The following is a 56,759-nucleotide window of genomic DNA, read 5'->3' as shown; positions in this document are numbered from 1 at the left end:
TTGTAAACGGTTTGACATCTTTAATACCTAAGAGGACTTATGTTTCATCTCTAGAGTCCTTAGTTTATGCAGAAGTGAATCCTTCAGGGCTTCCTTTAGTTTTTCATAAAGCAGCTAAGCTGTATACATTTTCCCAACAGATGTTTTCCCCATCCTGGATGTTTCTGACAAATCATTAAGTTCTATATATTCGTCTATTGTAGCTTTCAACTGAGCTTTACAGTGGGGATCCTGAAAGAGAAGCTCATTGAGTCTCCAAAAGCAGGGTTTGGGATGTGAGTGTGTTAATTTGTGCATCATGAAAACTGATGTATGGTCGGACCAGGTAGCTAATCTGACCTATTTTTACATTGCTTATCAGCTGCCTTTACAAACCATCGCCGCTTTAAATTTTAGCTGCAAAGTCGCCGATTTCCGGCAAGTTGAACAAATCGGACTTTCATACATTTACCCCTAAGAGTCTGACACAGTTCCAGGGAGAACAATAGCTGCTCCACCCAGTTGCTGATTGACTTAATCCTGGTTAAGTAAGAGAGCCTCCCTGTTTTAACCCCTTCCAGTCATTTGTGATGTCAGAGGGGCTCCAGCTGCTTTCAGCTTCCTGTCTGTAAGAGGGAGGTGATGCCTCGATCAGGAAACAGTACATCTACCATGTTGTAATCTGATATGATGTTCAGATGAATACATGTAACCCACCTGGCTTTATTTAAGAATAATATGGCTAACTTAAGTCCATGTTACTGGTTTTTATACACACTTAGATTATGTAACAAATGAGGTTAATAAATTAAAGCAACCCAATGTTCAACTAAGCACAAGCAACTTTCATTCCAAGTGCTTAAAATGACAGATGGGGAAAATGATGGCTATCAGACCCATTGTGTCACATATACCTCCCCCTTCTTAAATCGGTGCAGAGAGGCTGGTCTCTTTAGCGGGACCAGGAGGGATCCCTCGGCCAGGTGGGTTTTTAGATTGTCTCTGTCCATTGTCCTTTTTGAGCAATATCCCGGGGTGGGCATATCCCTGGATATCCCTGACTATTGCAATTCCCTCCTTACTGGTCTTCCCAAAAACAGACTCAAACCCCTACAATCTATTTTGCGCGGTGCAGCCAAACTGATTTTTCTTGCAAATCGTTATTCCTCTGTTGAATCACTCTGTATGTCTCTACACTGGCTGCCTGTCTTCTACCGAATCCAATATAAAATATTTTTACTAACCTATAAGGCCATCAACAAAGCTGCACCAACATACATCTCCTCTCTTGTCTCAAAATATCTCCCAACTCGGCAACTCCGTTCTACACAAGATCTGCGTCTCTCATCCACCCTCATTACATCCTCCCATTCCTGGTTACAGGACTTTTTTCGGGCTGCACCCACTCTATGGAATTCTCTCCCTCGCACAATAAGACTCTCCTCTGGTCTACAAACTTTCAAGCGTTCTCTGAAAACCAACAATTCAGACAAGCTTATAATATTCCTCAACCACCCTCTTTACCTCATCGCCTTTAGCCTGTTACACAATTTCACACAAGACAACTACCCCCTGACCAACATTGTTGTGTGACAGGATCATTTAGCTTATGAGTCACTTTTACCTTTGCAGTCTGGCTGGGCCAAAATGCAAAATGAGGACTTAACCTCATGTGTCAATCTCCCATTGTCCCATAGATTGTAAACTTGCGAGCAGGGCCTTCTCACCTCTTTGTCTGTTTTACCCAGTTTGTTTATTATGCTTGTCCCCAATTGTAAAGCGCTACGGAATATGTTGGCGCTATATAAATAAATGATGATGATGATGGATCTGGTGGGCGTTTATTTAACAATCCACAATCTCTCAAAGTTCTTGCACTGTCCCATAATTTGAGTTCAGTCTTCCTCCCTGGGTGATGCAATCTACCACCCACATGGAATAGGCAGGATGTTAAAGCATCCAAATAAGTTTGATAATACCACTTGGGGTTTACCACTTTATTCCCATCCAGCTGCATGTATCCATCTTTTTTGCAAAGTTCACCCCTCCCCCACATCAATCTCCACAGTGGGCACTAACACCTTTGTCTCTGGTGCATCATGGTAGTGAGACTCTCCCTCCTCCCCCACTTCCATAAGTGAAAGCTGCAAAAGTGTAGGTTCAGTTTGAGGATCCAAGATATCCAATGAAGATATTTGATCTGGAACTGCATCCTTGTTATCCCAGGTACTTCCAGCAAACTTCTGTGTTGGGTCACTGGAGTCATTTTCCATGATAGGGTTGCACAGGGGTAATAACCTGGATTGTCCTGCTAAATTGACTTGAACAGCTGGGATCCCCACTTCTTTTTCCTTCTTCCTTTCTCCTTACTGGACAAAGGACATGATAAGCAGGGTTTAACAGAACTTATTCTGGGTGGCTTTTTGCCGGTTATTTTTTACCTTTGTCATTCTGAACTCTGGAGAATCTGTAGGTTGGGGATTAATAGGGCTCAATTGTTGTTTCGGAAGTACTAAGCAAATCATATTACTGTTTTCTCCATTTACCTCTTCAGCATTCCCTTGTATGTCAGCAGTGTTAATTATCTTTGAAGAAGTACTTACAGTTCTGTTAATGTGTTTTCCTGGAGAAGGACAATCTCCTGGGTTGTAATCCAGGAGTCCAGTTCCCTGATCATATTCAGACACCTTTTGCACAGTACCTGTAAGGACACCCCATTCTATTCCACTCAGGATGATTTTCAGAACTGAGAGGTCTTCTAAAGGAGAGGAATGTGACTCTCCAGAATACTTAACAGGGTCACTTCTAATTATCGCTTCTTTTTCCCTCCCATCGTCCTTTGTTGTGGGGATTAACTGATTGTCACTCTTTGTGTTCTCCTTTTTGACCCATGACAATACAATTCCTTTATTCTCCCCCATTAATTCTGTCATACAATCTGTAAATGTAATCATGATTTCTGCAGAGATCATATGCTGAGCAAGTTTATTTTTCTCTTTTGTCAAAAACGGGTACAACTGTACATCATTTGCACTAGAGAGCACACATGTGGTATCCTGCATTACTTCAATGGATAACACATTTTCACATTTAGCCTTTTCTGCAATTCTGTGCTGACTCAGACACAGTCTCAGGTGTCAATAGCTCTGGCAGATTATCAAAAGATGCTACATGGTATTTACATGGTAGTTCTTTTCCATCCAAATCAACAAAAGGGGGGAACTCTCCTAATCCTTTCTGAGTACTCAGAGGTGCAACATCCTCAACAAACAGTTCTTCTCCAGCCTCCCCCAAGTTAGTAGCTTGGGCAGCTGTGTATAATCCAGTGGGATTGACCTCCCCCAGTTGGTTAGGGTGGTCAGCGGGAGCAGAAGAGCAGTTGTATGTTATGATACTCTCCTTAAATAGGGGGGCAAAAATATTTCTCGATAAGTGCTGGTCCCAAGGGTGCTGTCTTGGGAGTACCCTTGATCACGCAGCATAAAATCACTGTCCTCCAAATCAGCAAAAGGAAACAGGTAGCACAAATTCTCGTGGGGCTTTAGACTAATGCCCCTCAATGTTTCTGTTCTTTGGTTGGCCTCCCCCTGATTAGCAGACTGAGCAGCCCCTTTTTTAGTATGTGACAAAAGAGATTGTAATTGGCATTTCTCAGTATTTATGTGATAACCCTGATCCTGCCACATTTCAGTGTCAGTGAGTCCTTGTTGCCATATCTGGTCCTCTGTTTCTTCAAAACTCTGTTGCAGACATTGCATTTGTTCCCAGAGAGGTATGTGGGGACCTAAAGTGAGCATCCATTTCCTACAGACACTAAAGGCATTAATGGGATTCTCCTGATCCTTTAAAAGACGTAGGAGAAAATCCTTATGCGTACAGTACAGGTACGGTACACCTAATATGGTTAACTTAAGTCCATGTTACAGGTTTTTATACACACTTCGATTATGTAACAAATGAGGTTAATAAAGTAAAGCAACCCAATGTTCAACTAAGGACAAGCAACTTTCATTCTAAGTGCTTAAAATGACAGATGAGGAAAATGATGGCTGTCAGACCCATCTTGTCACACCTGTGTTTTCTTTGTCAGTCAGGATTGTGAGATGAAGGAGATGTGAGGAGTCTAGGAGCAGATGTGAGGAGTCTAGGGAGAGTGGGGGGGGGGGGGGGAGAGGAGCAATGAGTCTTCATTTGGGAGGACGAAGTCTGAGTGCAATGTGCGCTTTGCAGAAAATTGTGCATTCATACACAATTTAGTCCCCGTAAATGAGCAGATATTAGCAGTCTAGCTGCGCGAATAAACAGCTGTGGTCACCATTATGTGATGTAGCATAAATGTGGTGGGCCCCATCAAAAGGTCCATAGAAAACTGCCGTAAACTAATTTCTGACATCAAAAGGAGAGTGAAAGAGAAGATGGCAAAGGAGAAGAGAGCAGCTGCAGGGACTGGTGGTGGGCCCGCTCTACTGTTAACATACACGTCATGTGAGGAGGAGTTCAAGTAGCTCATTCCAATTGAGCTCCTCCAAGGCATAAACATGCGGGATATGGATAGGCCTTTGTCCCAACCTAAGGCTGGTGAGTAATGTATAATGGTTCAAGACCTATGGACTCCCTACAGCACAATCCATCCTTCCTTGCAACAGTTCTTGGTGAAGTCCGGGGGGTCTGTTAGACTCCATGACTCAGGAAGGCCTGCGTCAATCCTGATTGATAGTTGCCTTCAGTTACCGTAATAGTTTGCTCTGACCAAAATGATGGAGGTATGCGGCAAACCTTCTTCACAAAATCTCCAGGAGCATCTTATCAGTCGAATAGAGGATCAATAGAAAAATCAAGCCCAACTTCTACAATACCTTCAGGGTCTCTCTACTTGCCTCGATAAGCTGCATAACACCTTGGCTTCACAAGCCACTTGTCACTCACCGTACTGTGAGTGCCTCTTCCCGGACATTTAGGAACCGTGGCCGTCCTCCATCCTGAGGGTCTGCGCATGCGCAGCCCTTTCCTATACTTCAGTGTATGTCCCTTTAACTCAATTGGCAGATCAGGCAACCTCCCTATATTAAGCACCTGTGGTTAACACCACGTGGCCTGATCTTGGAGTCTCATTCCCCATGAGTCTCTGAAGGTGTTCCTGTATTCCTCGTGTATTCAGCGCTGCTGTTTCCTGTGGTTTCCAAACCACTTTTACCGCTGTGGTTTCCAAACCACTTCTACTACTGTGGTTTCCATACCACTTCTACCATCAACTGTATCATCGTGACTGTTTGCTGATTCCTATCCGCTGCCTCCGTGCACTACAGTCTTCCAAACCACTTCAACATTTTATATATCATTGTGACCGTTTGCTGAGTCCTATCCGCTGCCTCCGTGCACTACAGTTCTCTAAACCACATCAACGCTATTATATTTCATTGTGACTGTTTGCTGGTTCCTATCCGCTGCCTCCGTGCACTCCAGCCTTTACTTCACATCCACTCACCTGTGCCTCATCAAGTCTGTGAGCTGATTCCTATCCGCTGCCTCCGTGCACTACAGCCTCCAGCTTGCAACTCGCCTGTGTTCACCATCGTGACTGTTAGCTGATTCCTATCCGCTGCCTCTGTGCACTACAGCCTCCAGCTTGCAACTCGCCTGTGTTCATCATCGTGACAGTTAGCTGATTCCTATCCGCTGGCCTGTGCACTGCAGTCTCTTCTCAGCTCTCCTGTGTTTCCTCGAGACTGCTGCTCTCATTGCCATCCGCTACTCTCCGTGATCAACAGCTCCTGGTCTACTCTGCTCTCCCGTGTTCCATCGCTACTGATACCTATTGGTTGCTACTGGTTACCTCCGTGTACTCGCAGAGCCCTGCTGCTGCTGACCGCGCTATCGTCCATCTACTGCTGATCCGCTCTCCACGCCTTCACGTGTCCCGCTGGTCTCTACCCTCCTGTCAGCATTGGATTCGTATCTCATCAACTACTCCTCTGCTGGATCATCTCCATTCTCCTGGGTCCTCCATGAGTCCAATTCCACGTGTTACTGATTCCTGTGGATTCGTGTCCCTGTTGGTCTACTTACCTGTGCGCTGCACCTACTAGACCGCTGCCTCATCTATCCAGGGACTTCTCATCCAGCCGGCCTCCTGCCGCTCAGGTATCGCTGCACTCCTATCTGACTGCCTGCTTCTGAACCACGGTATGCATACTTCTCATTGACTGTGCTGGTGTATTGCATATCTTGCTGGACTGTGTTGGTTCTCCTCTGGAGCCTGCTAGCCGCTGAGTCTATTGCCATCATTGACTGTGTTAACTTGTGCTGGACTACTTCAAGAGACTTTCTATATTTGCAGAGCTGTTCAGTCATTTATATATATTGTGCATGTTACTGTGGATTGTGTATAAGGTGCCTGTGTATATCCTGTGTTGCAGTCTCTCCCCGTGCACCTCCTCACATATATATTCAGTGGTACAACTTGCTAGTAGCAGACCACTGATCCCTGTCTCCAGTATCACCTGTTCCAGTATCCTCTCACACAGCAGTGGTACAACTTGCTATCGCAGACCACTGACTCCCCGGATACCTCCACTTGGATTCCATTCCTTCACTCAGACAGCGGTACAACTTGCTATCCGCAGACCGCTGACTCTCTCACCTCCTCGTTTCTGTTGGACATCCCTCCTCACTATAGCAGTGGTACAACTTGCTATCGCAGACCACTGACTACCTTCACGTGTCCTTGTCCATACAGTTCCTCGTGTACTACTACCTCCATATTACCAGTGTTGCTAGTCATAGACTTTCCTGAGCATCTCATCATCCACCATCTTCTGTTCCGTGATCACCCAGCTACCAGAGTACACTATTACCATCTACATTGCTCTGGTAAGCCTACCACCTGGTGATCCCTGGGTAAAGACTCCTAGTGCCCGTGACAGTAAGATCAGGCCATGACAGACCCAGATACGGAACCTACCGCCAAAGAGATGCTGCAGCATCTGGTCAGCCGTGTGGAGCAACAGGATGCCCGCCAACAGCTGTTACTTCAGTGTTATCAATCGTTAACCTCCCAAGGAACATCTGGACAGACTGTGACAGCTACTACTGAGGCTCCTGTGCTTTCCTCCGTTTCCCCAGTGCCATCCCAGGTGTCTACAGCTTCTACGCTTCACCTGCCTACTCCGTCAAAGTACGATGGGGACCCCAAAACTTGTAGGGGTTTCCTTAACCAATGTTCAGTCCATTTTGAGCTCCAACCTCAAAATTTTTCTACCCATCGTTCCAGAGTGGCCTATCTTATCTCTTTGTTTTCTGGACAAGCCCTGGCTTGGGCCTCCCCTCTGTGGGAGAGAAACGACCCAATATTGCAAGATAGTGCCAAATTCATTTCTACATTCCGAAGTGTGTTCGATGAACCAGGTCGTGTGACCTCCGCTGCTTCCAGCATCCTCCGTCTGCGACAAGGATCTCATACAGTAGGACAGTACGTCATTCAATTTAGGATCTTAGCCTCTGAACTTCAGTGGAACACTGAAGCCCTAGTTGCCGCCTTCTGGCAGGGGCTCTCCGATAAAATTAAAGATGCACTGACTACCCAGGAGCTTCCTTCGTCACTTGAAGATCTGATCTCTCTTTGCCATCGTGTTGATATGAGATTTCGTGAAAGAGAGGCTGAGAAAACAACTTCTGCTAAAGCACCTCTTCGTTCTAACCCTCAATTTCGTCCAGTTTCACCCTCTGTGATTCCCATGGAGATAGGACGTTCCAAATTATCTTCAGAGGAGAGGAAACGAAGAGTAAAGAATAGACTCTGTATCTATTGTGCTGATTCCACTCATATGCTCAGCTCTTGCCCTAAGAGATCGGGAAATGCCAGGCCCTAACTAGTTCTGGAGAGGTGAAGTTAGGGTCCCTGGAGTCCTCTCCATCTTCCATGAAATCTAAAGTCTGCGCCTTTGATGTTACAATTTCCTGTGCTACCAAAACCTTTGAGTCACAGGCATTGATTGATTCCGGAGCAGCAGGAAATTTTATTTCCAAATCATTAGTAAATCAATGGTCCCTACCAGTGATTACCTTAAAAACACCCATTACTGTGACGGCTATAGATGGATCGCGTCTCATCAACGGTCTCATCACCCAGAGTACGTCTCCAGTAACCCTTCTGATTGGTGCCCTGCATCATGAAGAAATATCGTTTTTAATCCTTCCTGTTACGACTAGTCCAATTGTCTTAGGCCTTCCATGGCTTCAGTGTCACTCTCCACAGATTGACTGGCGCACCCCTCAAGTCACGTCTTGGGGGTCTGAATGTCACCATCGTTGCCTTTCCCAAGTCACTCCTCTCAAAGTACAGCAATCTTCCATCTCATCTACCTCACCGGGACTCCCTCCTCAATATGCTTCATTTACTGATGTTTTTGATAAAGCTCAGTCTGAACGTCTTCCTCCTCATCGTTCTTGGGATTGTCCGATCGATCTTCTACCTGGCAAGACTCCCCCCAGGGGCCGGGTCTATCCACTCTCGTTACCTGAAACTCAAGCTACATCTGAGTATATACAGGAGAACCTCCAGCGTGGGTTTATTCGACCTTCCACCTCTCCCGCTGGAGCTGGGTTCTTCTTCGTTAAAAAGAAGGATGGATCTTTACGCCCTTGCATAGATTTTCGTGGACTCAATGCCATTACTATCAAGAATCGGTATCCCATTCCGCTGATCACTGAGCTATTCGATCGCATCAAGGGAGCCCGTATCTTTACTAAGTTGGATCTTCGTGGTGCCTACAATTTAATCAGAATCCGTTCCGGTGACGAATGGAAGACAGCGTTTAACACCAGAGACGGGCATTACGAATATCTGGTAATGCCTTTCGGGCTGTGTAATGCCCCCGCTGTTTTTCAAGGTTTCATCAATGAGATCTTCCGGGACTTATTATATGTATGTGTCGTCGTCTACCTGGACGACATATTGATCTTTTCACAGGACCTGCCTTCTCACCACCAACATGTGGCAGAAGTCCTCTCCAGGCTACGGAAAAATTCATTGTTCTGTAAATTAGAAAAATGTTCATTCGAATTACCCCAGATTCCATTCTTGGGGTATATAGTTTCCGGAGTTGGCCTGAAGATGGATCCAGACAAGGTGAATGCTGTACTACATTGGCCCCAGCCAACTACTCTCCGTGCTATCCAGCGTTTTTTAGGTTTTGCCAATTACTATAGACGCTTCATTCAAGACTTTTCTTCCATTGCATCTCCTATTGTGGCCCTGACTAGGAAGGGGGCTAATCCTAAGCAATGGTCACCTGAGGCTCTTCAAGCCTTTCAAACACTAAAAGAGTCCTTCTCTTCGGCTCCAATCCTTCGACAGCCTGATGTGACACTCCCCTTCTTCCTGGAAGTAGATGCCTCTAATGTGGGCTTAGGAGCTATTCTCTCTCAACGCTCGGAACAGCAAAAATTCCATCCTTGTGCCTTCTATTCTCGGGGTCTCCTGCCCGCAGAGAAGAATTATACTATCGGGGACAAGGAGTTACTAGCTATCAAAGCTGCATTAGAGGAATGGAGATACTTATTGGAGGGAGCTCGCCATCCGGTGACGATCTTCACGGATCATAAGAACTTGTCATATCTCCAGTCTGCCCAATGCTTGAACCCTCGTCAAGCAAGATGGTCTCTTTTCTTTTCCCGTTTTGAATTAATAATAACCTTCAAACCAGCTGCCAAGAACAAAAAAGCTGACGCTTTATCTAGAGCTTTTGTGACGTCCTCTGATATAGAAGAGGTTTCCAACCATACCATTCTAGACCCCAAATGTATCTCACTGGCTGCTTCTTCCACCAAAACGCTACCATTTGGGAAGACCCTCGTGCCTCCTACTCTAAGGAGGAAAATTCTTTCGTGGTTCCATGCCTCTCGTTTTGCTGGACACGCCGGTGAACACAAGACCTTTGAGATTCTCTCTCGAAGTTACTGGTGGCCCTCAATGAGGAGAGACGTCAAAGAGTTCATTGCTTCCTGTGAGCTATGTTCCCAGTTCAAATCCTCCCGCAGAACCCCAGCAGGGTTGCTGCGACCACTACCCATTCCGTCCAAACCGTGGACCCATATTAGTATGGATTTCGTTACTGACTTACCACCTAGTAAGAATCATAACACTATTTGGGTGGTGGTGGACAGATTTTCGAAGATGGCTCATTTCATTCCTCTATCTGGTTTGCCTTCCTCGTCTACTCTGGCTGAACATTTCATTAAAGAGATCTTCCGTATCCACGGATGTCCTTCTGAGATTGTGTCGGATAGAGGAGTACAATTCGTTTCCAGATTCTGGTGAGCCCTTTGTAAAACCTTGGGCATACGATTAGCACTCTCATCTTCTTACCATCCGCAATCTAACGGATAAACTGAACGTGTCAATCAAGATCTTGAGACTTTTATAAGGATGTTCTCTTCAGCCAATCAAGACAACTGGGTAGAGTTGCTTCCTTGGGCTGAATTCGCCCATAACAACATGTACCATGAGTCATCATCCAAAACTCCATTTTTTGTGGTCTACGGTCACCATCCGTCTTTTCCGGAATTTCCTGCCCTCCCGCCCACCCAAGTTCCTGCGGTGGAGACTGCTTGTCAGACCTTTAAAAATATCTGGTCTCAGGTCAAAACCTGTTTAAAGAAGACATCTATCAAATATAAATCTTTCGCAGATAAGAAGAGGCGGGCTATTCCACCACTAAAAATTGGAGATCGTGTCTGGTTATCTACTAAAAACATTCGTTTGAAGGTTCCATCTATGAAATTCGCCCCTCGTTTTATTGGTCCATATAGGATCATTCAAGTAATCAATCCAGTATGTGTGAAACTTCTTCTTCCTAAGAATCTTCGGATTTCTAATGCCTTCCATGTGTCTTTACTCAAACCTCTTATTATCAACCGTTTCTCAAATCCTCCCTCAGCTCCGCAGCCAGTTCAAGTTCATCAGGAGGAGGATTTTGAGATTACTGAGGTACTAGACGCAAAAATTTCGCGAGGAGTCCTCCGTTTCCTCGTTCATTGGAAGGGCTTTGGTCCTGAGGAGCGCTCTTGGATCAAAGCTGAAGATCTTAATGCTCCTGCCCTTTTGAAGAAGTTCTACTCCAAAAATCCGGACAAGCCCGGTTCCAGGCGTTCTGTGCCCACCTTTAAAAGGGGGGGTACTGTCACTCACCGTACTGTGAGTGCCTCTTCCCGGACATTTAGGAACCGTGGCCGTCCTCCATCCTGAGGGTCTGCGCATGCGCAGCCCTTTCCTATACTTCAGTGTATGTCCCTTTAACTCAATTGGCAGATCAGGCAACCTCCCTATATTAAGCACCTGTGGTTAACACCACGTGGCCTGATCTTGGAGTCTCATTCCCCATGAGTCTCTGAAGGTGTTCCTGTATTCCTCGTGTATTCAGCGCTGCTGTTTCCTGTGGTTTCCAAACCACTTTTACCGCTGTGGTTTCCAAACCACTTCTACTACTGTGGTTTCCATACCACTTCTACCATCAACTGTATCATCGTGACTGTTTGCTGATTCCTATCCGCTGCCTCCATGCACTACAGTCTTCCAAACCACTTCAACATTTTATATATCATTGTGACCGTTTGCTGAGTCCTATCCGCTGCCTCCGTGCACTACAGTTCTCTAAACCACATCAACGCTATTATATTTCATTGTGACTGTTTGCTGGTTCCTATCCGCTGCCTCCGTGCACTCCAGCCTTTACTTCACATCCACTCACCTGTGCCTCATCAAGTCTGTGAGCTGATTCCTATCCGCTGCCTCCGTGCACTACAGCCTCCAGCTTGCAACTCGCCTGTGTTCACCATCGTGACTGTTAGCTGATTCCTATCCGCTGCCTCTGTGCACTACAGCCTCCAGCTTGCAACTCGCCTGTGTTCATCATCGTGACAGTTAGCTGATTCCTATCCGCTGGCCTGTGCACTGCAGTCTCTTCTCAGCTCTCCTGTGTTTCCTCGAGACTGCTGCTCTCATTGCCATCCGCTACTCTCCGTGATCAACAGCTCCTGGTCTACTCTGCTCTCCCGTGTTCCATCGCTACTGATACCTATTGGTTGCTACTGGTTACCTCCGTGTACTCGCAGAGCCCTGCTGCTGCTGACCGCGCTATCGTCCATCTACTGCTGATCCGCTCTCCACGCCTTCACGTGTCCCGCTGGTCTCTACCCTCCTGTCAGCATTGGATTCGTATCTCATCAACTACTCCTCTGCTGGATCATCTCCATTCTCCTGGGTCCTCCATGAGTCCAATTCCACGTGTTACTGATTCCTGTGGATTCGTGTCCCTGTTGGTCTACTTACCTGTGCGCTGCACCTACTAGACCGCTGCCTCATCTATCCAGGGACTTCTCATCCAGCCGGCCTCCTGCCGCTCAGGTATCGCTGCACTCCTATCTGACTGCCTGCTTCTGAACCACGGTATGCATACTTCTCATTGACTGTGCTGGTGTATTGCATATCTTGCTGGACTGTGTTGGTTCTCCTCTGGAGCCTGCTAGCCGCTGAGTCTATTGCCATCATTGACTGTGTTAACTTGTGCTGGACTACTTCAAGAGACTTTCTATATTTGCAGAGCTGTTCAGTCATTTATATATATTGTGCATGTTACTGTGGATTGTGTATAAGGTGCCTGTGTATATCCTGTGTTGCAGTCTCTCCCCGTGCACCTCCTCACATATATATTCAGTGGTACAACTTGCTAGTAGCAGACCACTGATCCCTGTCTCCAGTATCACCTGTTCCAGTATCCTCTCACACAGCAGTGGTACAACTTGCTATCGCAGACCACTGACTCCCCGGATACCTCCACTTGGATTCCATTCCTTCACTCAGACAGCGGTACAACTTGCTATCCGCAGACCGCTGACTCTCTCACCTCCTCGTTTCTGTTGGACATCCCTCCTCACTATAGCAGTGGTACAACTTGCTATCGCAGACCACTGACTACCTTCACGTGTCCTTGTCCATACAGTTCCTCGTGTACTACTACCTCCATATTACCAGTGTTGCTAGTCATAGACTTTCCTGAGCATCTCATCATCCACCATCTTCTGTTCCGTGATCACCCAGCTACCAGAGTACACTATTACCATCTACATTGCTCTGGTAAGCCTACCACCTGGTGATCCCTGGGTAAAGACTCCTAGTGCCCGTGACACCACTCCACCAGATCCTTCAACTCCGGCGCAAACTCCTGCAGTGACCCAAGCCACAGTGTCCCATCTCCGGATTCTAATCCTCCTAAATTTGATAGTGATCCAAAGGCCTGTCCATGATCTCTAAGCCAGTGCACAATACAGTTTAAATTAAAGCCAGGGAACTTTCCTACTGAGAATACAAAAGTTGCATACATTATCTCCCTTCCGTCCGGACAAGCCTTAGCATGTGCCTCTCCGTTGTGGGAGCACAACAACCTCTTGTTGCACAATAGTTACACCTTCCTGTAAAAAGATTTTTGATGAACCTGGTTGGGTTTCTAGTGCAGCTTCTGGTATTCTTGGCTTTAGTCAGGGATCACTCCCTAGAAGTCAGTACGCTATTCAGTTCCGTACTTTGGCTGCCGCACTAGCCTACGCTTAGCTCCTAGATTCCAGTGTCTCATACTGTCTGTGGCGTAACCCATGCAACTCGGTCGTGCACGCGTCTCTCCAGAAGAAAAGGAGAGATGATTTAAAAATAACCTGTGCTTGTACTGTGGGGAACAAGGTCACCTCCTAGAAAATTGTCCTAAGCACCTGGGAAACAGGAAGGCCTAACCAGAGAGGCCGGGTTAGGTATGTACGAATTTTCTCCACATGACACTAACTTTTCTATTGGTGTATTTCTTCGTTATGCCAGGTTTCCTACCTGCCGTCATCAATTCCGGCCCACTGGCAATTTTATATTGGCTGCTACAGCAGAGATGCTTTCCTTACCACGGTTTCACTATGCCAACCAGGGGCCGGCTGGGCTGGGGGCAGGGGATATCTGTCCCCCGGGCCGGTCTCATAGCAGGTTACCTTGGCCCACTGGGCCACCTGCATTTTTTTCCTTTAAAATGTTCCTAATAGGCTGCTGAGTCGGATCTTTCTGACCGGGCTCAAATTTGCCAGCCTTCCCCTGATGCTAACCTGTTTTTATCATGGCCATTGACGACAGTAGGATTGAGGGGAGGCTCCATTAGATTCCAAAGAGTTCCTCTGTCTCTCCAAATAGGAGCACTGCATACCGAGATCTTATCTTTCCTAGTGATTCCTAAAGACATAAATCCTCTGGTCTTGGGTCTCCTCTGGCTCACACTTCATTCTCCGGTACTGGATTGGCAGAAAGCTAAAGTACTTTCCTGGGGACCCAACTGCCAATCTCTTTGCCTTCAGAAGATGCAGTTGCCTGAGAAGGATTACTCATCCTCTCCTACAGCATCTTTCGATATTCCAACACAGTGTGCCGCATACTCTGACGTATTTTGTGAGCAGGAAGCTTCCAAGTTACCCATTGCATCAGCCCTGGGACTGAACTATCAAGCTATTACCAGACAAGTCTTCTTCTCGGGGACGCGTTTACCCCTTGTCCTTACCTGAATCACAAGCTATGTCTGTGTACATTGAGGAAAATTTAAAAAGGGGTTTTATGAGAACATCTTCCTCTCTGTGGTGAAACGAAGTATTAATATCACCTAAACCAGTCTGCACCTCGTTTCTCACATATTGTGGACTATGAAAACACATACTTTTTCAAGCCCTCTGGTTCCCCATATTTGTCAGTCATATTTAAAGTTGTATATATTCTATTTGTAAGTAGTTATAATGTCTGCCAGCATGGTTTTCTTATCTTGCAGAGTAGTCCATTGTTTCAGCCTAGACAAAAGGATTATTGTTCACCAATTCTGTATGAATGTACATCACACCAGGAGGTCTCATGTGTTAAGATAGGGAAAAGGTCCACAGATAGAGCTCTATGTTTAATTACAGAGGACTGTAATGTTTACCTGTGAAAAGGTAAACACAGAAAAGGACCAATCAGGTAAGTCCCGAAACTCCTGAGTAGGTTATTTTTGGGCTTAAAAGAGAGCTCCAGAGGACAGCAAATTGGCATTCACTACCCAGTGATCGCTGAAGTTAGGCTGGCATTGAGATCCAGATACCTGCCCTGACAGGAAAGGGACAGTCGGTCCCTGAAGTACTGCCTTTGCCCTAATCTACCTCTCCAGGTCTTGGAGAGCTGTGTGTCCGCCAAAAGTGTAGTGACAGTGACTCAGGACCACTGCATTGCTGGTAGCCTCAAATGGGAGGGGGGGAAGAAGCTAGAATGGATAGACAGCAGTCCCTGAGAGTGGCTAGGATACTGGTGAAATGTTCTCATTATATCCTGTATGGTGACCAGCGACTTTGAAGATAAGGGTAAAAATCGCAGCTTGATACATTATGCTAACTTTTGGACAAAAATCTCGGTTTATCACCCGCGTTTTGCCGCGATTTTAACACGCTGAAAAAATCGGACCTTGATACATTTAACCCCTGGTCTGGTCTAAAAGAATTGCCCAAAAATCGCGTCACCTCTTACGTAACTCCAATTGATTCTACTATCAACATCCAAAGAATGGTGGATTATTTTAACGACAGCATAGAAATAGACATGTAAGACAGTCCCTTTACATACTGGGAGGAAAAAAGGCAATTTGGAGACCCATGTACAAACTCGCTTTGCAATACCAAAAGATGTCCACCCTCCAGTGTGTACTCGGAAAGAGTTTTCAGGACAGCCGGGAACCTTATCAGCGATTGGCGTAGGAGACTACTTCTTAAAAATGAGGAAAAGTTGATGTTCATCAAAATTATTATTATTATCTTTGACTTATAAGGCGCCACAAAGAGTCCGCAGCGCGTACATTACATATACAGAAAACAGAGAACCAAGACACAACATGATACAGAAAGAACAAAATATATACAAACACAGGTGACAGGGTAAAGCAAATCAGATTATTTCTGGGACAGATAGTGAAAGGGATGGTAGAAATCAGCGAGATGTAGGCCGACGCTTAAAAAACAGGAAAAACAGGGCTAGCGAAGCAGGCCAAGAGGTACAGAGGGTGATGGAATAGTAGAAGGAGCACACAAGGAAAGAGGGCCCTAAAGGTAAGGGGGAGACAGAAATAGGGTGGTACTAACTGGTGGAGAGAGCCAGGACAAGGAAGTTAGGAGGAGGACTGATAGACTTGAATAAAGAAATGGATCTTAAGCGCACGCTTGAAGCCTTTGAGAGTAGATGCTAACCTGATGGAACGTGGAAGATCGTTCCACAGCAGGGAAGCAGCCCGGGCAAACTCCTGAAGACGTGAGTGAGAGGAGGTGATCAGTGAAGTAGTGAGGTGGCGGTCACAGGCAGAATGGAGGGGGCGGGTATGAGTGTAGGTAGAGATGAGATTGGAGATGTAGGGAGGGGAAGATTTAATAAGAGCTTTAAAGGTGAGGGTGAGGAATTTAAATTTAATTCTGTAGGGTATGGGGAGCCAATGTAGTGACTGCAGAGACAGAGCGGCAGGAAATATAAATGAGACGGGCCGCAGCATTGAGGATAGACTTAAGAGGGTCAAAGCGAGAATCAGGTAGGCCAGAGAGAAGGAGGTTACAGTAGTCAAGGCGAGAGATAACAAGCGAGTGAACAAGGGTTTTCGTAGCTTCCGTGGTGAGAAAGGGACGTATCTTGGATATATTCCGAAGGTGGAAGTAGCAGGATTTCGAGAAGGACAGAATGTGAGGCTTGAATGAGAGGGAGGAATCAAGGATGACCCCAAGGCATCGGACTTGGGGGACAGAAACGAGGGTAGTGTTATTAACAGAAATAGAGAGGGGGGAGGTGGGAGAGTGCTGCAAGGGGGGAAGACTATAAGCTCGGTCTTGGAAATATTTAGTTTAAGGAAGCGTTGGGATATGCAAGATGAAATGGCAGAGAGACAGGAGGGGACACGAGACAGAAAGGAAGGGGAGAGGTCAGGGGATGAAAGATAAATTTGGGTATCATCAGCATAGAGGTGGTACTGGAGGCCAAAGGAGCGGATGAGGACACCAAGGGAGGGAGAAAAGCAGGGGGCCAAGAACGGAGCCTTGAGGAATGCCAACAGGTAGGGGAAGAGGGGGTGATGTAGAATCATGAGTAGAGACTGAGAAGGAGTGGTTGGTATGGTAAGAGGATATCCATGAGAGGACAGTGTTACATAGGCCTATAGATTTGAGAGTTTGCAAAAGGAGTGCGTGGTCAACGGTATCGAAGGCAGCAGAGAGGTCAAAAAGGATAAGAACGGAGTAGTATCTATTGGATTTAGCGAGGAGAAGGTCATTAGTGACCTTAGTGAGGGCAGTTTCAGTGGAGTGGAGGGGGCGTAACCAGATTGGAGCGGGTCAAGGAGTGAATGAGAGGAGAGAAAGGAGGTGAGACGGTTGTAGACAACCCGTTCAAGGAGTTTGGAGGCAAAAGGAAGAAGCAAAATAGGGCGGTAATTAGAGAGAGAGGCAGGATCAAGGGATGGTTTCTTGAGTATGGGGCAAACAAGAGCATGTTTAAAAGAGGAGGGGAAGATTCCAGAGGAGAGGGATAGGTTGAGTAGGTGTGCAATGGGGGAGCAGGCCTTTGCCGGCAATTATATAAAAGTACAGAGACCTCTGTAATGGTGGATTCCAGCGAAGATGAATTAGTATTGTGTGAGGATGATGTACACACTGATGAGGATGAGGATGATGACAGTGTGGATTGCAGGTGCTGGGATCTAGCCGAGAGAAGGAAGCTAGCTGATGCTGCAATGCTTATTAATATTTTGGGTATAATGGCATGTTGGCAATTTTATGTTTTTCTACAGTAAAGTTTCATCTTTATTTGAGAGGGGTTTGTTTTCTTTAAAAAGGTAAAAGGTTTTTTTTTACATTTTTGTTTTTTACATTTTTGTTACAGAGACTTCTGTAACGGTGGAATCCAGCAGGGATGAATTAATATTGTGTGAGGATGATGTCCACACTGATGAGGGTGAGGATGAGGTAAAAATGAAGACAACATCCTGCCACTGTATAGTTCATTGACAGCACTTTTACCTTAGCTGCCTTAAGCCCATTGTTAGCTTGTTTTGTGGGGGCCCAAACAAACCAAGCACTTCAGCCACAAAAGTGGCACTCTTTGTCGCTGAAGTGCTTGGTTTCTTAAACTGTTTCTGCTACCCTTCCTGTTTCTGTGTGCCTGTTAAACCTTTTAACATATGGGTGGGTGGGAGGTCCCAAGGACAATTCCATCTTGCACCACTTTTCTTTTCTGCCACTGCTGTGTGGAAATGTTTCCTAGAAGCTCTATGGTGGCTGGTCCCAGGGAGGGACTAGCCTGTCAGTCAATTGTTCTATTACTGGGACCGGGGAGGATATTATACTTAGTATCCCAAGAAGATGTACATATCCTAAAGCTGTGTTACCACCTAGCTTTTCACTGGGATCCATGGATCATCTGAAAGGCACAGTCAAAAACCAGGGTGTTGTGACGCTGTGGAATGTGGAGGAGAACCAATCAGAAGCAGCAAACACTACACTGCGGCATCTGATTAGTCCTCCTGCTCACATACACCCTATGCGACCATTTTAGAATGGCCACTTAAATGTTCAACCACTCATGATAGTGCAGCTTTAGGATAGATATGATGCTGATTGAAGGCTACAAAGTGTAAATTACCTTTGGGTCCGCTAATTTACAAATAACACAATTCGGTCTATATATTAGATTCTAAAGAACACTTTAATGGCTTAATCAAATGTTTGGATCACTTATTAATGTCATAATTTAAAAGAAATGCAGATGACAATAAAGCACTTGTGAACACTGCAGCCTTAAGAATCAGTGATCCTTGTAACGAAATTCATGTTCTGTTCAGGCACTGCACAGAAAAGAACACATGAATATTGTACATGCCCCATTTTCTCACATTTCTACATATTGCATTTCTTCCTGTGAGAATAGCACATCACTTTCAGCACAGGGGTTAATTATTAATAAGCTTGCAGTATTCACTAGTACATATCAACATTATTTTGAAACTCAAGGGATGCCCAGGGAAATGACTTCAGTTTTGAAATGTTGCGCCTATATTTTCCACCCAGTGAACTTCAAAGTACTCCTTATTCTTGGAAGACACATCCGCAATTTAGTGTGTATAGGTTCACAAGGAGGTGGAAAACTAGCAGAGGTGCCACATAATCCTTATTTCCAGTATGTTTGTCTGTAGCTTTCTTTCGTTCTGGAACTATGTGCACTGCACTATTTATGTATGTAGACAGGGGCAAACGCAGGATTTGTAGAGTGGGGTTTCCACACCACGCCGCTAGTGGGCATGACCAGCATGCACGGGGGCGTAGCTATAATATTAGACAGTGCTTGGCTACTCTCCAATTCTTCATATCCCTATAATATACATGGGCAATGCTGCGTACACTACTGTTAGGTGCACGCAGCTCTCCCTTTTCAAGCAGAGCTGTGTGAAGCGGGGTCCAGCCACCTCAATTATACAGTGTCCCAGGCTTGGAGGGAGGTTTCCAGGCACTAGGAAACCTCCCTTCCCCTTTCGGTTTGCCTATGGTAGATGTGCTCCCCAGCTGGAATCTGTTGCTATCTGTGAGGAAACGGGGTACTACTGGACTGAGAACTATGTAATCATCACCCGTTTCTCACGGTTTATTGTACTTTTTAATCCTTGGCCCAGTCTAAGTATATACACCAGAGCATTGGTGTATTATGTGTATTATTATTTCATGTTATTAGACACATTTTGCCCATACTATTACCTGTGATATTGTATGTAGTATAAATAGAAACAATATTGCCATACTGTGTGAAAATATCAGAACAACAGCAGTCATTTTGCTTGTGGTAGCTAATGTAATTACCATTTGTCTCAAATGTGTATTGTATGGGGTGCAGCTGAGATGAGGTTTGTTATCAGAACAATGTCTGAGTTAACTAGCTGGCAGCCCATGTTAATTAGCTAGGTCAACAGATAACCTGAGAGGTAATGAGGTTAGAACTTCTACTCATATGCAATGTGCCTCCACAGTAATATATTGGTTGAAATAGCATGGGGAAATGTATCAATATGTGTCAATATAAATGTAATTGTATCAAAAGGTATCACAGACTTATATTGTGTAACCCTGCTGATATCATGTGTCAAAAGTCTTATTGTTCCATGTAAGCGTGCAGTGTCATTCCTTGATGTACTATTGTAACCCCATGTGTAGTGTATCCAGCCAAAACAGCTAATTGAGTCAAGCCATTCTATTGTCTAATCAAGGTAACAGGGACAGTATGTCTAGCAGCTAAATTGTTGACTGGGAGGCCCCTTCTGTAAAGGGGAGGTTGGAGACATTTGACCCTATTTCCTGGGTACAGAGAAAATAAGATAGGGCGAGGAGAATGCCAGGGGGGATGCTAGTTTGGAGGATCCTGGTGTAGAAGACATCAGTGAAAAGGACTCTGGGCCAGGAACTGTGGTGCCGCTGGAGGGAACCCTACCAGGACAGGGTTGGTGTGAGCTAGTAACCCAGGCTAGGAGACACCATAACTGTTTTGCTAAACGGTAGTGGTAATATTGCGGGAGGATAAGACCCTGAAAGGGACAGAGATTATGACTTTGGAGTGCTGACTGCAGGAGGCTGCTGGAGGATACGTGCTACCATTTACCCTGTAACTTGTGAACGTCTTGTGGTGTTGTGCTGTCGTAATAAAGTCTTATTTTGGATATATCTTGGTCTACCCGAGTGAGTTGAATCCCACAGAGGGTAACTTCCATCCCAGCTAAGGGTGGTATCCTCACACTATCACAAAGCCTTCTGGTTGTGAAAGGTTGGATCGAGAGACTCCCTGGTGTCCTATGCAAGTCTGATCTAGTCCAGAGACACTGGACTGCGATCCCACTTAGTGAGTAAATCTAGCTCTAAAAAGTTCCTTGTATGCGGCATCAACTTTGGGTATGGAATCCCACTTAGAGGCTTTATTCTCTTGAAAAGGCAGTGGCGCACGCAGGGGGGGTTTCTGGTTCTCCAGAAACCCCTCCCCTCCGTGAACCAACGGAACTGTACAGCAGCCGCGGTGCTGTCAAAGAAGCGTCCGCGGCAGTGCTGTATTGTAGTATAATACAGCACTGCCGCGGATGCTGCTTGACAGCGCTGCGGCTGCTGTAGAATTCAGACTTGCCGAAATGGAGCTGCTGCGCAATATTTTTTTTTTTCCGGGGGGAGGGGGGGTGGAAACCCCCCCTTCTAAATCCTGTGTTCGCCCCTGAAAGGATACATACTTTCCAGTCTTTTAGGATTGGATTGTCACTTATTCAGCTGGTCCCACTCTTTATTATTCAGCTCTTTAATAACCCGGTGTACTATAAAAACTGTACAATGTGTTAATTAGCTTCAAAAAAGGAATATAGTAGAGAAGCTGGTGCTGGTATATCTTCTTGAAACAAATTATTTCATGTCCAACCTATTAATTCCTTATATTGCTCAGAAGGTTGGGTTTTCTCTGAATTGAGGAATAAAATCCACATATATGCCTCTTTCTAGACATTACGTAGATTCTTATCACATGCCTCACAATCATGACTATGTCTTGCTGCTCCTGATAGAGTACTGAGAAGACATACATTTTTTTTTTTCAATAATGGTTTTTATTAAGCTTTTAATTACAGGGTACAGACATAAAAGAAAAAGTACACATTTTAAAGAACAAAGGGTGAGAGGGGGAAGGTAGGGGGGGGGAGGGAGGCAGTACAAATCAATACATGTTAGTTACATAAGAAGAAGAAATAAAAGAGAAAAAATTGTATAAATCCCAACATCGTAATAAATTACCAATTGTTGAATATATAGCCTGGGTATCCACTTCCAGATATTACTGTAACATATTGTGACATATTGTGGGGGGGCCTCGAAGCGGTTGATTAAACTGACGTCTTGGAGACAAATCTGTTCCAATCAAACCATATGATGTGGGGAGATGAGGCAGAAGAGGTGTAGGGTATTAGAGATTAGAGATTATTTTAGATATGGAGGGTAATGTAGTTGATTTCCATGCTTGGGCTATCACTGCACGGGTAGCTATAAAAATGTGGCCTATGACATATCGATCCCCCAATAAAACTTGTGGAGGGAAAAAGTGTAAAAGTGCTACTTCTGGAGTATTAGGGATCAGAGTTCGGGTGACCTTAGCTACCAAGAAGACATACATTTTAAGTATTATAATAAAATAGCAAAACCAATAAAACCCTAACTAAAGAGCTTACCCAGACTGATGTCCTTTGGCTTTTTTGGGGGAGACTTCCACATCCATAGTTGCGGACTATGTTTACTACCCAGCAATGCTCACTATAACAAGCTCCCATTCTGCCTCGCCGCTGATTACATGTGCAGGAATGGACATCAGTGCATCATTTCCTGAAGACGGGAAAGTCACACTCACATTCATAGACCTCTGTCTTTCTGACAGAACAGCCATTCATTTGTTTGCTATTTGTGGTAGCAATTAGTAGCCCAGGAAGACACCACTGCCCTTACACTGCTTTTTACTCAAATGAAGAGCTAGAAGGAAGGAAGAGTCACAAGGGATGTTACATTTTTCCTGTCTCTTATGAGCTGACTAAGGATTAAACTCATTAGTCACTAGTGTCATGGAGTCTAAGGAGACAACAGATTGTAACCTCCACTGGGGCAGGATCTGATGTGGACTATTAAATATTCTGTGTAAAAGGCTGCAAAATTTGTAGGTGATATATTAAACATTGCTAAAAATAAATTGAGCTTACAAATACACTTCTTCGCAAAATTGCAACTGAAGGATGCAGAATGCATTCTTTAAAACTACCTGATCTGGTCCAAAAGCCAAGCGTTTTTGAGGTTTGAAAATGTTTAAATATCCGTTCACTGCACAAAAATACATGCTCTTAACCCCTTTATCTCATTTTATTAACCTTGCTCCACAATGCAGAGGTAGGTGCACTGATGTGCCTAGTCCCTAACAAGCAAGGAAAGTATGTGCCCTACCCAATTCCTCCAAGAGCCTGATGCAAACATGTATCTATACACAAACACCATCTTACGCCACCCATGCTCTTTGGTGGAAATCTAGTCTCTTTCTCCTGCTTTGAGGTACACTTCATCCGCCTCTTCCACCCAGCCCACCTCCATGTTGCCATTATCTACAGTCCTCCTGGTCCTTTCTCTCAATTCCTTGATCACTTTACCACATGGTTCCCTCACTTTCTCTCCTATGACCTTCCCTCCCTCATCTTGGGGGACTTTAATATCCTCATAGACAATCACTCAGACCATGCTGCTTCCAAACTTCTCTCCCTCTCCTTCTTACTTGGTTTCTCTCATTGGACTTCCTCTCCCTACCACAGCAGTAGCCACTCCCTTGATCTGGTCTTCTCACACCTCGGTAATATCTCGGACCTCAACAATTCACCTTTCCCTCTCTCTGACCACCATCTACTCTCTTTCAGCATTTCTCTACCCCTCTCGCCTTCATCAGCACCTAAAGTTACTCCCGCCAGGTGTAATCTTGACACGATTGATCCTACCACGTTCTCCTACTCCCTGGTCTCACACCTCTCCCCCATCACCATTCTTTCTTGCCCCAATGAGGCTGTCTCCTTTTATAATTACATCCTTATCACTGCTCTTGAATCTGTCGCTCAAGCAATCACCTTCAAGCTTCGTCGATCCTCGCCTCAACTGTGGCACTCCAAACTTACTTACTATCTTAAATATTGCTCCTATAGTGCAGAGCGGCTCTAAAGAAAGTCACGCACTCATGCTGACTTCCTTCACTTCAAATTCATACTCGGCTATTACAGTTCTGCCCTATTACTCTCCAAACAATCCTTCATTAAGGCTCTCATTTCCTACCATTCATCCAACCCCCATCACCTTTTTGCCAACTTCAACTCCCTCCTCTACCCTCCCTCACTCCTCTCATCGCTGTTATCGACTTTGCTACCCACTTCACCTCCAAAATTGAGTCAATACGTCATGACATCTCCTCCCATCAGTCCCTTCTTGCAGCTTTCTCTCATCCCTCCCATCTTCCTCTGTGGATGCTATCTCCATCCCCTCATCCCACACTTCCTAACCCACCCTTCTTCTCTTCTTATCTGTATATTTGTTTATTCATAATGACTGGTCTTTGTATTTTGTTCTTCATGTTATGTGTTATGGATCACTGCCTTCTGTATATGTCATATACGGCGCTGCAGACCTTTTGTGGCAGCTTATAAATAAAATATAATAATACTAATAATGATGTCTCAACAGGATTTGAGTCTGCCTCTCAGCCATTTTTATGCTTCACAAACAACCTCCAAGATATGTACACCAAGGGGTTCATTTATGAAGCTGCAGGTTTGAAAAAGTGTTCCCTATAGCAACCAGTCAGATTCTAGCTGTCATTTTGTAAAATATACTAAATAAATAATAGCTGGAATCTGATTGGTTGCTATCATAGTTGCCAACTCCCGGAAACTTGTTTCCGGGAGAGGAGGTGAGACTGGAGGGCGGGACGAGGCCAATCGTGTCATTTCGGCCCTACCCCCTGCAAAGCCGTAATTTGCGTTGCGGGGGCGGGGCCAAAATGACGCAATTGGCCTCGTCCCGCCCCCTCCAAAATGGCGTGATTCACCGAGAATGGCGTCACGAAATCCGGGAGAAATGCCATCTCCCCCGGGAGACTGACCCGAATTTCGGGAGTCTCCCGGACTTTCCGGGAGAGTTGGCAAGTATGGTTGCTATAATAACAATAACTGTTTTAAACCCCTAGCTTGATAAATTGACCCCCAAATGTTTGTCTGGACTAGACTTATAAGTAATGAGGGAGAGGAGTATTAGGTATTCATTAAAAAAACAACAACAAAAACTTCTGGTATAGAAGAGAATGAGTAAATTTTTTTTTAAAAAAAAATATTAAACTATTATCTAGTGTGCTATTCAAAATTATATGAAACATATTTACATAACCAAATCGTTTTATGTGCTACTAGTCTATATGTATATACTTTAAGGCTGGCACACATAATACTTCTGACGTTGTATTAGTGTGATATGTGTACAACAGAAAACATGACCGATCAACAAAATGGCCGATGCCTTAGTTGGAGGATGGTGGCTTACCGGTTGCTAAGGCGCTCCGAGCAATGAGATACATACAGTTTCACTATCATTGTGACGTTTGACTGGCTACGTGACTGACCAATTGCAGTGCAGCATGGTAGCAGGTTAGTCCAATGAGTGGCGGCCACGTTGGAGCCGGCCTCTTTCTTTCCTGGGCTGCCCAGTGTCGTCAGTTAGTTGCCATTTTGTGTTCTTCGCGCGTGGAGAAGAAGGTGAGGCATGTATGCTTTGTAGTACATATCCAGATTTCGTTATCCGCTGACATTACTAATAAGGGGGCGTCGAGCACAGTTATAGGCTCTGTTCCGAAAGGCAACAGAGAGTAGAAGTTGGCAGAAATCAGCAAATAAGTATGGCGGGTTCCTGTACACGTATTATGTGCAGTATGTTTGTCTCACCGGAGGCCTGTACACATTTACATCTCCTCCAATATTATCGCCTTTCTCAGTATCGTGGTTTGATCCGTAGTATGTTGTGATCTCCCCGCTTATACTCCTTTTGTATTCTCCTGGTGGCGTCTGCAGGTTTTAGTTCTAGGAGTGCAGCCCCCAGTAAGAATAATGATTGTGGAAATGTTTTTTTTTGGGGTTTTTTTAAACGTGGGCACGGTCATTGTAATCATGTGATGTCTGTAGGTAGATGGTTTGAATTTATTGTTAAAGTTAAGCCTGACCTAGCAGACAATAGACTTTTAATGCCAAGGCTCAACATTTTGTCAAATGCTTCAAATTGTTCAAAGATGTACAAGCCATTTATTCCAAATCAGTCATCCGGCATGATGCATTGATAACATCAAATTGTTTTTGTTTTCCTAGTTTCTCATCATCATCATCATTTATTTATATATCATGTGTGTATATGTGTATATATATATATATATATATATATATATATAATAAATTTAATTTATAGCATATTAGCATTGCTTATTACTACCTACCATTTTGTCTACTACATACACCTTATTTTTTAGAACTAAAGTGAAAGTATTGCTACTGTGTTTTTGGTATCCTAGCTTTGGCTTAGACACTATGGGGCATATTCAATTAGGTGTCTGAGCCGCAAAGTTAATCCACGGTACCGCAGCAACGTGGATTTTTGTGCGCACCCCATAGGGTTGAGTAGGAAAATCCGCTTTATTGTGCTACAGTATTACCGTCAATACTGCACATTGCAGTGGACCGGAAACCTAATTGACTATGCCCCTAAGCATACTGGTAAAGGTATATTGTGTCCTTTGAGAGTCTGTCATTTGCTACATGCTGCATTAGTATCAATTGCAAGTAGTAAGTCACCTGGTACAGTGTGCCCCAGGATGAAAGATGTTGAGTTGAAGGGAAAGCGTGGATTTTTTTTTATGGATATATTTGACACGCCTCAATATAGTCTATTGAAAATATTTTATCCATTTAATCAAGGTCATCTTTAGAATAGTTACGTTGCCTTGCATTCAAGGTTTTCAAATGTGATCTATTGTAGATATAGCTGTAGCTAAGATACAAACCTTGTTTGTAACCAAGGAGAACATATATAGACAAAAAGAAGGTTTAGATAACTGGAGGAATATTGCAACTGATATTACATGGTTCTGAAGCGAAGTTTTTACATTCTTTTGGTAAACTGCAAGTTTATTCATTTTTATAATTTCCATACTCTATCTGAAGAATGAACAATACCTTGTGTATGTAGGCCTCTGCATATGTCAGTTCCTACTGGCCACAGTATCTACTTGATGGAGTTACATATGTCCTCACACTAGAGAACTAGGCTTCTCAAACAGTATTAGTTATTTTGATAGAGAATATATCTAACCAACTATAGGGTAAAGCATTGGGTTTATATTAATACCGAGTTGGGTGTATTTTTGTACATTTAAGCCACATTTCCAAATTAGGTTTTTGTAATTTGTGTCAGGGCTAACAAACATGTATATTTCCTAGTCTGTGGTTATGTTGTTTATATTGACAGAATTATTACATTCTATATTTAATTTTTTTCTTTTTTTCTCCCACGTTTTCTCAAGCTGTTCAAGATGGTGAAACTTTTTGTAGGTAACCTCCCCCCTGAGGCGACACAGGGAGAGCTGAAGTCACTATTTGAGCAGTTTGGTAAAGTAACTGAATGTGACATCATAACAAATTATGGCTTTGTCCACATGGAAGACAAAAAGTCAGCAGATGAAGCTGTACACAATCTGAACCACTACAAACTACATGGCGTATCAATCAATGTGGAACACAGCAGAGGCAAACCCAAAGCCTCCACCAAGCTTCATGTGAGCAGCATTAGCACAGACGTCACAAGTGATGAGTTACGTGAAAAATTTGAAGAATATGGCTCTGTTCTGGAATGCGACATTGTAAAAGATTATGCATTTGTTCACATGGAGAAAGCAGAGGAAGCACTGGAAGCCATCAGAAATTTGAACAACTTTGATTTCAAAGGTGAAACCTAAAATGAGGGTTGGGATTATCAGTAGACAGAACCAAGTTAGTTTTGGGACTGGGAATTTAGTTCTGTAAAGATATTTTTAAAAGGGTTCTGCTTACGACTTATGTTTACTACAGTTAGGTCTTTGTTTAATTATTTTTAAAAGACAAGTGAATGTAGACGTACATATGTGTTATATCATATGTCATATGGCCTTGTTTTACGAAAAACAAAATGCCTGAGACGCAGCGCCAACTGTTCTGTTGTGCTTTGATGCGCTTTAGTAGGAACCAAGGTAACGCGCAGGTTTGCAGAGAAAAATGGCAGCAGTCAATAGAAGTAGTTTGGGCTGATTGTGGACATTCCTTGCGGAGCGCAGTGTGCCTTGTTTTGCAGAGCGGTACAGAAATTAGATTTTGTTTCGTGATCGTATTGAAATGAGGGCTGTAGGAGGTGCATTTTTATTTAGGGGTGTTCTTGCTGTGGTTTTTCCACCCCACAAAAAGATTTGATTTTTGCACAATTGTGAGCTTGCAGGGGTAGTGTCTTATCCTATACTTTTAACAGAACACATCTTCTGCATGTCGTATAGCCGCACTTTTCCTTATATAATATAAAACGTCGACATCCAAGTGTCGTGTCAAAGGAAGTGCTGATGATAATTCTCATTAACTGTATTGAAAAAAAATGAAACGTTTAAGGAAATAGTTTTAAAGTAGTAAGAATTTTAATTTTTTTTCCCTGCAAATCTGCACACATTAGTGCAGTTGATGTGTGATGGGCACACCAGCTAGCCACATCAAGTGCAAGTTGTAAATGAGGTCCATGTTGTTGGTGATTTGAGAAGTTACACCTTATAATATATTAGTTACCAGACATGACAGCAGAGCTTATGGGCAGAATTTACAGAGCAGTGTATGGCATCAAAATAGATGAGAGAATTTATAAAAATTGGTGCAAAGGAAACTTATGTTGACCATACCAACCAAATAGATAATTGCTCCCATTTTTTTAAAAACTACATAGAATCTAGATTGCTGCTATGTGCAGCACCAACTTTTTCTTTTGCAAGTTTTCAGAAATGTTCAGTGTTGGCAGTGGTTAGAAAAGTGTTCTGGCACATGGAGTGGAAGAGAATATTGGTCATGTGTGGTGGGGAAAGAACAAATATGAATAAAAACCTATTTGGGTGAGGAAATGGAATTTAAAGAATGGAGTTTTATAGACTTTCAGTAGTAAAGGAAAGGCTAAACATAATCACAGCTATACTTAGAAACTAAAAATAATATTTTTAGCTATGGCATATGTGACAAGTGCTTATTATCACTGCATGTGTTTCAAGAAGATTTGGTGCCTTTTGCTTGTGGCTTTATAATTCCCCATGTTAGAACTCTAGTATGCTGGGTCCCATATTAACATTTGTTGGAACCTGTGTAAAACGTTTGTAATCGTGTATAACCACAAGCGTTGAGGCCCCCGACCTGATGCACTGTAATAAGGGAGACAGTGGTTGGTAGGATTTCTCATCCGATTAGGAACCTATTGTTACTTGTACATATCTTTTCTTACTTACACAAGATGGAAACACCTCCTGTTAGAGGTCTCTGCAAACAGTATGGGACCCAGCTGCATTGAGGGAGTAGATTTTGCAGTGGATACACCACCGGGTGCCGTACAACAGTTGGGGGAGAGGGGTGTTCAAAACACCTAAAGTTAACGTTTGTCCTTTTTTTTTTTTTTTTTTTTTTTTTTTTTAGAAAACAACTTGTAAAACATTTTATGTTTTGGCTGGTTATAATTGAGAAAAATTAATATAAATGTATATTTTTGTACATGTATTTTACTCATCACCATTTATTTATATAGCGCCACCGATTCCGCAGCGCTGATGAATGTAAATTAATTTTTTTAATCAGCCTTAATAACTTTTTATCATATTTTAATTTCAGTAATGCTGATCATGATGGAAACTTCTTGGCTGTTTAAATTTGTAGTTTGCTTTATAGACTGAGGTTCAGCTTGGATCAATATTTATGTGATTTTATACATGAAGCTATCCATATGTAACCAGCATTTAGGAGTTAGAGCAGTAATTTGCTAGTTATAATTTATCATTGCAGACAATTTTGCACGTCTAAATAAAGCGCAGCTATATGTTTGTGGGGAATAAAAAAGTAAAAATATCCTGCAACTACAGTAGCTTTACCGGGTGAAACAAATGTTCTGAGGGTTGCTGCTGTGAATGTAGGTGCCAGCACTCGCACTACATAGGATTTCTTATTGAGGGGGGCTATGTCAGAGTTATAGGTCATATATTCAGCACTGTTTGCTCAGAACAGACAGCATGAACTGTGCACACAGGCCTTAGCCACTCCTATCAAAGAAAGTCAGTCCATCAATCACCAGCACTTTGTTCTTCCCATACATACTACACAAGTATTATTTTTCTTTTGTAAAGTGCTAACATAATATGCAGCCCTGTACATTGAGGGGATTGTGGTACAAGCAAATGACATGAAACAGAAGGTAAAGATGTTCTTGTCCAATCAAGCTTATAAACGGTGCAGGAAACACTAGATAACACTTAGTTCAGCTTTGGTAGAGGGATTACTGAAGAAATTATGTGGTCTTGAAAGGCATTTTAGATAGCAATCAAAATGCCAAAATACAGTAACTTTCATTTATGTGATAACACCTTATATTTTAGGTGAACATTGCCTAATATTTTGTAGTACATGTTCATTTGTATTATTGCCATAGTAGCTACAACGTGACAGCAGTGATGTTCTATTGGCATTCACAAAGGAACGGTTTTTCCTTAAATTCACCGCGTTGACTGTGAAAGGTAAAGTAAGGAGTTAAGTGCATGATTTTCCTATTTTAGTTGTTTAGAGGATAACTACATTCAAATGGAAAATTCAGTTTTGTTTGCATTTTCAGAAAATACTTGGTTTATTTACATAGGGTCCCTTATTCCACCAAACCTAAAAGGTGTTTCTCTGTTTTGCATGCTAGAATAGGTAGTGTGAACTTGTACTAAATGTCCGACAGCCTTCTGCTCTAGCCTCTTGAAAGTTGTAAAGAAATCCATGAGAATCAACTTACAACTAGTGAGGAATTAAATATATTAATTTGCCATATTAATGTATAAGGGATGTTGGCAATAAAACCCTTAATTTTGCTATGTGATTTCTGGAGAATACTGCATCTGTATAGTAGTATATGGAGGAGCTGTTAAATTCTTATATAAATATTTTACTTGATAATAAATATACATTAGTAATGAAAAGGGCAATTAATATTGGTCCAGATTGTTACTTACTATGTGAACCTGGTTTTTGTTTTATGCTGATACTGAATTCTACCCCTATGCTTTAAGGTGGATTGCACCTTCTATTAATAATTTAATGTTTTATAGCTCTTTCATGAAACAGGTGAGTGGAGTAGGAATCTGTCAAATGTTCACAGCAGGTATTAAGGATATATTTATTCTCAAGTAAAAATACTTCTATTACAATTCACACTCTACATACGTTGGTGAAGTTTATCTACATGTTTTAATTTATCATTTTAAACCTGAGTTGAGTGATTTAAAGCTGAAACGGTTTACAAAAAGTGCAGGTTGTACTGTCTGTATCAAGCTGTTAAATTCTGTAGGGGCTCCTTCTAAACATTTTAAAGGCTAGAGTAAAAAAATGCATTCATATGTTAAATCTTTCCAGGTAAACCGCTCAGTTTGCCCTGCTAATAAGCTTTTTAGTTTTCGTTCATATATCTATGTTGGTTGTTTGTTTGACCTTGCCCTAACTATTGTCACCTTTGACTTTAGCTCTGATGTAAGTGCATTTTGACTGCAGTCAAACATGCATCTCAAGGGCAGTTATTTGCCCTAAGCTTTTAAATTGTAATATCCATTGGAGCTGCAGCATTTGGTAATAAACATATATATCTGCATGTACATTCTGAGATTTTAAACGGCAGTTTACTTTTATCGGGCCCAGAATGTTTTTTTGTATTCTACAGATTTTGTATACTGTAGTAAAGTTACAGGAGTAGAGGGAGGAAGAATTGCTGATATTTCGGGGGCAGGAACAAGCTACAGGTAGCTTGTTGCATAGAATTTGGTAACAAGAAAGTGAGTTTTTAGTTAACACAAAATTGAGGAACTACTTAGGAAATCATTTTGGTTGTATTTGTAAATTCATGCTGATGCAACCAATCCCTTTTAAATGTGAATTCAAAAAACCTACATATTTGACTACATGTAGTAAACTTATTAGGTGTTTTTTTTTTTTGCTTTTTTTTTAGCTCATGCAAAAAATGCAGTACATGTGATCGTTGTGATAAGTTGCCTGACACTTCTGCTATTTCTCACACTTTTCTAACTTTGCTTTATCCATCCTTGTTTTATTATGTATTTTAATTCTGTATTTTCTGACCCAGTCTGCTTTTGTATAACTTGTAAATAGTCATATTAGTACATTTTTAAAAGGGAGATGTCCCTGACTTCTCTTCACCAACCCTTTTCGCGTATGCTCTCTTGAAGGCAAACGGATGCACGTTCAGCTCTCTACAAGTCGTCTGCGAGTCACACCGGGAATGGGAGAACGAAGCCGATGCTACCGTTGCGGGAAGGACGGCCACTGGTCCGGAGTGTGTCCTTTAGACCAAATGGCTCAGGAGATGGAGCTGGCGCCGTCCTACGGTCACGACCCTTTCGCTGATCCTTATGTCCCTATGCGCAGTGCGGCGGCTGCTGCCTACGAGCGTATGTATTATGATGAGCGGGAACGCCGCAGCCTTATAGACTACTACCACCGCTACCGTATACGTCCCTCATCCTATGATGCCTATATGGAACGTCGACTGCCTCCTCTTCCCCCTCCTTCAATGTCCACTCTAACACACAGAAAGCGAATGGAGTCCTATCCATACGAGAGGCATCTGTTACCGCCTCCACCTCCAATTCCCAGCTATTACGCACGAGAGCGAAGCCCCATACGCCGCTCTTCTGCATCCGCCGGTATGGATGGATATCTGCCTGAGCGCAGATTAACCCCTGCCCTACGGAGCTCTGTCTATGACACTCCACGTTACATCCGGGAACCCTACGGTGAACGGTCGCGGTATTTCTAAGCCGAGGAGGTGAGGGGTTTTTGTTTTTGCTTAGATATTTTTAAATATTTATTGCTTTTGTTAATCTACTTTTGCTTCAGTTTCGTTCCACTTTTTTATGCCCTTTTGGGTCATTGTTTACCATTTCTATCTTCCTACCTTCCTTTACAAACCGTTCAGTTTCTGAAACACGTTATTTTGAGCACTCGTTCATTCTGGGAAACTGTTCGGACAATTCTGCGCCCAGTTCCCTATCTGCCATATGTGATGTTTATACCTTTTCATTTTAACACGTGTATCAACATCACAAGTTATTATTTTGGTACATAGACATTAGACATGCATTTCTATACGTAGCATTATTTATTAGATGTAGTGGCGTAAAAGATTTCCACACTTCTCTATGCTCATCAGCCATTAAGGTAATGATTATCTAAGCCTGTGAAAACCCTTTAGCATTGCATGTCTTCTGTACTAATGTTATAGGATTAATATTGGTAACTTTCCAACCAGTTGCACACAGGTAAGTGAGGAAACGGAGGACTGTTCTGTTCTAAGATGAATCCTACTTTACAGGTTTCACAATAAGTTAGCTCAGCTGTATTGTAAAAGCATGCCAAGTGTATGTCCACGTAGGCCGTCTTTGGTATTGTGTTTTCCATCATTGTGTTTCGGCTACAAATGAGATGGGGAATAAGGAAGTGGAGTGTTTTTCTCTACTTGTTCAGCACCACTCACACACACTGCCTTCTCCTACAGTCAAACACATGATAGACAGAAAGGAAACTGGTGTGTGTATACTCTTAACTTCTTAAATATTTCCTCTATATTTGTCTAATGAAAATATTTAGAGAACAATGTTTAATTTTGTTACATAACATTACATGTTTTCTGCGTGCTTGCAAAGCTTAATGGTGACATTCTTTTATGTTCAATGGTTCCCTTAAAGGTACTAATGTCACTATTTAATGTTATAAATAGTTAAATACAAATGTGTGCAGCGGCTTTCATTACATTTCATGATGGTGTCTGTTGCAAAACCGCAGTGAACCAATTTGACGGAAAAGAAAACTGGTGTGATCTGAAGTCTGCATGTGGTGAGGGTTTCTATAGACTATCAAAGATGGCTAAAAATGGTCAGGTCTGTCCAACTTGACAATTTCACAGCGTGTTGCCAATTTGAGAGGAAATGCATTCGGTGGTCATAAGTTGTGTATGGTATAAACCAAGTTTGTGGTTTGACTCTTTTGTGCGGTTTCCAGATTTGCTATACTCCCAATGCCTTTATACCATGCACAAATCTTTTCTGCCGCCTGTCATAAGGTCATGTCTCCAAAGCTCTTCTATAATTATCACGCATGAATAAGCACGACTCAAGAGGTTTGAGCATGGATAGACTCAAACAATGGCACTAACCTTTCGTAATTTACCAATCGGTAGCTACCAATTAATAACTTTCTAACTCAATATTTACATTAGACAAATAGCTGAATCTTCACAGCATATCTGTTGCATGAAAGCAATGACTAAAAGATATTGATCATGTGTACTTTAATTGTTGCTACTTTTACTGCAAATGTAATGTATCGTGGATAAAACTTTTTCTGAACTATAGAAAGGAATCCTCTAGTAAAAATCATACCTGAATAGTGTGCCTCATGTATAGTCATGGCTTGGTGAAATTCTTTAGTTTTAATGGTCTTCAGTCTGGCATTGTCCCAATTGAGCTGGTCCCTTTAGAGGGCCCAAATGTTGCATTGCCGTGAGCCTTAGACTGGGTACACACTACAGAAAATTTCTTTCGATGCGATATCTATAACAATTTTACCAACGACTAGAGGAAAAAAATAAATCCAGATCAGCATGCCAAATAATGTGTACACACTACATGTTTTACAAGATTTACCTTCAGATCTGTGCTCTTCAGCTGTCGTAACCATCGGCTGAAAAGATTGTGACTGCACACTCCATAGAGATCTATGGACACTGTTGGTTGTGAGTGCATAAACACTGCAAAAGTGGAATCACATCGTTGAATGAGATTTTTAGTTTGGTTTAAACAAATTAAATTATATGATGCGCTTTGGAATGATGTTCCTCGTTACAGTGTACACACTTATGCTTTATTGGGCTGAACAGTCGTTTATTGTGTGATTGACACAATAAGCCTGTAGTGTGTACCCAGTCTGCTCTTCTTACTAATTTTCTAATGGGAGTGTTGATGCCTCTTGCTGTGAACGTTCTACTTATGCATATACAAATTTTATGTGGGCAGCACATCCACTGTTAATTTAAAAGCAAACCAAAATCCTGCAGCGGTAGAAAGATCAGTGCTGCCTTATGCGATAACGACCTGGAGTAATTTTGCTTTACCTTTGTGAACTGTACCCAAATTAACCTTATTTACTTTTTGGTACTTACCCTTTAACAGTGTATCCATCTTAAAGGTATCTATACACACTGTTTTAAAGGAGATGTCCACCAAAATAGTGTTTATGTTCCTACTCTTCAGTTGGTAAGATGATTTTACCAACATTTCTCTGCTCCTTTTTTATAAACAGTCAGCTTATATGTAACCATAAAGGTTAACTCTTGCAGAGAACTACAACATTGTTATGACAAGTTAAAAAAGTAAGTTGTGCTGGCTACCTGCCATTTCCTTGTCACTGTTTAGGGAAAAACTTAAAATATATATATTTTTTACAAGGTGGTAGCAGAATGGTTAGGCTAATTTGCAAATATTGTGATTATCTGGGTATAGGAGATCACAATTAAACTTTTTGTTGGCGTTCTCTTAACAACCACCCTGGTCGTTGAGTAAAATTCAGTAAATATTTGTGATTTTAAAAACTAGGGGCTAGATTTACTAAACTGGGTTTGACAAAGTGGAGATGTTGCCTATAGCAACCAATCCGATTCTAGTTATTTAGTACATTCTACAAAATGACAGCTAAAATCTGATTGGTTGCTATAGGCAACATCTCCACTTTCTCAAACCTGCAGTTTAGTAAATATACCCCTAGATCTGCTATTGAATTGTTTTGTTTTAAATTATTCATGGCAAAATTGACAATGTTCAAGTTGGTACTGTATGCTGAGCTGTAAGTCTAAATTGGCCTCATCTGAACAGAGCATGCATGTATCTTAACAATTTAGCTGTGTGTAAAATTGCAACGAATTTAATTTGTTGCCTTGCTTCAGAACGCATTTATTATATGCATACAATAATAATGTGACATGCAGAGTACTTCAACATCCTTTCTCTCCATTATTTGCTTACTTAGTGTAAGTTTCTGAAAAAGAGGTTGTAAATGACAGCGTCTGCCAATGTGTGTATAAAACTAGTCCAAATATATCCGTTTACCAATGTCCAAAAGACAGAGTGAAATAGTATCATGAACTTTGTCAGCAATTGCTTAAAAACATGTAACGGAAGATCCGTCAAGAGACCAGAAAGGGTCCAGTAAATTTGATAGGTGTATCTGATGAATGTCAGTACGCCAGTCTTTCTTCCCTGGTGTTCTATTATGAAGTATTTGTACCAAACAAAATCTGTCAATTTTGTAGGCTGATCGTACGAAATGTATTCAAAACCTAAATGTAATACATTCACTTTTCTGTATACTAACAATGAACACCCTCTATTCTTTTTGCGCACTGTTTACATTACATGATGAAAGATGATAGGCGTTTACAAATGAATATTACAATTTGAAAAGTAATTAGAATAACGGTGTTAAAACATTCAACATGGATCTTTAATGTGTCTTAAATGTTTGCCGCCTTTCTATTTAAAGCATAAGTAAGCACAAACGTTTAGTCTATAATTCTGTTTCATTCCAACCCCCTTTATTAACATGGATTTATTGAAAATGTTATGTATGTTTTTATAATATTGTGTAAAACTAGTATGAAAGTATAACATATCAACAGCAAAATATGTAATTTGCCAAAACTACAATTTTGTACCTTTTTTGTATTTTAGGTAAGATATTTTCGGGCTCCGGCGCGGTCTTCGTTCGCGTTTGCAATAAAAATTTTACCTCCGTGCTTCAAAATCATTCAACATCCCAAAACTTTATTTTTTATTTTAAGAAGGATAATAACCCTAATGAAATATACATAGGTGGTTGTGGAATTGTCAATATGAGCTTTTCACCACATGTTATTGCTGGATGGTACAAACAAATCTATAGTAAGAGGTTTCCTGTTATGTTAGATCAGTGGGCTATTAAGTGAGCTAAGACATCGATAAAATAAGTCTCCTGAGCGCTCTAGCATAGCTAGTTGTGGTTAGACACACAAAGTAGCCATACAATAAAGTGTCCAAATCAGTGTAGAAATATCTACCCGTCGGGTTTAAAGATATTGAAATTTAAATACCTGCTGTCGTCCATAATTTGATTTTATTAAGCCACATTCATATTTTAAGTAACTAAGGGCTTTTGTCCTCCTGTTTCATTAGCTATGGCATTGTTGTAGCTTATTTTTTATAATTTAGCTTGCAGCAAGATTCTGTCACTCATTGTACAGAATACTGCAAACTCAGACTCTCCTTTCCTGTGTAGATTGTAATGTAACCAAAAGGTGATCTGCAAGCTTAAATGCAGAACAATTGGGATTGTAAGTGTACTCTGAAGGGAAAATTACTTATGATTTAACTGAAAAGCTTGTTCTAGCATTAGACCAGCTTGAAACTTGAGAAAAGTATAATGGCGTAGGATAGCTTTGCAGCATGTTTTTTATTTTACCACAAAATATGAATTTGCAAACCAGTTTAGCAACTTAGGTTAAAACCACAGCAACAACCATCTGTTAATATGATGTAGGGCATCTGTATATATAAAATCTTATTAATTGTTGTTTTTGCAAGCTCTTTATAGGAAAACCAGACTTCTTGTATTGTTATGGGTTTACAAATATTAATGTATTAGGAAGAGACAGGAAATTGATGTGCCCAGTTAGTCTACACAAAAATTGATCTTGCCTGTAACAAGTTACATATGCTAACATTTGGTGTGTTTTCTTTTCCCCAAATAAAGAGCTGTTTTGAAATCTTGTGTCGGTGGTTAATTTTGAAAATATGAAGTACACTAAGAACAGATGGAAACTGAAGAAGGTTTCAGCACCTTAAAGTATAACATCACAGTTAATACAGTATAATAAACATACATTTTAAATTACTATTTAATAATTTAACTTATGACGAGATTATTGTGTATATTTATCTATTAAAACCAGACCATGTTTATTTCCAGCCCCAGGAATCATTGTGGTCATAATGCCTAAAGCATATGTTTCTGAGTAAACTTCCATTTTCTGTAGAAAAAGGATTACCTTCTAATTGAATGTAGTGCATCTGCTTTTTGTAGACTAGACTTCATTTCTTGCATTCAAAGTATGGACACCTGATTTTACCCAGACAGGGTACAAAAGAATGGAAGTATAGGGAAATACACAATAACATTTACATAATGCACAAGTAATTTTTCACAACACAAAATTATACAACCCAAACAGCCTCACATTTTCCCAATGCACACTCTTTCTGATTTATCTGTTTTATTCACTTCTTTAGAGCTGCAGGTGTGAAACCATCCCATCTTTGCTCTATGCGCTTATGTACATAAGAGTTTCAGTAGAAAACATGATTTGACATGTGAAGGCAAAAATCTGGGTACCTATCAGATCACCCATAATTTGTACGACTGTCAAGGCCTAGATTATGTTAATAAGTACCTCACACAAGGTTATAGAACCTCCCCCCATCCTAAACCATCATAGTTGTGTATAAAACAGTTGTGGCAGGCAAACTTATATTTTAATGGTTTAGAGTTTGTTTTATGACTGAAACAACCATGGAACACTGTTTGTACACATTGCATTACTTATTGTGTTTGTGTCTAACATTAATAGCTATAAGATATTCCTTCATACAGTAACATCCTGAATTTTTGGAAATATTTTTTTCTATGGTGAAAGCAATGGGCGTTTCTCTGTAGCGACCAGCTGTAATATCCGTCTAGTCGCTATCAATAAATATTGTCCGCTGTGATCAATGTGGTTTCAATGCACAAGAGATTTAATGGCAAGATGTAACAAATAAAATTAAGTACAGCCGATACATATGCAGCGCATTGGATCCAGCATTCCGTCCTGAAGCTTGTGGTCAAAGTAGACTGAATGATGGTCTCGGTGCCTGGTTTATATACAGTTTGTGGTACATAAAAAACAGTGGTGATGTGGCATTTTTCCATTGGTTCAGGATTTAGGACAGTCCAGTATAATGCAGGTCATAGATTGGGGGTCAACTTTCCAACAGCTGCCTACGTGTCTTCCCGCAGGAGCCCGCCAAAATTCTGGTTCAAACCAGCCTATTGGCATTCCAAACACAATATCATTTTGAACATTAATCCTTTATCATCCATGACTAGCATACTCAGGGTGGATTAGTATGACCCCAAACATGATACATTTCCTCTATCCTGAACCTTAGTTGTCAATAAAGTGGTTTAACATGATTATATTAAACTATAAAATCTATTACATTTGAATATAAAAGGCTATGTGTTGGAACTTTAACGTGAACCATTTACAAATGAATGTAGAAGTGTTTGCTAGTGCTATTGTGAAAATACGCCCTTCCACGCCGTAGTGTGCTATTCACATATTTTCAGATAAAGCCAATTCAATTGATTATTAATTTGAAACGACTTCATACAATTATTTGACTTTCACACTGTGCATAAATAAAGGTGCAGAAGAACACCTTGCTTCAAACATACTAAATTACAATAGGACAGGCAACACTTTGCTTCTGAGGGGTAAGTTATTGGTTCCAAAAATTAACGTTTAGAGAGGGATTCAAATAGCTCTGAGTCAGCAGACACAACCATCAGAGTTTTTACTAAAATCTCCGTTCATTTCTCTTGTGTCCCATGCAGATGGGAGGGAAAATGAGCAGAGATTTCTGTACCGTATTAACTGGCGGCACCTCACGGCTTATTGAATCTGCCCTTTAGTGTTAATCAGATTGATTTAATATATGGACAGTCGCAGCTTGTTTGTTCCTGTACAAAGTACCTAATTTTAGATATATTAAAAAGTTTGTTTTTCATACTTTTTCCCGTTCCTGTGTTACTCTTGAGAAAAAGAAACTGCTTTCTATCGGTTTGCTATGTGCCAGGATTCATAAATGTACGAATATAAAGCTATCCTCCACAATTAAACAGCAGCTTGTTGTAGATAGGCAATAATACATAAAAATTACAGAATGTAATACATACTATCCTAAAATATGAAAACCTTTTTAAATGGTACACATAAAAGCAATCTGATAAATTTAACATCCTCTGATTTACAGTTACAAATATAATTTTGTATCGCTTAACCAAATAGTTCAAGCTAATAGATCAAGCAGTCAAATTTTTTATTTCTTGTTTTCTGTGTTTTTACCCTGACTTATAGAAAGCTGTTTTGTTTATGAATATACATTTATCTTGCATCTGGATGTTGTATACATTTTTCTTTATTACATTATGCATTACATCAGAATGCCCAGTATTAAAACTAGATTTTGTATGCTTAGAAATGTGTTGGCCCATTTATGCCTTATCTCTACAGTTTCAAACATACTTTGTCATTGTACTGTACTACATAAACAATGTGACACTACAATAATATGAATGGATGATTTAATGCTACACCACTGCAATTAGAAGAAATACAGTTCCACCTGTTTTTATAGGTTTTAGTTTGTTGTTAATTAGCTATGTTTTCATTGGACCCGCCTATACACACACAGCTGAGCCTGCATGAGTAAATTTTCTACAAGCGGGGGTGGATCCGGGGTAGGGTGATTGGCCTCCGCCATAACGCATTGCCTCCTCCCGCTTCCTACACCATTCTGACTGTCGGACATAATATCCTCATCAAGTCCTGACACTGTCAGTGAGAAGCTGACGGAAAAGAAACCCATAGAAAGGTAAGCAAATGGTATAATGAAGGGGAACAGTGAAAAGGGGCCCAGTGTGAATATGGAGGCAGCAGTGTGATGACGATAGAGCAGACATTTGTTGCTCCTATTGTGATTCTATAGCTATGGTGTTTTACTTAAAATAAAGCAAAGAACAAACTTTACCTATTTGTTTCCTAAAATACATTAATTTGTGAGACACATAGGAATATATTTACTAAACTGCGGGTTTGAAAAAGTGAACATGTTGCCTATGGCAACCAATCAGATTCTAGTTATTTATTTGGTACATTCTGCGAAATAACAGCTAGAACCTGCTATAGGCAACATCTCCACTTTTTCAACTCCATATGGGGTAAATATACCCCGTAGTGTTGTAGAACACGGCCTGCGGGAGTCGAGAGGGGGAGGAGTTTGGATTAATCAAACCCCCCCCAAAAAAAAATAGAAAAGTCTCGATCTGCTCCTGTTATGCATCTGTTTTACAGCCATAAATTAAATATTTATTTTACTGTGATTTATATGTGAATCACTGTAATGTGATTTCTACACTAAATGGGATTTTCTCCCAAAGTGGACGAAAATGCACAATTAGACACAGTTGGACAAACATTTGACTACATTGGATAACTCCCAGGAATAAGCTATATCTGCAAAGTCTATTTCTGCAATACTTGTCTATCTATACACTGCACTGCAAAGAGGTAATTCTTTAAAAAAACCTTTTTTGCTTTTACTCATCACAATGTTTAACAAACTGCTCTTCTTGGTCTCTTTTCATGGCATTGTTTTTAGGACTGTCATCTTTCACCCCAACACAAACATTTGCCCACATTGCACCTTCATTACTCCATTCACCTCTAGTTAACACCCATGAACTGTTGTCCTATTTAGTATCTCTAACAAGTAAAGCCTCCACCTGTCGCCAGAAAATAAAAGGTCACACATCTTACAATCCCCTTACCTATCTTTCTCTCTACTTCTATTAGCCGGTGATTTATCACCTAATACAGGTCCCCCCCACACTCCTCACACACATGCATCAGTACACTACCGCTCTATAGCAAACCTCAAACACATTACCTGCCTCCCCTCTCTTCCAAGTCCTTTAAATGTGCCCTTTGGAATGCACGCTCTGTTTGTAACAAACTTACCTCCATTCATGATCTCTTCCTCTCAAAAACTTAAACCTTCTGGCAATAACTGAAACATGGCTCATGCAATCAGACACTGCCTCACCTGCAGCACTTTCACATGGTGGCCTCCAACTCCCCCACACCTCCAGACCTGAAGGTAGACAAGGAGGTGGGGTTGGACTACTTCTCTTCCCACAGTGCACATTCACAGTTCTACCAAATGTCCCATCACTCACGTTCACATCTTTTGAAGTACATGCTATTCGCATTTTTAATCCATTCTCTATGTGTTGCAGTGATCTATCGTCCCCTTGGATTTCTCTGCATGGCTCCCTCACTTTTTATCTTCGGACATCCCCACCCTCATCCTGGGTGATTTCAACATCCCCATTGATAACCCACCTTCCAAGGCTGCTTCCAAACTACTCTCTCTAACCTCACTTGACCTCTTGCAGTGGATTGAATCATCTACTCATCAGAATGGCCATTGCCTTGATCTTTTCTCTAGACCAGGCCTGTCCAACCTGTGGCCCTCCAGATGTTGTGAAACTACAAGTCCCAGCATGCCCTTCCAGCTATCAACAGGTTGTCTACTGGCAAAGCATGCTGGGGCTTGTAGTTGCACAACACCTGGAGGGCCGCAGGTTGGACAGGCCTGCTCTAGACTATGCTCACTTTCTAACTTTCTTAAAACACCCTTCCCCCTCTCGGATCATCACCTTATCAGCTACACGCTCACCCCCACTGCTCTAACCTCTTTACAGTCTAACTCTACCAAGCCTCCTCATACCCGCAGAAATCTTAATTCTATTAATATTCAACAATTTTCCACCTCCAACACCACTTCTCCCCTATCTCTACATTCTCCTCCCCTGAGATGACAGTACCCCATTTTCACCAAACCTTAGCAACAGCCATTGATCAAGGGGCTCCAGCGACACTACATACTACACGTCGACTTCGATGTCAGCCGTGGCACACTACAGCAACGCAAAATCTTCAAAAACTTTCACGTAAAGCAGAACATCACTGGCGTAAATCTCGTACCGCTAATTTCTTCACATATACTTCTATCTACCACCCCTATCGAAATGCTCTGGACACTGCAAAACAAACATACTTCCAATCTCTTATCTATGCTCAGGCTTCCAACCCCAAACGCCTTTTTAAGACATTTAATGCTCTTCTCAATCCTCCCACCCCAAACCCTCAGTCCACTATCAGTGCCCAGGATCTTGCTTCCTATTTCAAGGACAAGAATGATAAGATCAGACTAGAAATGGTATCCTCTTCCTCGACAACCAATTGGTTCAATTCCTTCCCACCATCCTCTGACACCCTCTTTTCATTTGACCCCACAAATGAGGAAATTTCTACTCTCTTCTTATCTTCCTACTCTACCTCCTGTCTTCTTGATCCTATTCCCTCATAAATTGGTAGATCCCTGTCTCCTGTGCTCATTTCACCTCTAACTAAAATCTGTTATCTCTCGCTCTCTACTGGCATCATTCCATCACTATACAAGCATGCAATGATTACTCCTATTCTAAAAAAACAAGATTCCGACCCAAACTCTCTCTCAAATTACCGTCCCATCTCTCAGCTGCCGTGCACCTCCAAGCTTCTAGAGAGACTTGCCTACACTAGCCTCACACGCTTCCTTTCCGCAAACAGCCTGTTGGATCCTCTTCAGTCTGGCTTTCGTTCTCAACACTCCACAGAGACTGCGTTGACTAAGGTTTTCAATGATCTGATCACTGCTAAAACTAAACGCCATTACTCTCTCCTAAATCTCCTGGATCTCTCGGCTGCATTTGACATCGTTGACCACTCTCTTCTCATACAAACACTGCAATCCCTAGGGCTTCAAGACACTGTTCTATCCTGGTTCTCATCCTACCTTTCTAATCGCTCTTTCACTGTTAATTTCTCTGGGGCCACCTCTGCTCCACTTCCTTTATCAGTTGGAGTACTGCAAGGTTCAGTGCTAGCTCCTCTTCTGTTCTCTATCTATATACCGCTTCTCTTGGAAATCTAATAAGTTCCTTTGGATTTCAGTATCATCTCTATGCGGATGATACCCAAATTTATCTATCCTCTCCTGATCTCTCGATATCTGTGTTGTCCCGTGTAACTGACTGTCTTTCTGCCATTTCGTCTTGGATATCCTCTCACCAACTCAAACTTAATCTTTCTAAAACAGTTAATAATATTCCCACCCACCAACAAAAGCATACCTGACATTTCTTTCTCTGTTGATAACATGAGCATAAATCCCACCCACAAGCTCGCTGCCCAGGTGTAATCCTTGACTTACACCTATCCTTTGTTCCCCACATTGACTCTATATCTAAATCATGTTACATCTAAAAAACATTTCCAGAATTCGCACATACCTCACACAAGACACTGGAAAAATCCTAATTCATGCACTTATCATCTCCCGCATTGACTATTGCAATTCCCTCCTTACTGGCCTTCCCAAAAACAGACTCAAACCCCTACAATCTATTTTGCACGCTGCGGCAAGATTGATTTTCCTTGCAAATCGTTATTCCTCTGTTGAATCACTCTGTTTGTCTCTACACTGGTTGCCTGTTTTCTACCAAATCCAATATAAAATACTCTTACTAACCTACTAGGCCATCAACAAAGCTGCACCAACATACATCTCCGCTCTTGTCACAAAATATCTCCCAACTCGGCAACTCCGTTCTACACAAGATCTGCGTCACTCATTACATCCTCCCATTCTCAATTACAGGACTTCTTCTGGGCTGCACCCACTCTGGAATTCTCTCCCTCGCACAATAAGACTCTCCTCTAGTCTACAAGCTTTCAAGCGTTCTCTGAAAATCCACCTCTTCAGACAAGCTTATAATATTCCTCAACCACCCTCTTAACCTCAGTACATTACCCTAATGCCACCTGTTATACAACTACCTTTTGATCACCATTGTTGTGTGTCAGGATCATTTAGCTTATGAGTCACTCTTACCTTTGAAGTCTGGCTGGACCGACTGCAAATGTAGACTTAACCTCATGTGTCAAACTCCCTTTGTCCAATAGATTGTAAGCTTGCAGTCAGGGCCTTTTCACCTCTTTGTTTGTTTACCCAGTTTGTTTATTAGTTTACTATGTTTGTCCCCAATTGTAAAGCGCTACGGAATATGTTAGCGCTATATAAATGATGATGATTTCGATTCAATAGGAGCTGACTATATCACTAAATGTCCATGCAACTTAAGTGTATGTTGACCAGACCATCAACAAGTCAAATTGTGGCTGAATAAGCATATATAAAATATATATAATAGAAAATATATATATATATATATATATATATATATATATATATAGAGATCTTTATTTTTAGATCAGTGCACTGAACTTTAGCATGTAGTTGTTTTTAATCATCTTTTTCTTTTTTAAGTAATATCTTTTTTGTGATTTTTGTTTTCTTGTTTTTAATAAAATTGTGATTCATATGTGATTCGTTAATTAAAAGTAGTACATTCGGCTCTCAGTTTTAGTTTAACTTTAACTAGTTTAGAGAAAATTGTTCTACCTTTTTTACATTTGCATATATTGCCTATGTTCTTGATCAATTTGTTGAGATCATCTGTTATAAACATTTCATTATATAGAACCAGCATAATCCACAGCACATTGCAATTGGGCACAAATAAGGTAAAAAAAACCAAGACTGGACATAGAGGTAAGAATCCTGCTTAAAATCCGATTTTGGTAGATGAGGTTAAATGCCACAGTTTACATATTGGTCCAGCTAAATTGCAGAATTGCACACAACAATGTTGGTTTGGGGGTCTAGTTTATAGAATTCATAATATTTTATTCTCTGTTTATTTCATGTTTATTATTTGCAGTTTCAAACTACCAGAAAGAAAACATCTTGGTTACAACTCCACAGTAGCAGTGATGGCTCCATTTAGATTAGAATCTAGGGAACAAGGTTGACTTTCGGAAGATTTAAACTGTTGGGATAAGCCATCAACCTCTGGGTTATGGCAGTTGTTCCCAAACTTTTTCTGTTTGTGGTACCCTCAGCATCTCCATAATTTTTTCAAAGCACCCCTCCAAAATAATTACTGAGCAGTCCCGTTTTATAAGTAGTTGGGTCAAAATAACATAAAAAATATTTAGGTCAGGGCAGAAATACTTAGTAAGTTGTTTGCAAAAATAATACACAAAAATCCAAGGGAAAAGAATATTTGTATATATTTTGTTCAATTATATTTCTATCAAAGAATAATTTTCAGCTATCATTAAGAGGAATAAGATAAAACATGTACAAAAATCATCACACTGTGCCCCTTCACCTTTACACTGTGCCCCTTCATGCTCACACTACCCCTTCACCATTACACTGTGCCCTTTCATGTTCTCACTGCCCCTTCACCATTACATCGTGCCCAGTCATGCTAACACTGTGCCTTTTCACCATTACACTGTACCCCTTCATCCTCACTTTGTGTGCCCTTTCATGTTCTCGCTCTGCGTGCCCCTTCACCCACTCGCTCTGCATGCCCCTTCATGTTCTCACTGCCCCTTCACCATTACACTGTGCCCATTTATGTTCTCGCTCTGTGTGCCCCTTCACCATTACACTGTGCCCCTTCATACTCGCACTGCCCCCTCCTTCATGCTTTTGCCCCTCCATTGCTGTTTCCTATCACCATTTCCCCTCCGTTCCTGTGCTTACCATACTTTGCCTTCTTTATCTTCTGTCTTTCTTCCGGCTCCTCCTCACTGAATATGTTGGATGTGATGACGTCATGTCCGAAATTGAGGGAGGAGGATGCTGAGTCCCGGGCTCTGTCGGATTGATAAGTTTTTGGGGTTTATTTTCCCTGGCCGCGGCACCCCTGGGAGTCACGGTGTACACTCTAGGAACCGCTGGGTTATGGGTTCCTGGTTGATATGTTATTTGGGACTGAAAATGGGCAAATAATAAAGTCCACTGAACTTGTTGAGAGTTCAGTCTCTTGGAGGTTTAACGTTACTCCCTAGTTTTTGTGGTTGGTGAAGTCCATGATTGAATTCTAACTCCAGATGACAGCTGTCAGAAAACCATTCACAATGTCTGCTACAAACACTCAATTCCTGTAATAAGCACATTGTTAAGAATATCTAGCTAGTCACTTCACCCGGACCACTGCACAAGTTTCTTTATTCTGCAAACAGCCCTATGAAAAGGTCAAGTCAATGACAATAAGTTATCTCCTGTGTTTGAAGCATTTTTAAAGTCCCTTATTTATACCAAACCTTTGCAGGAGCAAAATTTTGTGTTTGGATTTTTTTTTTAGTTTGTGCTCTGAAGAAGACTTGTTTTGTTTGACTGTACATAGCAATTCTACCCTCTCCAATCTTTTGACCTCTGCTTCGTCCTCTACTATTCTACCTTCTTGAATCCCTTGGCTTTGGCTTCACTATTCTACTTTCAACAATCATTTGACTTCAGCTTGTACCACATAACCAGTCCTTTCCGGACTAATCAGCTTGTCCGGACGTTGTGTGTCTCTTGATAGCTACCCTAGCCAAGTGGTTCTTTCCTGGGAGCTGCAAGCACTGTGACAGGCAGGTAGAAGTTTCCAAAAGAAATGATTACAGGGGTGAAGCAGTATTTTATCCTCCTGTCATTGTGATAAAGGTGGTTTTGTCTGAGGCATTAATTTCTAGAATGAAGTGTAATGCTGGGTCTGGTTGGGTTGAGTTAAGACAAGCTGAAATAAAAGCCTTTTTGATGTGACAAAGAAATGGTGTGCTTCAGAAGACCAGCGAAAAGCACAGTTTTTGTGTGGTAAGGCTATTATTTTTATTTTAGAGAAATTTTGAATGAAGTGGCAACACTAATTTCCGTAACCAACAAAACTTTGGAACGCCTTAACATTCTTGGAATGGGCCAATCAGCAATGGCTTTGGTCTTGCTGGGGTCCATTTGCAATCCTTGTGATGAGATGGTGTAACCAAGGAACTCCAATGAGTCTTGTTCAAAGGAACGTTTCTCTTGCTTAAGCAGAGATGTATTCATTACTGACTAACACATTATAACAGATCCACAGGTGGTATAATTATTTCCTTTCTCACCTGGAAAGCATGCACTGTTAGGGGTCCTGAGGACTGGAGTTGAGAAACACTGCTCTAGAATATCATCCAGATTACCACAAATTGATAAATTATGTCTCTGTGTTGTTGGTAAAATGCTGGAAGGTGGCAGGTGCATTAGAGACCAAATGGCATAATGCAATATTCAGAGTGACCATATTGGGTGCAAAAAACAGTATTCCATTCATCTCCACATCTAACTAATCAAATTGTAGGCTTCTCTGAGGTCAAGTCGAGTAAAGAGTTTGGCTGCTTAAATGTGTACAAGTAACTTGGAAATGAAAGGAAGTGGATATTGTTTATGTATATTTATTTGGTTCACGGTACCATAATCATTGCAAGGCATTATGGTCCTGTAGTTTTTATTGACACAGAAAAATAAAAAGTAGAATGCTAGGGTAGCGTGGCTTGGCTACCGTTCGGGCTGGACGTGTTTTTCCTCAGTTGTCCATCAGCGGAGCATTTAATGGTGGACATTGGTGCTTTACAGCTCTGCTTTTGGCCCCCAGACACGCTTATCAACCGTGCTGCACTCTCTTGCACCTGTGGGTGTTTAAATTATCCTCGGAGCTGGTCTATATCGCTCAGTCCGAGTTTGGGCCTGCTGCTTGGGTGAGCCTAGGACTAGCGTGTCCTGCGCCCTGAATATCTGCCTGGACCTCTCTCCCTCGGGTTGGACTCTCTGCTGGCTACCCCTGACTTGTCATCTGTCTCCCGAGGCGCTGGGCTTCCCCACACTCTCCTCACATCCTGTAGCCTAAAGGCAAGGGCTGGGCAAGGACAGCAGCTGTGTGTGGTCGGATGGGCGTGGCGGGACCCGTGCCCTCTGATCTACACTTATGGCTGCTGTGGTCTGGAATCTGCGGCTCTCAAGTGGATGCATCTTACCTGTGGGGACTGCAGGAGAAGGGTCCTGGATTGGTTGGTGCAGAGACCCGGCCATACCGGAAGCTGCCGCTGCCATTGTTGGGCTTTTTTAACGGCTGTGAGGGGGCTGCCTCGTCTCTCCTGCCTTCCTTGTCTGTGGACGGAGTGTAACGCTGCTGCATAGCTCTGGTGTCGTGTCTGTGAGTCAACAGCGCCATCTAGTGGCTAAATAGTAATACTTCAACTGCTGTGCGCTTAATACAAGCAAGTGCTATTATATTCATTCAAGTCTTAAACACCATTTAATAGTTTAGAATGTGCACTTTTCTTTATTATGTCCGCTTAATTAATGCTATCTGGCTGGACCTATCTGGAAACACCCTGATCGTCATTAAATCCTGTTTGGTGTTCTATTATCCATTATGCATAAAAACAGTTCTAGAGTCAGGAGGGGGACACAGACGGGGATCCTTCAACATATGACTAGGCAGGATTCCCCCGCGCATAACACCCTCCATGTCCTCAGGCCTCATCTGTAAATCCTACTGAATCTGCAGACGCTTTGGCTACCATACAGGTTATGATGGTCTCTATTCAGAATTCATTTACAGTCGAATTTCAAAAACTCAGCGGATCTCAGAGGCGAAATTGTGCAACAGACTAAACGTACTGCCTCTATTAAACACAAAGTGGATTCAAAATCTAAAACATTGCAAGGACAATGCAAGATATTGAATATCTTCAGAGGGAGCTGATGTTATTTAAAGATAAAGCAGAGGACCTTGAAAATAAGGAACGCCGGCATAATCTTCGGATTTGTAACATTCCAAAGTCAGTTGACCATCAGCAGCTAGAACCATATCTGGTTCGTCTATTTTAAGCTCTAGTTCCCGAACTCTCTGACCAAGCTATACCTATTGAACGTGCCCACAGGGCCCTGCGCCCTAGACCTAAAGATACCGAATCTCTTAGAGACGATGTCCTTAAATTTCTGTCTTTTAAAACCAAAGATAGTATAGTTACAGCAAGTAGGAAATCTCCATATATCCTATTTGAAGATTCTAAGATTCAAATCTTTCAGGATCTGGCTCCTTCTACTATCTTGAAACGCAGAGAACTGAGGGATGTCACTAGAACCCTTTGTGATCATGGATATAAATATAAGTGGGGCTTCCCTTTTTGTCTAATTATAGAAGCAGGTGGACACCAACTCACTATGGGATCCTGTCAAAGGTAAAGACTTGCTGCGGAAACTCGACTTGGGCCGTATGGCATCGGATCCGGTCCTGCAACCGTGAAGTTACTTCATCGTTTCTTTCCTCCTGGGATACCATTCTACATGTCGGCCCCCCAGCCTGGGACTCAAATTCTTGTGTTTTCTGGCACTGGTTTTGGTTATATTCCTTGTGTTATGACTACTCGGGGAAGTACTTTCGGATCCAGCAGTTTTGTTTAGAGGAGTTCTTCGTAGTTAATTTGAAGAGATGTGGAGTTGCCGTCATGATCAGGAATTTTGTGCTTTTTCAGCTTACAGCTTCTAGTCTAGATCGTGAGGGCCGCTTCATTATACTGGTGGGTCAGGTAGGACACAAAACTATTACCGTGGCGGATTTGTTCGCTTCCAATACAGGGCAATCTATCTTCTTTAACATTTATTTTTTAGAATTACATAAAATACAGAAGGGTATTTTTTTGATCGGTGTGGACTTTAACACAATTTTGTCACAGGAACTGGACAGGTCCAATATGCGGCATAGCCCCACACCTACTACCCATTCGAAAGCGTTAATCAAACACATGGCTGCGGGTGATCTGTTTGACTCCTGGAGGGATCCTTCAGCTCGTGATTACACTTTTTACTCACATCCACATAAATCCTACTCTAGAATTGACATGATAATGGGCTGTAGTAAAGTTATTCAACTTCTTACTGATATACTCCCCAACCCTTAGTTGGATCATTTGGGAGTCACAGCTTCCTTTGATCTCCTGAATAATTCTAAAAGTAGCTCGTTCTGGAGATTAAATGAATCTTTGCTTAAGCTTCCCTTGTTTAAAGAACATATAGTCTAAAGAATACTATGACCTTAACCTGACCCCTGATTCCTCTCTTTCTACCGTTTGGGAAGCACACAAACCAGTCATTAGAGGGGCTAATATCAAATTTGCATCTTTCCTGCAAAAACCAACAATCTTTAAAATTAAATACTCTTAATGCCCAATTACAGCAGCTCGAACACACCCATAAACAAAATCACTCAAATTCAGTTCATAAGCAAATTTTTTCTGTTAGAGGTGAAATCCAATCACTGCTAGCGGAAAAAACTGAATGCGCCCTTTGTTGGCTTAATCAAAGATTCTATGAGAAAAGCAAGTCTGACACTGTTATCAAATGAATTGAAAGCTAAACGAGCAGCACAGGCAATCATGGCAATAAGAGATAAAAAAAGGTATGTTAAATTATGATCCAACAGTTATCAACCATTCTTTTCATAGATTCTACAAATCCCTATACAATCTTAATAGTGTGGGGGCCCCTAACTTACCTCACTGACCATTATACATCAATTTTTACTTGTAGTTTACCAAAACTAGACAAAACCTTAGCTTCCAAACTGAATGAGGATATCATGGGGGATTAGATTAAAATAGCTCTTAAGTCCCAAAAAGCATTTAAGGCGCCTGGTCCTGATGGACTTACTATCTCATACTACAAGACTTTTGCACACATTTTGACCCCGCATTTACTTTCTACTTATAATTCGGTTCTTCATGGTGGGAAATTTCATAAAGACACTTCACGTTCCACTATTATAGTTATACCCAAGCCCAATAAAGATCCCACAATTTGCGCCAATTATCGGCCTATTTCTTTGCTAAACACGGACATTAATCTATTTGCTAAGATCCTGGCTAACAGGTTGAACAACCATCTGTCACAACTTATAGTTCCAGATCAAGTTGGGTTTGTTCCTAACAGGCAAGCCCTGGATAATACCAGGGGGATAATAGATTTGATTTCCTTCATAAATCAATCCAAACTTCCTTCTGTAATCTTAGCATTAGACGTGGAGAAAGCCTTTGATAGGCTCTCCTGGCCATTTACCGTATTTTTCGCACCATAAGACGTACTTTTTCCCCCAAAAAAAGTGGAGGGAAAAGTGTGTGCGTCTTATGGAGTGAATACTGCAAAAAAGGGGACCTTAATTATGCCGCGGGAACCCATGCTGGACGAGCGCGTGCAGGAGAGGCTCTCCCTCTACAGAGAATATATCGCTCTCCCCTGGAGCTTCTGTGGTTGCAGCCAACGCCAGACAGGCGTGATAGAGTGGGGTCACACAGCTGTCCCTAATATCGCGGCACCTGGCAACACAGGGAGGGCTCTGGGGCTTAGCGCATATCCCACCGCACTAACGGCCAGTGGTCTGGGACCGGGAGGACTGGGCTGCGGGAAGACGTGCTGGGTAGGCGGCAGACCTGTGCCCCCCATGGAGAACCCCCCGCTTCCGCTTGCCACTTACCACTTGCCTGGACGGATCCCCAGACTAAGGAGAAATCCCGCGAAACGGCAAAACCGGAAGTCGCGGTAACAGCAGACGCTCCTTCACTTCCAGGCTCTTACAATCCAATTGGATAAGTCCCGGGCGGCTCCAGCGGGTGGCGCTGACGCTTCAGCGGGTCCTCTCAGCTCTTCCCGAGTGCTTGTCTGCAACCCTGCGCTTTGTGGAGTCTGCCAGAAAAACAGCAGGCTGGCTGCCTCGTTGGGAGTTGGGTGAGTCACAGTGCCCCTTATTATAATATTATCAGAGAGCTCTCTCCAATGAGCATCAACGCTGTGCCACACTTTAATAAGCTTGTCTGAGGTACGATTAATGCTGGCTGCAGGGGGCAGAATTCATTAAAAACCCATACATATGATGTTGCACTTTGAATATTTTTTTCCTGTTTTCCTCCCCTAAAAACTAGGTGCGTCTTATGGTCAGGTGCGTCTTATGGAGCGAAAAATACGGTATGTTTCAAACTTTTAAAACCTTTGGATTCTTTGGTAATTTTCTTCGGGGCATTCAAGCTTTATACCATAATCCGTCCTCCTTGGTCTCGACAAATCACTTGAGTTCATCGATGTTTGGCATTAGTAATTGGACGAGACAGGGATGCCCTCTCTCCCCTCTCATCTATGCACTATGTATTGTACCATTGGCTGCTCGGATTCGACAACCCGGATGTGAAGGGAATCCAGGTTAGTGGTAGTCAATATAAGATTTCTCTGTTTGCAGATAATGTCCTACTCACTCTATCCTGATCTCAGACCTCCCTCCCTAATCTATTTGTGTAGTTGCTGAAGTTTGGTTCTCTCTCCGGTTACAAAGTAAATGATTCTAAATCGGAGGCCCTCGCATTACACCTTCCACCTCATACGAAGAAGTTATTGGAACTTAACTTTGATTTTCAGTGGCGTCCTCGTGCTATTCGTTACCTGGGCGTTTTCCTCACAACTTCTTATGAAACTTTGTTTCAAGCTAACTATCCCCCTTTGCTAAATATTAAACAAGATTTGCTCACCTGGAATTCACTTTATATCTCGTGGTTCGGGAGAATTAACACCATTAAAATGAATGTCCTACCTAGGTTGTTATATCTTTTTCAGACCCTTCTTGTCAAAGTTCCAGATTGCTTTCTGAGCTCTGTTCAATCTCTCTGTGGCAAATTTGTGTGGCAGGGTAAACGACCTAGACATAGTAGGCTTTGCTTAGCCAAATCCAAATGTAATAGGGGTCTGGGACTTCCTTAATTTGATAAATATTACCAAGCCAGACAATTGACTCATCTTATCTCTTGGCTCTTGCCTATAGGATTTAAAAAATGGGTGAACATCGAGGAATTGTTGTCCCCTGATATGGGAGTGTGTTTTTTGCCCTGGATTCCTAGGGGTATGAGACCAGCCTCAGCCTTTGCAATCCCCTCTATTCGCTTCACGCTGGAGGTCTGGGATAAACTGAACAAACAATACGCCCTGGCCCCTTATCCATCACCACACACTCCGCTGTGGAGACAACCTCGATTCCCACAGGGGTGCATTAAGGCTTTTGCTTATCCCTGGAGGAAAGAGGGTCTTGACCGTTTTTTTTTCAACTGTTAGGTGAGCATGCACCACATTCCTTCACAGACTTAAGTGAGAGATATGATCTTCCGAACAACATATATTTTCATTATATGCAACCAAAAAGTTTTATATAAGCTCAGTCACAATCATCTAAGCTCCGTCGACCAACGCCTTTTGAACATTATTGCATTTATAGCCCGGGTCGTTGTGGCTACATATCAATCCTGTACAGTTCTCTCGTGTCCTCTTCATCCCCTTCCACAGAATCGTTTGAGCAGGCTTGGGAACAGGATCTTGGAGTAACTTTGGATGAGGAGGGATGGTCGCTCATACGTCAAAGGATCTCAGGATCTTCCATTAATACTGCCATTCGAGAAAACACTTACAAAATTCATACTAGATGGTACGTGGTCCCTGTTAGATTGCATTCTATCTACCCTCACGCCTCTGACTTATGTTCGCGTAAATGTGGTTCAGTGGGTACTTTCCTCCATATATGGTGGGATTGCCCCCTAATATCACGATTTTGGGATGATGTATTGTTACTGGTTTAACAGATTACTTCTATTATTATGCCTAAGGACCCGTTATCTGTGCTCCTGTACCAGCGTACCAAAGGGATGTCTAAGTCATCGGACAAACTTGTTCGACACATGTATAATGCAGCTTAGCGACAGATAGCTAGTGACTGGAAGAAAACTACAGCCCTCTAGAGAGGCTGTTATAAATAAAATCTGACACACTGCCTCTATAGAATATGTGACAAGTCTCCTTCATGATACAGTTCCCGCTTTTCACAAAGTGTGGGGCCCTTGGTAGAGTTTTAATAGCAGCAATGTACCAGCCTATCCCCCCCATACCAAAAAAACCCCCAAAAAACGCGAGAGAGCTGCCGTTTCGGCAGCGCTGTCCTATACAGCAGCCGCGGTGCTGTCAAAGAAGCATCCACGGCGGTGCTGTATACAATACAGCACCGCCGCAGACGCTTCTTTAACAGCGCCGTGGCTGCTGTATAGTACAGTGCCGCTATGGTGGCCACTTAGTTAGCAGAGAAACCCCCCCTGCGTGCGCCACTGGGGAGGATCGTAAATGCATCTGCAAAGACTTGAAGAAAACGGGACAACAAATTCAAAATCTCACTCAAGGTAAAGGGTGGCCTAGACTAGTGCATCTCTTTGAAGAGGGAAAGAATCATTCCCACTTTTAATGGGTCAGTAGAATAAGTGCCTGACCTCATAAGAAAGTCTAACCAGCACTAAGCTAAAAACTGGCAGCTCTGGTTGCAATGATGCACAAGCAGGAGGTCCAGCGGGGGTAACAGGAGGAAAGGCGGCAGAGTCTATATTACGGTGGTAATCGTATTATCGATGATGACAAATCTGACAGCCTTTACGCCTACAAAAAAAATCTGAATTGTCACAAAAACGAATAGAAAATATAGAGACTTACCTGAAACCCGAATCTACAGATCTCCAATGGAAGCGGCATGTTGACAGGCAGTCATTCCTAAAACACAGGACTCCGGCACTTCAGGTTGACGTCAGTGCGACTTTGATCAATGTTAATTTAAAGCGGCAATGTCTGGACCCCGCAGGTTAAGTGTTTAAACATGTAAACGAAAACGTGATTCATCAGACCAGGCCACCTTCTTCTGTTGCTCACTTCCCCAATGTAGGTGCAGTGGACAGGGGTCAGCATGGCACTCTGACTGACTGGTTTGTGGTTACACATCCCCATACACAGCAAGCTGCGATGCACTGTGTGTTCTGACACCTTTCTATCTGTGGAATTGAACTAGATGGGCTAGCCTTCGCTCCCCACATGCATCAATGAGCTTTGGGCGCCTATGACCCTGCCACTGGTTCACCGGTCATCCTTGCTTGGACCACTTTTGGTAGGTACTAACCGCTGCATACCGGGAGCACCCCGCAAGATCTGCCATTTTTCGAGACGCTTAGACCCACTCGTCTAGCCATCACAACTTGGCGCTTGTTGAAGTCGCTTAGATCCTTATGCTTCCCATTTTTTCTTTCTTACAAAACATCAACTTCAAAAACTGACTTTTCACTTGCTGATTAATATATACAACCCCTTTACATGTGCCATTGTTTAATGTTGTTTTAACCATGTAAACTGTTGCACAAAAGAAATGTAAAGTATTGTACCTCTGGTACTCTAATGTCCACAATGGTTAAACAGAAAAAGTAAATCCACAGAAAAGCCAAGAGCAAACAATGTTAACATGGAGCCAGAGAGATATGAAGTCAGAAGGAAAGTCACAGTCAATGCACAGAAAGCAACTAAGGAAGTAATATATCAAGAGCTCAAATCCAGTTAAACTTGTTCAATAAATGGGCAATTGCTTTTTTCCATAAAGGTGATTATATACAGCTGGTCCTGATGTAAAAGGTTGCAGATGGTCGACAATTATTATTAGCAACTGCTGGTCATGTGCTTCCCTGATGCCGGTCTGTATAGATGAAAAAGATGCAGCTGGTTAATTAAACCTGTGGTTTACTGCAATAGGTCTCACTGCTGCAAATCAAGAGTTTCAGTAGTTCAAAATCCACAAGTATCTAGTGGAATCTTGAGAAGGATGCAGCATTAGTTATGACATTATACTGGTGTTTAACTGATTGTTTTACCAACACTTTAATTAAACAACTTTTGCTTTGAATTTTAAACACATTACACAAGTAGTTGATAATAGCATAGTGATTGACAGTTTTGTGTCAAGCACTAAATAACAGCATATACTATTTATATTTATCTGCTATTCATTAACAGGGTGCCCAGACCTATAGAAGACTGCAGCTTGCACCTGTTCTTCAGCATTGGT

General features: G+C 42.1%; 1 protein-coding gene across 2 annotated transcripts; it reads left to right on the top strand.

Moving 5' to 3' along the window:
• Positions 1 to 25,278: 25,278 nt before the first annotated feature.
• Positions 25,279 to 37,767, top strand: LOC142104202 (RNA-binding protein 4B-like). Of its 2 annotated transcripts, XM_075188730.1 has the most exons (4): positions 25,279 to 25,379; positions 27,191 to 27,611; positions 32,144 to 32,742; positions 36,698 to 36,773. In XM_075188730.1, exons 1-3 carry the CDS (start codon positions 25,281 to 25,283, stop codon positions 32,731 to 32,733), a joined length of 1,110 nt encoding a protein of 369 aa, XP_075044831.1. In that variant the 5' UTR covers positions 25,279 to 25,280; the 3' UTR covers positions 32,734 to 32,742; positions 36,698 to 36,773. The 2 variants fall into 2 exon arrangements, with proteins under 2 accessions (XP_075044831.1, XP_075044832.1); XM_075188731.1 differs by lacking the exon at positions 32,144 to 32,742 and having other exon boundaries at positions 36,698 to 37,767.
• Positions 37,768 to 56,759: the final 18,992 nt, after the last annotated feature.

The sequence above is a fragment of the Mixophyes fleayi genome, chromosome 10, assembly GCF_038048845.1.
Source record: "Mixophyes fleayi isolate aMixFle1 chromosome 10, aMixFle1.hap1, whole genome shotgun sequence".
Lineage (NCBI taxonomy): Eukaryota > Metazoa > Chordata > Amphibia > Anura > Limnodynastidae > Mixophyes > Mixophyes fleayi.
Note: the sequence above shows the minus strand (reverse complement) of the source record. Positions and strands in the feature narration are given on the sequence as shown.

Bases quoted from the DNA above. Each gene is read 5' to 3' on its own strand.
- LOC142104202 (XM_075188730.1), top strand. From the start codon at position 25,281: ATGAGTGGCGGCCACGTTGGAGCCGGCCTCTTTCTTTCCTGGGCTGCC. The intron at 25,380-27,190 runs GTGAGGCATGTA...CGTTTTCTCAAG, and splicing joins CTTCGCGCGTGGAGAAGAAG to CTGTTCAAGATGGTGAAACT. The intron at 27,612-32,143 runs GTGAAACCTAAA...GCTCTCTTGAAG, and splicing joins GAACAACTTTGATTTCAAAG to GCAAACGGATGCACGTTCAG.